General features: G+C 36.3%; 2 protein-coding genes and 1 pseudogene across 2 annotated transcripts in view; 2 read left to right on the forward strand and 1 right to left on the reverse strand.

Moving 5' to 3' along the window:
• LOC140156802 (polyamine-transporting ATPase 13A3-like) overlaps nt 1-9,820 on the forward strand; it is a 46,684-nt pseudogene extending 36,864 nt beyond the window's left edge.
• A 6,699-nt stretch (nt 9,821-16,519) lies between these two features.
• On the reverse strand, nt 16,520-44,261 carry LOC140156803 (polyamine-transporting ATPase 13A3-like). The gene is made up of 29 exons (XM_072179785.1): nt 44,164-44,261; nt 40,881-40,962; nt 40,016-40,183; nt 38,721-38,779; nt 38,259-38,390; nt 37,791-37,871; nt 37,589-37,658; nt 36,147-36,281; nt 35,715-35,781; nt 35,291-35,422; nt 34,861-35,034; nt 34,513-34,623; nt 32,352-32,539; nt 32,092-32,153; nt 31,458-31,602; nt 30,930-31,019; nt 28,742-28,895; nt 27,738-27,852; nt 27,213-27,337; nt 25,549-25,736; nt 24,154-24,255; nt 23,598-23,830; nt 23,107-23,203; nt 22,633-22,705; nt 21,899-22,049; nt 20,132-20,295; nt 18,079-18,170; nt 17,652-17,735; nt 16,520-17,440 (listed from the first exon to the last, which is right to left on the reverse strand). The coding sequence occupies exons 1-29, from the start codon at nt 44,175-44,177 to the stop codon at nt 17,294-17,296; spliced, it is 3,435 nt and encodes a 1,144-aa protein (XP_072035886.1). The 5' UTR covers nt 44,178-44,261; the 3' UTR covers nt 16,520-17,293.
• A 3,328-nt stretch (nt 44,262-47,589) lies between these two features.
• LOC140156804 (polyamine-transporting ATPase 13A3-like) overlaps nt 47,590-72,089 on the forward strand; it is a 25,721-nt gene continuing 1,221 nt past the window's right edge. Inside the window, exons 1-29 of the mRNA XM_072179786.1 lie at nt 47,590-47,703; nt 49,994-50,075; nt 50,209-50,376; nt 51,555-51,613; nt 52,647-52,778; nt 53,497-53,577; nt 53,710-53,779; nt 56,216-56,350; nt 56,715-56,781; nt 57,074-57,205; nt 57,463-57,636; nt 57,810-57,920; nt 58,171-58,217; nt 58,715-58,903; nt 59,101-59,162; nt 59,566-59,710; nt 59,879-59,968; nt 60,649-60,802; nt 60,993-61,107; nt 61,917-62,041; nt 62,256-62,443; nt 63,673-63,774; nt 64,098-64,330; nt 64,900-64,996; nt 65,405-65,477; nt 66,834-66,984; nt 68,721-68,884; nt 69,578-69,669; nt 70,143-70,226. Of these exons, the coding sequence (XP_072035887.1) occupies nt 47,690-47,703; nt 49,994-50,075; nt 50,209-50,376; nt 51,555-51,613; nt 52,647-52,778; nt 53,497-53,577; nt 53,710-53,779; nt 56,216-56,350; nt 56,715-56,781; nt 57,074-57,205; nt 57,463-57,636; nt 57,810-57,920; nt 58,171-58,217; nt 58,715-58,903; nt 59,101-59,162; nt 59,566-59,710; nt 59,879-59,968; nt 60,649-60,802; nt 60,993-61,107; nt 61,917-62,041; nt 62,256-62,443; nt 63,673-63,774; nt 64,098-64,330; nt 64,900-64,996; nt 65,405-65,477; nt 66,834-66,984; nt 68,721-68,884; nt 69,578-69,669; nt 70,143-70,226 (3,336 nt within the window). The 5' untranslated portion in view covers nt 47,590-47,689. The remainder of the gene's footprint in view (nt 47,704-49,993; nt 50,076-50,208; nt 50,377-51,554; nt 51,614-52,646; nt 52,779-53,496; nt 53,578-53,709; nt 53,780-56,215; nt 56,351-56,714; nt 56,782-57,073; nt 57,206-57,462; nt 57,637-57,809; nt 57,921-58,170; nt 58,218-58,714; nt 58,904-59,100; nt 59,163-59,565; nt 59,711-59,878; nt 59,969-60,648; nt 60,803-60,992; nt 61,108-61,916; nt 62,042-62,255; nt 62,444-63,672; nt 63,775-64,097; nt 64,331-64,899; nt 64,997-65,404; nt 65,478-66,833; nt 66,985-68,720; nt 68,885-69,577; nt 69,670-70,142; nt 70,227-72,089) is intronic.

Raw genomic sequence — 72,089 nt, forward strand, 5'->3', positions numbered from 1 at the left:
ATAGTTTTCAGTGATATTTCAGTTGATTTTTAACAATCAATAAATTAATCAAGTGATCTCATTTTGTGTGTTATTTTCTTTTAGTTTGGTATATATCCAACGAATAACATGTTCACGTATTGGGACGTAGCGCTTGCAACTCCGGTTGTGTTATTGAGTTTGTATTCAATTTTCTTGTTACATTGTTCATTTTAAAGTTTTCTTTTAAAATATTCCAATGATTTGGAATCCACTAAAATATGCAATTGTGTAACGTAAACGTATAATTAAAATATTAAACAAAAACACATTTCATTATTTCTGTGATTTCTTTTGTTGATATTAATATATGTTATAACTACGAGAAAAACAAAAATAATTTACTACTTCTTGTAATTTTTTCTTAAATTGTTTTGATTCAATTATACCTAACTGACCATATATGTTGGCTTTTGTTTTAATAGTGGGCAGGAGTGGTCCTCATGACAAAATTGCTACCAAGAAACCATCGACACGATTGATAAGGGCGCCTACTATATTTTCTGTGATATTCCATGTTGTCATCCTGACGATCAGCCAGGCCGCAGTCGTATTTATTGTACGAGGTGAAAACTGGTATGACATATAATTTTTGTTGGTTTTTTAAATGTACCGGATCATGGGTTTTCTGTTAGTACGGTTTCTTGATAATACAAAGTATAAATTATTTTTACCGATGCATATCGTTACGAGTGTGACAGACTGCTGTATCTTAATTCGTCTCTTTGTTGCACATGAATTCTCTTGAATTAGCAAACATGGGGTTAGCGCTTTAGTGCAGCCAGAGGGCAGCATGTCGATTACCCATCAACCACTTAGCCTTGGTAAGTCAAATGAGGGGAAATGGCGGCCATGGTTGACGGTATACGGGGATGTGCCACGGTTTTGGGGGTACCGTTTCAGCGATTTTGGTATATCGATGGGTGGGTTTTCAGTGGAGACCAATGCGCCCAAATTTGGGCATAAGTGCCCCTTAAGCGTCCAATTAGGGCAAATTTGGGTGCTTTTTGGGTGTTTTGGTGAATGAAAAATTGGTATGCTGATGGGTGGCAAAAACAGCAAAACGTAGGTATAGAGAAAGTCAGCATCCGAAAGTCTGCGTGGCACATCCCCGTACAAAATGTTTAAAGACCCCCCCTCCCCGGGATGGCGGCATACAACATGACATGGGTTAGTTACCAGCGCAGTGCCGCGTGATCCATCACCTGTTCGCTAATTGCATAATATGTTATACATTTCATTAATAAGACCTCTGTAATTCGTTTTGTCTGCACTCTTGACATTGCTTATACCATAGATTAATAAACACACAGATCGGCATGCCTGTAACCTCTTCGTGTACTCGAATTCAGCTGACGCCGGTACAGCGTTGCCGACATCGCTCATCTTCTTCGCTTAGTTTCTTTTGTTTACGCTCGCGCTATTTGAGCTATTTTTGAGTTTGCTCACGCGGTACCTGACTTAGCATCGATCCCCATAGGCAACATGCCATGACTCCGCGGTATGGCTTGTCCACGATCTAATTCATGCCCCTCCGGGAAACATTGGCCCAATTCTACCCAGGACAATTATATGCATGCAGTGTCACTGGAGTCGGAATAAATAGTAGTGAAATTACCGTAGATCTCATTAGATTTTTCGAGTAAAATTTGACCCGATTCTGTACACGATTTTAGGTCAAATTAGAACGGGCTCAGTTTCTCTGATGCGATTTCCTCGAACAGTGCATTAGTGGGGAGCTCGCGTGTCTGCGAAGCAGCCACCGAGTCCACCGGTTGACTGGAGCTGGAGTCGAATTCACCTTTTCGGTAAACCGGGATTCGACCGCCATCTCAGGTATGGAGCAAAAATTGGGAGTATTCGATTTCCCTCGGAATGCGCTCGAGGCATTTGTTGTCATGCAAGCGCGACATGGATGATGGGCGAATTTGAGAAACGCACATGATGCGACCTGCACGCGAGTACCAAGACTCTTCAAATGAGACGCAGAATTGTTTTCGTTCGTCCCCGCGAACCGTCGACAAGGACCTAAGGACCCGAGTATCCCCAATTTTCTCCCCATAGCTGACGGCGCGATTGTACGTGGCGGTATCAGTTGTTTGATGGCATGGAAAACTGTATTCATTTTTAATCTAAGTTGAGTACTGATGGCCCTATTTATATTAAATATTGTTTGCACCTTTACAAGGGATAGGCACATGTATAATGACATTGAATTATCAGAAAAATGAGTAACAAATAGCAAGGAAATTTCTAAAAAGTCTTATCATGAAATGAAAGGAGTAAGGAATTGTTGGGCTGAATTAAACTTAATGTATATATAAATAGCGCCCTCAATTAACACACAAATATACAATTTAAAGAATAAAAATTACCACACAACGGCAGAAAAAGATGAAAAATTTGGTAAAGAAATAAACAAGAGAAAAGAAAAATCTATGTTAAAAATGGCTGAAAATACATTTGTATTTTAGTATGATATAATGTTGGTATTGTCTAGGTCTTGAATTGATTGGAAATGAGCCACTGATCACGGGCCACTGGGCCTCTGATCTAGACCTGTATATCTTTGTTCTCCTTTTTATTGAATAAAAGTGATGTAAGATTGATTTGTTAGAAAAATGTATAAATGATCACATCTGACAACCGTGATAGGAGTCCCGGTCCTCCTTCTCTAATTCTGTGGGTAAACCCCGCAAGCCTTTGACGATGCATGTAATGTTGGCACGTCGATGAGCAACATATTCAAATGCGTAGTAACGATATTCGCTAAACGACATACAGACCGGCGCGCCGCGTGACGTCAAATGACGACATCTCTTAAAGGCTTATGGGACACAGTGACGTAGCGTCGGTCATCATATTGGGGGGGGGGGCACGTGTCCCCGGCACGTGTCCCCGTGCCCCTATGACGCTACGCCACTGACGGGACATACCGAACATGCAAATTGGTTATTGCTGGGGATGGTTTGTCCCATTCAGCACGGAATCAGTGGTTATAGTACAAATTTGACTCGGAAAATCTGATGAGACCTTATTTAATCATGTTAACTAGGAATCTAGTCAAATCTACTGGGTATTTTCGTTGTCTTAATAATATACTATATTGTGTTTAGTGTATTTTATGGTATTGATTTTATAGGGATGCATCGTTTTTCAGGCTTCACTTCAGAAGTACAGAAGTATATTATCTGATCTTAACTGAAATGTTAGGTGCTAAGTGTTTATCTTAAATTTTACAGCAAAACTTTATGAATATATGCCATTGTTAAGTTTTTGTTCTATTCTTTTTATAGTTCTTTCATTTTCATTTCCAACCCGCTTCAGGTATACCAAAGTCGATGTCAGTGAAAACCAATTTAAGCAAAATTGGGAGTCAACTTGCGTCTTTTTGGTAGCAAATTTTCAATACGTAATATATGGTGTGCTGTTTACTCCGGGCCGTCCTTATCGACAACCAATTTGGAAAAATCGTAAGTTTTTTTTGTAATGTACATGCAAAGCGCATGTGGCTACCAATGTATGCGTATTTTGCGTCCATTATTTAGGGTAATGCAGTATCCTTTACACAAAAATTATGTATCCGATGCAAAAAAAACCGCAAATAGTGGGCGAGGCGCAACCGAACCCACTCTATTAAGGTTAGCAACTATTTTAAACTGTTGCGATTTGGTAGTTCACAGCATCTTGGGAATGGTAGTGAGCTTTGGCAAAAATTGCATTAATCATTTCATAGCGAGTTTGTAGAAGCATTTAAATATCACAGATATACTTTTGTAGGTTCTGTAGTTCTTGAGTTATGTTGTAATGAGGACTGAAACAACAACACTTGTAAAATGTACATTACTCATTAACAACAATAAATCAAGCAAGTTTTCAAAGTATATGATTTGTAGAATGAACTTTTGCAAAATGTTAAAGTGTTATTTTCAGTATTGATTTTTTGGCTGCTTCGACCAACAATACCGCATCTCCCTTTAAACGTTTTTTGCCGATAAACATTATTCAAGATCGCGCACTGTTAACCTCCCACATTTGGTACAATTGTGCACTTTTTGATACAAGCATATAACGTACATGGTCCAAAGTTTATGGAGGCATCCACAGATATGAAGACATTCTGGATTTGACCCCTAGTGTACCCAGGGATAAAAAATTATACCTTTTCTTGATTCTCATGTCAAGACAAACATTTTGCCACAATTTTCATCCAAATCGGAGCAAGTTGAAACCAAAAATGTGCCGTTTTGACCCAAAACTGATGTTTTTGTACAATTACTCTGTAACGATAGATCATAGATAGCACAAACTATAAATTTCTGAAATCCTTGAGATCAGACGAATAATTAGATGTTTCATTCAACATGATTTGAGAAATTTTAATTTTCACCCCTGTTGACCTTTCGTGACCTCTGGCGGTCACTAGGGGTCAAATCGAAAATGCTTCCACATCTTAAAATAAACTTAAAGCCGTGAACTGCATGTGTGCAGGTTATGATACGTCTATCAGAAATAGCCTTCACTCTCCAGGAGATAGTGGTATAAAAGTGGTTTAAATAATGGCTTCGGCTACGCTGCGCCTCACCCGTTATTTACGTTTTTACTGCCTCGGACACTTTATGTGTGCAAGGATACTACAGTACATTACCCTTGATTTCTTAAATATATTTAGTTCCTTCCTTTATCTTTACCAACAGCTCTGTATCTGATCTATCTCATTTGTGCGACGCTTCTGTGTTTGTTTTTGTTGCTGGCACCGATAGAAAAGATGGAAAAATATTTGTGGGGAGTAAGTATTGAGGACCGGTTGCCAGATTTGTTATAATTATTCTTTTTGCTTGAAATATTCAACAAGTTCAACCATCAGTTCAACCATTAGGACTGATGTCATCTTATTCATATGTCGAAATGCCAAGAAGGTATGATCCCCAAGTGGTGTCAAATGAAAGAGAAAAACAAGTAAAGAGTATAATAAAAAATAATTTCCCCACCGGGGGTGACACTGCTCATAAGACCTGGGTCAATATTCATATTTGGGGTCCTTTTCAAAATCCCCAAAAGGTATGTGTGTCAAATGAAAGAAAAAAAATGAAGAATATATAATTTGACACTCATAAGACCTGTGTCAAGGTATGACCCCCGAGTGGCGTCAAATGAAACGATAAAAAAGGAAAGGACATGAAAAATAATTACCCTACCCGAGGGTGACACTCCTCATCACACTATGGTCAATATTCCTATTTTGGGTCCTTTTCATATCTCGAAATCCCAAGAAGATATGACCCACCCCCGGTGACAGTGGTATACCACAATATACTGCCAAAGCCCCATGGTTCGACTATGGTGCGGTAGTTGCTTAAATAATATGATTTTGATAACCGTGTGCAAGACCAGGTAGGTGACCATGGTGATCATGTCTTGTCAGTTATGTCACCTGTCCTGTCTCATTTGTATACTTTGACTGTCACGTTATTTTTATTTATTTATTTATTTATTTATTTATTTATTTATTTATTTATTTATTTATTTATTTATTTATTTATTTATTTATTTACTTATTTATTTATTTATTTATTTATTTTTGCTCCGATTTGTTTCAGGTACAATACATTCCTGAATTTAAGTTCCGTGTGATGTTGCTCCTTTTGGTTTTGGCAAACACTGTAGTCAGCTTTGTAGTGGAGGTAAGTGTTTACTATTACATTGCTTTATTCGCTTCAACAATGTACTTGTAACCGTTAAAGGTTTAAACTTGGTCTTTCAATTATTCCTTGAACGTGCGTGCGCAAAAAGTGTATTTTAGTTCCAAAGATAGATGGTGTTAGAAGACTGGTATGCATTGTATTGATAATTCTTATATAAAGTCTTTGAATACATGTATAGTTTTCTTTCCTCCTTATTTCATTCTTTTGATTTTCTTGTTTTCAGTTTCTTGTTCTTCCCATTGAACGCTTTCAAAAGTTTTTGCGGTGCTGGAGGAAAGAAAGTCAGCCAAAGTTTGAAACAATGCAATTAGATATACAGATGAACGCAATACATATCCCGGACAGTGTAGTATAAATGTGACAAGCGATTTCGGTAATTAAGAACAGAGTACATTGTAGGTAAAATCTGGCAAGATGTCGCTTCCGGATTCATTCAGTATTTCAACGGCGACGAAATGTATCGTCGGTGGGTCCTATAAAATTTATTGATAACAAACAAAGATCGTTTGAACCTATCTTAGAAGTGTAAGTATTGAAAAGGTAAAAAATATATACAAATAAACAATAAACAATAAAAACAAAACAAAACAAAAAAAATCACAAGAACTTTCGATCGGGCAAATTTGTGGGAGGATTGCGTTATTATTGTGTCCCGTGTTGAGTTAGTCTCGGATCTAGCCGATTTGTGCTCCTTCATTGTTTAGTGACGAAGGAGCGCAAATCGGCTTGAACCGCGGCCGGCTGAACTAGAGTTGAGTCCGATATATTTACCCTTTCACTCTGTTTCTGAATTACCGAGTCGGCTTTATGTTTAATATTAGTCTAAATTGAATAGATTCTATAATGTATCCATCATCAATTTTCACATTGTTTCGTGTTTTTCAAATAGTGACACAATTTTGTACTACATTTTACTTTTGTCAAGCAAATCATGTTGCGAAAGATATTTCTGAGTTATGAGCTTCATATTGTTTTAATGTTTTCAACTATTAAGTTTTCTTTTTTATATATCACCGTTTGATAGGATTTTTACTTAAAAAACATAAAAACTGATTAAAAGCTCTTGATCAGTAGGCACAATTGACTCTCACAAACAGTTCTCGTTTGCTTGATCGAATAACACGTATCTGTTGTTTATATCATTATGTAGTTAGTGGTATTAAGACATTTTGAAGATTACTTTGCGGGAATAAGCTTGATTTTATGAATTCAACTTTATATTAACTCTGCTCCAATTTGGGAGCTATGAGAAAAGGGATTATTTGAGGAAGAATTAAAATCTATATATCCCCTATAGAAGACATTACCTCAATCTTCTGCAGGGAATGTGAATTTCAAATGGAGTCACTTGAATGGATGGCTCCATTAGAAGTCTACAACTTTTGTGTGGGATTAAGGTCATGTCTACCTAGCTCTGGTCTACCATAGGGGCGTATGGATTTCAACCGGAAAAGCCCATTGTTATTTGTGACCCGTTACAGCGAAAGGTACCTTATGTCGCCTGCTACATGTACCTTATGTCGTCTGTTATATATATCTTATCCACAATGCTGGCAGTAAATATCAAAGAGTCCAAAAGTGGCGGCCACTTTAAATTGTCCCCAAGTCAACGAGGTTCATGAATACCCTCTAATTGTTAATGGTTGGCTACATACCTAGACAAAATACAATGCTTTTGTTTCATATAGGGCTTAGTCAGGCGAACGAAGACTAGAGCTAGGGTTATTGGTTAGTTTAAGACCTGTTTGGCACTAGCAAAATGAGATATATAAGGTACTTTTTTGTTTGCTGTAACGGGTCACATTTGTATCTATACTAGCTTCCATAAAAGAACGGATCTATCTTGCTCTTATCAAAGCGCGCGCCTTGTGAATCAACAGAACGAAGCTTTGACGTGTTATCGGCCAATCAGATTCTGTTGTTACAATTGCGGGATGATTGAATCAATCAATCAGCGTTCCACAAACAAAAGTAAGTGGTCCGTTATTCTCTAAAAGGTAATGTAGTAGACATCATTTTGTTATAAAGAAAATGAAAAAATCGAGTGACCAAACTCCACTGTCTGTCAAATTGGCCATATTGAAGTAGCTGCTGCAGTTTACAGCGGGCCAACCTAAATGATCTAAAAATGGGTTTGGTAAGTGCATAATAATTCAGGTTTTTTTGTTAGTGAGAAGGTACCTAAAAGACTCCAAATAATAGCTAGACCTACATGCAACTACCTACCTCGTTACAATTCGCTTGATATTATGTTAACAAACTATTCAATCTTAGAAAAGGAGTTCTTGGCTGTCCTGTATGTTTGAAAACATCTGCAATACTTTCTGTAGAACGCATCATCCTTTTCCAGATTGATGTTATACGGTAGTTGTTATGAGAGTAATGCCGTATTTATTTCATTACCCGCACAGGGCGCTTATATGGGGTCTGGGCAGTTAATGGAGTGAATACGGTACACGTTTTATGGGCAAGGTGGCTAGAATGCGAACAATTGTTCAAACCTTTATTTATGACTGTACATTATGTGACTATTATTATATAGATGTAAAATGCCTTTTGAAATACTAGAGATTGCGATTTCCAAACGTACGTATCGAACGTACGTGGAATCTATTCAAAATCACTCTCCTGTGACGGGATTTTCAATCCACGTACGTTCGATGCTACGTTTGGAAATCGCAATCTCTCTACTATATATAAATGAAGTAGCGACGATAACGCACTCACTTCGTGTGAAATAAGACTATAACATAGTGGAACAAAGTAGTCATAGTATTTAGCAGGTAAATCATCTGATGCATTTAAATTGTTATTGTAGCTGTACATTGTAATAATAGAGAAACCAGCTGTAGATTGCAATTTGCTTGATTCATTAACGGTAATAACTCCATGAAATGCCCCAACGAGTCTCTGTTTGCCCATCACTAATAAAAAAGTAATTAAAAAAGACAATAACCGAGGTATCCAAAAACTAATAGTGCACTCAACCCCATAGATTTTTAAAAAAATGTTGTTAACCCTAGAACTACGAAGAGTTTCAAGATCTACTGATTTTTACTTGTTAGGTAGGTGAAAATAGTCATTTCCTTTAATATTGAGCAGACAATTTGGTGAAAATCGCATTTTTGTAGAATTTTTAGCCGAAAATCAATTTAAACTATACTTTTGTACATAGCAGAATTTTCCAAATTGGCATTGTCACCATCATATTATGACGTCATAGCTACATTATGTGGGGCATGTTTGTCCCTATTTGGGGATCACTGGATAGCTATACATTAGTACCATATATAACGGTATATGACGTTTATAATTGAGAATTAAGGGGGAGGGGGTCGCAACAACCCCTCTCTTCGTAGTTCGTGTTACAAAATATGGCTCAGTAGTTCTAGGGTTAAGTATTATGTTCCCCTTGCATTTCTTTTTGACAGGCTTAATAAAGAAAGGAATATTTATCTGTCCAGGGGGTGCGGAATTGTCAAAAAGTAGGCTTCACACCTCCTAAAGAAGCCTTTGTGCGTGGATCTATTTTGAAAAGTGGTTCATTTGTTAATTAATTTTCCTTCTAATTTGGTCCGCTTTAAATATTGTTAACCTGTTTTTGAGCTGCAAAGTGGACTTATTTTGTATTTATGGGTGGTGCCAGTTGCGACCGCATCCCGCCCCTTGCGTACAGGCTTATGACCAAGATATGGAGTCAGTTGAATCCGATGACCTTATTTAGTCCAGCTATCCAGACCTGAGACCATTAGTTGTCATAATGACATTATGTAACAGTGTCATACTAGAAGAAGGTTTTGGTCAGTGTTTGGTTGAATGAATTCATTAATTACTACCGCATATTTTTAGTTACCAGTAGATGTCAGCAAAATATAACATATTTTAATGGCATCTGTAACGTACTGTGATGTACGGAGAGCTCTTTGTGTCATACAGATTACGATCAATAAAAATGAACACACTGACGATCGATGAGTGTATGGACGTCCTTTATTTACAGTATTATGGGGGACAGGTAAATGGCGAGTTAAAAATGGGCGAGTTAGATGAAAGCGAGTTAGAATGGCGAGTTACCCCTTGTAGAGATTAAAGAATGACCCCTGCTGAGAATACGACAAGTCCAGCTGGCGAGTTACAATTTCACAGCAAGTCCTGCCGGCGAGTTCAGATTTTTACAGCAAGTCCCGCCGGTGAGTTACGACAAGTCCAATAAGCGAGCTAAGTCCAATTGGCAAGTTACTATTTATAATATTCAAAATTATACTGTAACTCGTTTACAGGACTTGATGGTGTTGTTGTATCATGCCTATGGGACTTGTTGGTGTTGTCGTAACACCCTTGAGGGACTCGTTGGTGTTGTCGTAACTCGCTTGTGGGACTTGATGGCTTTGTTGTAACTCGCCTTTAGCTTACATCGTGGGGGGGGTAATTAACAAAAACCTAATCTCTGTAGGGGTAACTCGCCTTTTTAAGTCGCTTTTCTTCAACTCGCCTTTTTTAACTCGCCTAGTTACAGCTCCCATTGTAAGGCTATGAAATAATGTCATTCACTTTTTATTATTATCTTTTATATCAAAATAAAGATTGTTACCTAATACCAGAAAAAATTCTTGTGAGGAACCTCTGCTAATTGCTTCCTTGAGACAGTAGTGTTCGCGCGTGATGTGATACACACGGTGCATCTTTAGGGCACAGGTCACGTATCGCCGCATCGCGAGCTTCAGATGCACCGCCTAGATCGCGCGTGTATACACGCCTAAACCATTTTGCTACGCATCAACCTACGCAATTGCTTGATCTTAGAGCGGTTATATAATTATAATTTGATGCAATAAGGTGATTACAATTGCGTCCGCACAATGGCTCTTAGAATAAACATGCATAACGACTCTGAAATTTCGGACGCACCGATGGCGAAAAACCTCGTCTTTTAGCTTCAATTTGGAATGAAAATTGAATGGAATACCTGGTGCCAGAAATTGAGAAATTATGTAGGTAGTTAGATGTCTAAAGTAACATTCCGTAATCAAGATATCGATAATAATTATAACAAAACGATTTTTTTGTCATGCAAGATTCTCCAAAATGTCCTCCAAAAAGGAACTTCTTAAATTTAATCAGTAATGCATTTGGTTCTGATAAATGGTGACATTATTTTTTGATCGGTTTGTAGCACAATACAAAAAAGAGAAAGCAATCTCTCGAAAAGAAAGAACGGAATGAAAAACGTGATATTTTATACGGTACACAAATTTGAAAAACAAATAACATGGAACACGTTTTTGATCTTGTGAACAAGGTGCGTAAAAAGGATATAAAGGAAAGATTTTCAAACGGATGCTGAAAATTTGTATAAACATACAAAAATAATGTAAAGCTACAACGCACCAACATTTCTCTCAATAGGATATTTAATTGCTGAGAAAATTACATTTTAGAGAACAAGTTTATACGTCTTTATATGTTCTTTTCGAGCCCTTAAACAACTATATTAAACTGTTGCGATTTGGTAGTTCACAGCATCTTGCGAATGGTAGTGAGCTTTGGCAAAAATTGCATTGATCAATTCAAATATCACATAATAATTATATACTTTTGTAGGTCGTGTGGTTCTTGAGTTATGTTGTAAGAGGGCTGAAAGAACAACACTTTTATAAAACGTACATAACTCATTAACAACAATAAATCAAGCAAGATTTCAAAGTAAATGATTTGTAGAAGGAACTTTTGCAAAACATCAAAGTGTTATTTTTCAATAATATATTGATTTTGACAATGAAAATCGCTAAAATGACTTACACTATTCGTGCGTCCATCCCTTGCACACATTTTATAGCGGAAACAAATTTGACTTAAATACCACCTTGCCTGCGGCTATTTTCCTTGAGTGTTTGGTGGCAGGTAGTGGTGAAGCCAAGCGATTTATTTATTTTTCCTCTTGCAAAAATGTTCCATAAAAATATTTTATATGACAAAAATCATTTTTTGCCTACACTTTGTACATGTATAATAATACATATTATTTCGCCGTGCATGGAACCCAAGCTCCCAGCTGCACTGTTTATACAAGATTTTCTATGCCCTACAATATTATTTATCGAGCACAACAAATTGTTGCTGAACTTACTGTATAATATTAGTTGTAATGTACATATAGCTAGATTTTCTTTGCAAGGACGCACTTACATTAATTAGCACTTAGCTCTTATTAGTCGAGTTGACATTTCTCGAACCTTGCAATAGTTGGTACTATGAAGTTTTTTTTCTTGATTTGTGATCCCAAGGGGTCCCTGAGCAAAATTAGCTTAGTTGCCAAATTGGCAACTTTGAGCAACTCTTGTAATTTGCATAAATCCAATATGGCCGCCGTCGGCCATTTTGAATATATAGCTTTTGAGCCCCTTGACCAAAATTAATATGTGATACATCATTTTAAGGGTTATTTGGTACGAGGAATCCATTTTGGGGGTTGTTCGCTTCAAAGGTTGCTATCAGCTCAAATCCAAGATGGCTGCCATCCGCCATCTTGAAAATATAATTTTTGAACCCCTTGGCCAAAACTAATGTATAATATGTGACTGGACGCGGCGAATCAGCCGTAAAGTCGGCCCCGGTCAATTTTGTTTTATTTCGTGTTTAGAAAATATATACCATAAGCTTTAAAATGGTATATCATTTGACTTCAAACGATATCCAAAAGCGGGGTTATGATTTGTTGAACTCTGTTCCTTCGACAAAATTGTATTTTTTATCGGTTCTACATGTGTCTCTTTTTCTACATTTCTGGTAATAAATATCCAACAGTCATAATTGGCGGTCATTTCAAATCATCCCCAAGTCAACGAGGTTTAGAAATATCCTCTCATTGTTCATTGTTGATTATACATACCTAGACAAAATACAATGCTTTGTTATCTACCACTTGAACAGGATTTAGCCAAAGCAAACAAAGACAAGAACTATTCTATAGAAATAGGTAGAAGCTTATTATCCTCTTCAGCAGTAGTATTATTGATTGATTTAAACAGCGTTTGATAAGATACTTGTCGCAACGAATTGATACACCTATGAATACGACCTTCACATACATTTTACACTTTAACTCAGAATATAATGTGCCGAGTTTACGGCTGATTCGCCGCGTCCACTCACATATATCATTTTAAGGGTTTTCTTGTATGAGGAATCCATTTATGGGGTTGCTGTTCTCCTCAAAGGACGGGATCAATTCAAATCCAAGATGGCTGCCATCCGCCATCTTGAAACTATAACTTTTGAACCCCTTGGCCAAAACTGATATACAATATGTCATTTTAAGGGTTTTCTGCTATGAGGAATCCATTTCTGGGTTGCTGTCCTCCTCAAAGGTCGAGATCAATTCAAATCCAAGATGTCTGCCTTCCGCCATCTTTTTAACCCCTTGGCCAAAGCTAATGTACAATATCATTTCAGGGGTTGTCTGCATTGAGGAATTCATTTATGGGTTTCTTATCCGGTCTTAAAAGGTCTAGATCCGCTAGATGGATATGGAGTCCAGCTCAAGAACACAGCCTGGTAACCTGTGAACCCTTTGCCCCGAAGTACATCCCTTGTATAGTACCTATACTGGAGATGCGCACACTTAATGCTGAGGACATAGCTGACCTCGTTTGCCGACACCATAATGGATATTGGAATGATTTCTCTGCTGATCAGATTGGTAAAGGAGCTCTTAAAGGCATGACGTTATCTCCAGAATTAGTCTCGGAATGGGTCGATGCCTTTACTATTACTGTCCATGTTTCAGAGAGGGTAGACACAATTTATTCTGATACTACAACAGCCCATCCTGCTCAGAAGCACAAAGAGGAGTTGGATCACCGACGAAAACTGGATGCCAAAGATCGAAAGTATTAGGAAAGTACCCTCATCCACTAGAAGACACTCGTCCTCATCTGTATAATCCTGTCGGTGGACAAATTGCATCTACTGATGTGAATGTAGCAGATTCTCTCACAATTGGAGACCAGATGGAAGCGGAATTCATAGCTTGTCTTCCAGATGGATTCTACAATGCTATCAGTAGCCCGATGCGCAAACGCAAAAAAGCAAGAGGAAACAAGATCAAGCCCATGAACTTAGAGACAATTTTCCTCCGGTTGATAATGGTTAGTGAACGGCGTCAGGTGGATCTTAGGTCTATGTTCAACTATGAGCTCTGTGCTGTGCCTTCATCCCAAATTGATGAATTCGGTTGCCTTCGCAAAAAACCCAAGTCAGATATTGTCAAACGTCTTGGTGTGATCGAGATCTCGCCCAAAATGATGTCGACACTGTCATCGTGGATGTATCACAGCTGTTGTACCATGTTATGTGGCCTTATGGTGGAAGTCCCTCAGATCTGATTGCCTCCATGCAAGCTCGCATAGATCGCTATCCAGACAGAGCAAGAAAATACTTGTCTTCGACAGGGCATCTCTGTCAAAGATCATGAGAGGTTGCGTAGGGCTGACAAGGCTGTCATAGAGTATGAAATCGCTATTACTAGTACTCTACCAGAGAGAGAGGCTGTAATGAAGAGCATGAACAACAAGGAGAAGTTGGGAATTGTGTTAAGTACCTTCAACTTGGGAGAGAATGTGATAAGAGTCACAATGATGGAGAATATGAGCACGACGAGGCAGACATTACCATTGTGTCCTATGTTCTTGGTGCTGCCAACTCTGGACAGAACACAATAAAGATCCTCTGTGATGATACAGATGTGTTTGTCCTACTGGTCTACTGGGTGTATTGGGCAAAGCTACAATGCAAGGTGCAAATGGAACGATGGGATGGATCAATCCTGAATATCAATGCCACATGTGCCACCTTGGGACCCAAGTCTCTCCAGCTGCTTGGAATGCATGCTCTTAGTGGTTGTGACACAACTTCATACCCATTCTACAAAACCAAGACAAGTGTGCTGAATACTTTACTTGCCGGAGACTTCCCAGGTTTGGCGAATGCGCTTGGTGAAGTTAGCTCCACCACAGAAGATGTCATAGAGTCCGCCTATTGACATGGTATGGTCAACCACCCTTTACACCCTTTACCAAGAAAAAGACAACACCCAAAATTATGGCACTACCACCGATATCTGTCATGTACTTCGTGCTCATCTGCAGGTGATGCTGTGGAAGTCTGCAAATCAGCAAGCCCCCCTGAGGAGTCAGCAGATATCACAAAGTTTGGCTGGCAGATCAAGGATGACACCCCTGTGCCTGTCATTGCTCAAGTGGATCCAGCACCACCTGAACTGATGGACATCATCCGATGTCATAGTAAAGCACGAGAAAGAAAGTGCGGGACCGAGGCGTGCAGCTGTCACAAGGAGCATCTCACATGTACCTCATTTTGCAAATGTGATGAAGACATGTGCTGCAATCCTTACACCAAAAGAGGGACTGAAGACGCTACGAATGAAGGAAATGATGACGACGAGACTGAAGAGTGAAGAGGAGAATGATGAGGACGAGACTGAACGGAGGAGAATGATGAGGGCGAAACTGAAGAGGAGAATGATGAGGACAAGACTGGATTTGAGCTGATCCCGATCTTTTAAGAGACTAATAACGTTAGAAATGGATTCCTCGCACCAAAAAACCCTTGAAATGATATATTGCACATTAATTTTGGGCAAGGGGCTCAAAAGTTGCATTTTCAAGATGGTCGATGGCGGCCATCTTGGATTTGAGCGGATCCCGACCTTTTAAGAGAATAGTAACTCCAGAAATGGATTCATTGCCCCAAAAAACCCTTGAAATGATAAATTGCACATTAATTTTGGGCAAGGGGCCCAAAAGTTGTATTTTCAAGATGGCAGATGGCAGCCATATTGGATTTATGTAAATTACGAGAGTTGCCCAAAGTTGCCAATTTGGCAATTAAGCTAAATTTGCTCAGGGACCCCTTGAGACCACAAATCAAGAAAAAAACTTCATAGTACCAACTATTGCAAGGTTGGTGTACAGGGCCTATGTGGGTGTCAACTGAACTATATAGTGTTTATACAAGATTGTTGTGCTCGATATTTCTTTGCCTTACAATAATATTTATCGAGCACAACTGTTGTTGAACTTACTGTACCGTAAAAACTCGATAGTTAGCATAATAGCATAATTATGGGCTTACTATCAAGCGCTTTTAAAAACATGAAATTGTACCAAAGTCCGGCGCTTTACAAACTGAGCAAATGGGATTGAGACACACATTGGCAGGTTTGCTTGTTCGTATAACTATGTGCATCGACGATTTGGTCAAAACCCGTTACACTTTTGTGGATGAGGCTCTTCATGTTTGCATGTTCTAAAAGCGCTCCACAGTTAGCACATTATGCTAACTATCGAGTTTTTACTGCGGTATTATATTAGCAGTATATTGTACATATAATTAGATTTTCTTAATTTTGCAAGGATGCACTTACATTATAACACAGCGGCATCGCGTAAGATATGTTGGTACTTATTTTGGTATCCTTGGATTGAGAAAACCCATAGCTATCTATTGATACCAAATACTTAACAGCGTGAGGCATTTAATATAGAAATTCAGAAAGGGGCTTTACCTTCTCCCCGTTGCTAAAGCATGTAATAAGACAAGGTAAAAATTATTGACTCTCCTTGACTTCGCCTTCGAAATCTGGTCAAAGCTCTGGACCAATTTTCAATTTAGTATTAAACAACACTTCTTGATACTGAACTAAACTGTTTGGATATTTTAACTAATTACTTGCTGTGGTTAAGGAATAATTGTGACAATTGACCATACAGTTCTTGAAATATAAGAATTTTACGAACCCCCCTCATTTTCAAGCCTTTCCACGGATTCAAATATCAATCGATGATCTATATATTATATTCTGAGTGCTAAGGCCATCTTGGTTTAATAATTCGTCTCAAAGCCCCCGGGCGCATTAATAAAATCGCCCGTTTTTTCACGTTATTCCCGCAGGATTGAGTTTCATTTTATTTTTGCCGCTATTTTATTTTCAAAATCTCACGTCTGATGACGTCGTCAGAGGTCAACATAGCTCAAAAGCGTACATCTCAATAAATAAGTTAATCATCTTGACCACAGTGCATCCTCCTGGGCATAATAAGAGATGGTCTATTCTTGCAACAGATACACAAAATTAAAGTTAAAAAAAATTAAAACCGCATTCCGTATTGGGTTTTTAAGGAACTTTGAGACGAACTATTAAGATTAAAAATTAAGATAGCCTAAATAATGCGCACCATCAGCGCATGATGCGTCTGCTGTCATGGATAGATATTGACTCCGTGGAAAGACTTTAAAACGAGGGAGTTTCGTAAAATTCTTTTATTTCAAAAACAGAGCGGTCAATTGTTAAACTTCAAAAGTATGTGATAGCTGATATGTTCCTCAACATCATCAGTTATTTAGTTATGTTTGGTTTATGTGTTACAGTAACCCAAAAAATCATTTCACGACGATACAGTTCTTTCAGGGACACCCTGTATACAAGATTCATGATTAATATAATGCTACAAGGATCACCGTGAAGATTCTGATATTAAGCGTGTTTTGCATCAATTTTCCAAATCTAAACAGCACTGTTCAGAGACAGGTTTTGAGCTCATTTGCATATCCAATCGCATTGTTTCAAACTTTGGCAGACTTTCCTTTCTCCAGCACCGCAAAAACTTTTGAAAAGTTTTCCTTGGAATAACAAGAAACTGAAAGCAAAATGATAAGAATTGAACTCAATGATTGATTTATCACCATAATGCTGCCATTTTTGTTTTTACAGAAACTTGTTAGGGGTGGGCATTCTGAGCAAACATTAGGAAGTATAAAGCTTTAAAAGTCGCAAGGAGCAAATATATTTATATCGAAATGGAACAGAATAAATACTGCAGTAGTCATGGTAGTAAACACAACACCTACCTCCACGACAAAGCTAACTACAGCGTTTGCCAAAAACAAAAGGAACAACATCACACGGAACTTAAATTCAGGAATATGTTGTATCTGAAATTTAATTAAACAAAAATACAGGAATGATTATGTTCAATCTGACACTAATAAGCAAAAACAAAGATGTAATTATATCTATCATTGTAACTTAAAATGTGACAATGAAGTAAGTGTTGCCTTTTGTATTTCCATATACCTAATTTGGTTTTATATAATAGAGAAAATTCAGAGAACGCATTAACAAGTATATTTCAATGAGATAACAATAGCATTTCAATTTAAGTTTGTCGAATCATGCCACTTTAATTACATGCTGATTGCGAAATGTTTTATGACAGAGAAAATTAAAACCTAGCCTTGGTAAAGAATATTTTAGCTACAGTGACAAATGACTTACTCCCCATAAGTAGTCTTCCAGCTTTTCTAATGGTGCCAGTAACCAAAACGAACATGCGCACATGATGACAACCAGATATATCAGGTACAGAGCTGTTTGATTAAGAATAGAAAAAACAAATTACTAAAACAATAGAACTCTTTTATTAATAGGATTTGAAATACTGATATGATAAATGCACGTCAACAGAGTTTTTATATTAAACACAGTACAATCCAGGGGAGGTCTTGGGGTATGATCTTTATGAATAATCAGCAAAACTTTATACAACCAGCTACAGCTTCACTAGTCTGTGCTACAGACTGGGAAACTGATTAATACCCGCGAGCTAACGACATGTGCAGGAGTATAGCATACCGGTCGCCGCTTCGCGGCGAGCAGTCGCGGCTTCGCCGCTCCCCTCGGCATAGTTCGTCAGTCGTCTTTGACAAAGACTACAGCTTCACATGTGTTTCTTGTGTTCGGTGAAGGTATGTGTGGGAGAGGTCACTGGGGCGGAGTGTACAAGAGATGTGGGGTGAATGGTGGCTCGAGTAAGTGTGTTGATATGACATGATTTATGATATGATTTTATTAACCTGCACAACATCGCGGCCAAACGGCCGAATTGCATTATACAAGAAACAAGAAACAAATAACATTAACAAATATTATGAAAGAAACCAATTACACATAATTATAAAGCAAAAAACCAACAACTTGGCATGGAAAACAGCAGAGAGATGCAAAAGGGCACAATGGGAAGCCACGAGCACGCAAGCTACTACTGCTTATTCAACAGATTAATGTAGTAGGGAATGGGTTTTTTAGCAAATCTGCTTGTGCGTGCACGCAATTTGGAGATATGGGCTGCATTTCTCAGCTGTCTTCCATGGACTTCACTTCTACTAGGAGGGAGCAACATGTTGGTACGCTCTGATTTAGCAAGCGATTGCGCGAACGTGTTGTACGTGGTACCTTCATGATGCAGTCATGTCTACAGTAGAATTCATCTCGACCTTTGCAGGACTTAACCCCATTAAAAGCTATTAAACCAAGATAACACTCATTGAAACAGCTCAACTGATTAAATCGGATCTTCTCTGGTTGTGCACAAGTGACTGTTTTCATGTGCGATATCGCAATAAAGATGGTATTCATAGCTTCAGTTGGGTAACCGATTATAAAGGAAACGAAAGGAAACAATGTTATGTGTGGCTTTGTTCACGAAATCAGACAATGTCGTGCTTTTTGTAAACCAGCATTCTTGAAAATGAGCAACATAATGATTTTTGACTTAACACGGTTTAGAAATAATTTCTTCATATTTTTGGTGTTATCTGTCGTTTACATATCCTTCCTAAAACACCAAAGTACGAGTATTTCCAAACATCTAAATTTGCTAAAAATTTAGGACATGTTACAAAACTATATTGTCTAGAATTTTAGAAGAGTACTTTTAATATTGGCCGGTTATTTTTCACACAGCGACGTTAACTAGGCAATGTACTATTACCTATAACATTAACTAAAACACCAAAGTACGAATATTTCCAAACATCTAAATTAGCTAAAAATTTAGGACATGTTAAAAACTATATTTTCTAGAACTTTAGAAGAGTACTTTTAATATTGGCCGGTTATTTTTCACACAGCGACGTTAACTAGTCATATCCCCATACTGTTAACGTAGGGCTATTTGTAAAGGTCACGCGTCAATGGGAAAGAGCACTGTGTATTGTGTATAGGAAAACGGACAGTAACTGCAGTATGTGGTATGCCTTCAAAGAAAAACGTTGGCCAATGATGCATTTCATGGACGTCCCGGGCCATTAAGCGTATTGCAAACAACGTAAGATGCACATACGACTTTGCCTTTTGATCACGTTTGAGGCTTTTTGGCCGGTCAAAACAAGTACGGTGTGACGGGTATGTAGGGGTGTGTGGAGACGGGTGAGTAAATACTTTCTCAGAAAAGAAACCACACCTACAAAATTACTGATGGCCATCTTGTAAAACGCGATCAAAAGCAAGCATGGTTTTTAATTTTTAAACAATAATACCAAACACTTACGATTTTTCCAAATTGGTTTTTGATAGGGACGCACAGGAGTAAACAGCACACAATATATTACGTATTGAAAATTGGCTATCAAAAAGACAGCAGTTGTTTCCCAATTTTGGTAGAAATTTCCTCCACTTACACCTTCATCGGTAACCACATTGATGTAAGTATACCTGGAAATGGTTTAAAAAACATACAAAATCGTTGACTTTGGTAAAACACTGATAATATATTGCTCAACCATTCGGAGAAAAGTTACGATTTATTGAATTGTTAGTTATTAACTTCAAATATATATATAATGATGTATATTCACGTAGCAGAAAACGTAAAGCAAAATGAAACTTTGCTACTCAAATTTGGTACAACCACCGGAGCGCTTTCACCGGGTAAACCAGCGTCTTTGGATGCTATTGCTCTGAAGATTTGTTGTTGCTAGTGATGTTGAGACACATGATGTCACAGGTACCCCGGGGCCAAGGGCCCCGCATAGTCGTAAATCCCGGGGGGATGGGTATAACCCCCCATATTTTGCCAGGGGGGATGGTCATACAATCATCCCCCATGTTGACGCCTGAATATGGGTTTCTTTCCAAATTAACCTCATATTAGCCCCAAAAAGTGCAAATTTTCGCGCGCTTCGCGGGCATTTATTTCCCTTTTGTACCATATTGCATCAATTTAGCTTCAAAATAGCTATTGTACCATACACTTATTCTGTCGCCAAAAGTTGCTGGATTCACCATACTTCAAGAATATTATTCAAACGTCACCCCCCATGTCAAAAAGAAATCTACGCCACTGCAAGGGGGCGTCACAACATCTGCGTGTTTTACCAGGCGGCATAGGTCACGCGACATGTGACGTACGAGGATGGCGAAAATACAAGGCTGACAGCCCCATTCAGAATACACGGTTAGCAGTTATAAATTGAAAAACAACATACTTGTTGGGGTACTTTGTCGTACCCCAACGGTTTTAGAGAAAGATAATTTTGCTTTTACACCACATAACACATTTAGAATTGTTTGTGAAGATTTCATGATTACGTGTAATCCAATGGCGACGTCAAAAATTGCGATATCGCATCCACCACCACCTGTGTTTGACGTCATTTATACCCAATCAATCGACATACCAATAAGATCCACTGAAGACGCCGGTTGCGTAGAAGTTTCAATTTGCTTTCAATTTCAAAAATGTTTAGATCAGCAGCATTTTATTGATTCATTATTGATTATGTAGGCCTACAGTTAAAGACACTATAGTGATTGCCAAAAAAATCATCAAATTGCTGATTTTTGCATTTTGGTAAGACGTGAAAGTTACTCTGCAAGTGAGTCTAATATAAGGATACAATTTGACATTATAGTCAAGGTTGGAGGTCTCTGTCTGTTTAAATTCTTACAGCAACCCGCAATTGAACTGTGCTTCATATCGTCACTATAGTGCCTTTAAGGGGGTACTACACCCCTCCCCAATTTTGTGCCTATTTTTGCATTTTTCGCAAAAATCATAGCCCATTGGTGACAAGTAAGATATGTATGAGCAAGGACTACAACTACTGCACTGGAAATTTTATTTCAGCACAGACAACAGTTCTGGAGTTAGTGCAGTAGTTGTATATAATAGTCCTTGCCCCTATAATATACATATCTTACTTGTGACCAATGCGCTATAATTTTTGAGAAAAATGCAAAAATATGCACAAAATTGACCAAGGGTGTAGTTCCCTCTTAAGTGTTATTATAAAATAAGCAAAAATATATGTCATACCAGGTTTCACCTCGTACCATAAATACGGCTGCGGCCTGGGTGATCGTCAGGATAGAAACATGGAATATCATAGAAAACATGGTAGGAGCCCTTATCAAACGTGTTGGTGGTTTTGTGTCAGCAATTTTGTCATAAGGGCCACTCCTGCCCACTGTCAAAATGCATGGCAAAGTGAAGAGTCAGTAAGGTATAATTCAATGGTACTAACAAAACAGCAACACAGCACAAATGCAAGAAATCACAGAAATGAACGAATGCATTTTGTATTATGTTGTAATTAAATATGAGCATACGCAATTCTAACGTCGCCTCATGAAATGGAAAAAGTCAACATTTGACTTGCTATATTTTTATCATTACACACCGAGACATTAAATTTTTGTATACTATTAATGTACTTCGTCCACCATTACCGATACATTGCTCTTTTGACATACTGTCGTATAACGATTTTTGGGCAAAATGAGTTATATAAACTTTCAAAATTTGTGAATGAAACTCTATATATTCACAAAGTTTTGAGACCTATGGTTTTGATGTAACCCCGAAAACGTCATTCTGTATTTTGACATACAGTCGTATCATGATGCGTGGCCATAGGCCACCGTGTAACGGTAGTTGCCTATTGTTTTGACATACTGTCGTATCACAATGTCGTATCATTATTAATACATAGGTTTTTCACTTTATTCCAATTATGTTTACGTTTATAACAAACAACGTAAAATACAAACTCAATAAAACAACCGGAGTTCCAAGCGCTATACCCCAAAACGTAGCCATGTTATTCGTTGAGTATGTACCAAACTGAAACAAAGAATAAGAATATTGTTAGTCACCCACTTATAATCGTACCTAAAAATTATCGAAAGAAATTAAGTATTCGCTCTCTTCTTGAATAACAGGTATACCAGCTTCGTTTGGATCAGGTATAACTTGGTGATGAAGATAAATAAACGCACATAGTGGTTCTAAGGTCAGGTGTAAAAAGCATTGTCTGGTGAAAATGGTAGAACAGAAACCCTATCAGGTATGCACTTTTTTGTTGTACAAAAAAGGCAACTACGCTCGATGTAGGATTAATCTTTAATGCATTTTAAAAATTTGTGCATATTCTTCTGTTTGTGTGGGTGTTTGGGTAAGGATGGGGGGGGGGTGTAGGGATGTGTGTTTGATTTATTAAAGCCGCCTAGGATATTATTACTAACCCATTTAAAGATACCCACAGTGATGTACCAGATGTAAGTATACATGGCTAGGTACTTGAACAATCCAAATGATGTCACCAAAGCAGACCGGCCTTCTCTGTTTGAAAAAATAAATATCGTGGTTAATCGAGGTATATACAGTAAACTTTAAAAAAGTGAAGATTTTGATGCTCAGGATTGTGACGACAGGGATGAGATAGAAGAGTTAAAGGTGGAAAGAAATATTAATGGTTAACATCACCAATACTGGATTGAATGATGCCAATGATGATGATGATGACGACAATTCCGTTGCTGCTGATGATATTAGACTATATCCTGGAACGGCGCACAGTTTGAATTAGCAACATCTGGTATTGAAAGTCAATCTTCTTTGTACTAATAATGTACTTTGTACTTCTAATGTCATTCTTGGTAGTAGTGGTGATGATATGATGCACATTGTTTTGATTTGAATATTAAGATATAAATGAATATATATGATACTCTACTTGATAAGAATGGGTACACATGTGATGTTTGGTATCTTGGATGTAAATGGTGAAGCCACTGATGCCTCGGCTTCCGATAACGAGATCCCCGCATGCGCGGTTTTCAGCGCACCGCAGTCATTGGCCCCGTCACCACACATGCCCACGCAGTATTCCATTTCTTGAAGGCTTTCTACTAGCTCTTGCTTTTGATTGGGTGCCATACGTGCAAAGATTGTGCCCTTTAAAACAATCTGTTAAATTAGAGAAAGTTAAGACGAGAACTCTTGAAAACCATAATGTTGCATTATCATTTTTTTAAATAAAAGTATTTAAGTGTGAATATATTAGTGTACAAACTGCAACATAAAGTTCACTGTAAATGTTTACTTTTAAGAAATGAGTCTAAAAGTCCAAAACTTGGTAAGAAAAAAAATGTGTCCAACTCCTAATGCTTCGTAGTCACCCATAGTTTTACTACCATTTAAACGTCTTTTCAATTCCGGTTTTAATTCTACTAAGACGCGCGAAATGTGTATATTGAGGTAACGCCCAAGTACATTTGAATACCACCTACCGTTGGCAGTTCTTGCGGACATCGGTCTTGAATATAAGCAAATGTTTTCCCATCTAAGACATAATGTTCTTGTGTTGAACTAGTTGGCCTCATCAGCGTCTCCTGTAAAATGGTTTCTCGTTAAGTACTCATTAATAATATTATCAGGACGTCCTCAGCAAGATGGAAGGACATGAAGGACCTGATCCCAAAGGACATAGGCATGGATAAGTCAAAGTATGCCATAGTTGCTTTTCCTAAAGGAAGACTTGCATATCGCCGGTTAGTGCATTAGTCGTATGTATATTTTGGTCATTTCACAGGAGAAGCCCCCATTTTTTGTTTGATTTTGTTTCACACAGGCTTTAATAGGCAGAAAATAGCCAAAATGCCTTGGGTGCAAAGGAGAGACCCAGCAAACACAACAGTGTTTTTGAAACGTTTAAACATGTTATATTTTGGATTTTGGTGTAGATAAAAGCGTTTTAATAACATTAAATGTCGGGTTATATAAAGTTCATGGAAACGTTCTAAAACGTTTTGTATGAAAACACACTACAACAATATTTTTCGAATGTTTTCAAAATGTTATTGTAAAATATATTTTGTAAACATTTTTGCCAAATATTTTGTCACCACTTGGCAATGCTTGAATAACATTACGTTTTCTGGCAACCTTTTCTAACCTTTTGCGAATGATGTCGAAAACGTATTGTGTTTACTGGAGATGTGCAAAAAGTAATATCCCATAAAATTAATTAATTTTGAAGATGCATTACATGTTCAATGTTAAATAAAGGCGTATGTGCCACATAAGAACTTTTAGAAGATTTCTGTAATTGATTTATCAAGAACGCTTTACACATGTTAATGCAAGGAAGTCACACACTACAACATATTGCCCTGACCCGACGATATAATAATATTCATTGTATTTTGCACAAACAAGCATTGTCATCGGCCATAGCCGTGAAACAAAACAAAAACATGTCAATTTCATCATGTAGATAATAATTATTAAGGTGGTACTACACCCCTGATAAATTTTGTGACTAATTTTTAATTTTTCTCAAAAAATAACTACACACTGGTAACAAAAGTTATGTATATTATAGGGGCAAGGAATACAATTACTTCACTGAAATTTCAGTGATTCCAGACAAGTGGTTCATTACATATGTTAAGAAATGAGGACCATTCTAGCGGTACCTCTTTTCTTATCATAAATAACGTACCGCTTGTCTTGAGTCACTGAAATTCCAGCGTAGTAACCGGATTCCTTGCCCCTATAATATACATAACTGTTGTTACCAGTGCGTTATTATTTTTTTGAGAAAAATGCAAAAATAGTCACAAATTTATCAAGGGGTGTAGTACCACCTTAAGGCAGAGACATGCGATTTGCTTTTCAAATACCTGACCATCCTCTTCATTTGTAGCCATTCCATCGTTAACAATGGCGATATTTTGGATAATAGTCTTATATTCCAACTGATCCTTCGATGTTTCATCGGCAGGTGGCATATACACTTGTATCACGGTATCATTTGCAGAGACCATACCACATTGACCGGCAACACTAATAGCAGTCAGAATATTGTCACCTATAATAATAATAATAATAATAACAATAATAATAATAATAATAATAATAATAATAATAATAATAATTCGTCGGGTGTATTACATAGTGACGGATGTTAAACTTCGCCAGAAAAAAAGTTTTTGAGTTAGAAGAGTACGCCGATTTGTGATCAACCATAGCAGAACACTGTCAAATAAAATCCTCCAAAAGTTGCTGTATTTTAAAAAACTAGTATCTAAAGTATCTTGAAACATCTATCACATGAAGAATTATTCGCTATTAAATCAGTAAATCAGTAAAACGTGAAAACGTTGCACCCTAACATCCGTCACACATCCGTCACTATGTCTTGCGCCAATATCAGCTAATATCGCGCACGCTAAACTGGGCTCTCGTGTTGATCTATGGACATCCGTCACACATCCGTCACTATGTCTTGCGCATAAAAGTCGGATTAAGGAAGGACTTCGAAGCATCCGTCGGTTCTTTACGCTTATTATTAAACGCTTTTTTCATGATAAAACCGACTCGTCACGAGTGCCCACGGCATACATGGCATATTGTAATTGAGTATTTACTCCTGATCTTACTAGTACTCACTCTCATGATATAGCTAATCACACAAGCTGTAACTTCTTTTTACAAAACGCCAATGATTGTATTCAGTTTTTACCAATTTACACTGTATTATCTGTAAATTTGGAGCCGCCCCTAATCGCCTCTGAACATATTTTGATCATCTTTCAATAACCTACAGATTAAAAAGGATCATATTTTCATTTTTTATTACTTAATCATCCCTTTTATATTGTAAAGCTTTGAAATAATGTCTCTAAATAATTGTCGAATCAACTCGAACCATTAAAAATGCATTAAAAGCGATATTTTACTAAAATAATGATCCATTGAATATCTGCTCAACGTAAAAGTTTTTGGTTTATACCCAGTTATCAACATCCGTGAAGAAATCATGTAGGTTTCAATGAACAATATTGAATTACGTACGCTCAAATTGAAAAATAATGTTTTTACATAGTGACGGATGTGACAGATACGCCATACAATTTGGTTTTTTTTCGAGTAAACGGCGTTTTACATATTGACGGATGTTTAGATACGCCACTATGTAAAACGTCGGGTCATGTAATATATCAACATCCGTCATTTGCATAATTAATTATCTAATTAATTATGCAAACTTGAGCTTCAAATCTTGGTAATATTATACTACTCACTATTTAAAATACGTTGGCCAATTTTCATAAAAATGACAAAAATCAACATACGTCACTATGTAATACACCCGACGAATTGGATCGATTAATTAAACATCATCCAGTAAAATGTGTCCTTATCATAAATATCACAATATAACCAACATTACCATTATCACCATCAATATAAACAACAGTATTATCGTTATCATGTTTATTGCAGAATTTTCACACCAGTAATAAGATATTATGGGTCATTTTAAGTTATTTCACTGGCCTACCTGTTACCATGATTGTTCGAATGTTTGAAGTTTGAAGTTCATTTATCACCGGTAAACTTTCTGGTTTGAGTTTGTTCTGCCAGATTAGAATACCAAGAAATGTGAGATCACTTTCTAACTCATCTCTGAAATTGAAACAATAAAAGGTATGGAAAATATAAAGGAATAATTGATTATTCTGGAAATGACAATAAATTTTGTAATTAGTTCTATACTTATAATTCAATAATTTTTTATTTGATTTGATTTGATTTCCACTGAAAACCGACCCATTGATACACAAAAATTGCTGAAAAGGTACTCCAAAACCGTGGCACATCCCCGTACACCTTCAACCAGGGTGAATTAACTCCTGGGGTGAGGCTGTCAGATAAATGTTCGTACGTAATTATGAAGCAAATAATGTTATTTGTGATCTTATTTGTCCCACTGCATGTACGTCATGATTATATATACTTTACTTCGATGCTATTTTACATCTTGAATGTATAATTTGTACCTACAACCAACACATCTAATTTATACCTTGTAATGTTCTGATAAGAAGTTGTGTCATCTGTCAGTGGTTTCCATGCCAAGGCAAGAACACGAAAGCCTTCACTGGTGTAGCTATCAAGAACCGTGCTGAACCCTTCTGGAACTGTCAGAAGAGAACGATTTATGGGAGTGCATGGTTAGAGTTTAATACTAATTACGTCCCGTTGTGGACACCACAAAACAGAATACTAGTTACGATTTGAAATTTACAGTAAACCTAAATTTTCAAGTGCATGCATTTAGTACGCAACTGTCTGTTCAATTAGCTTAGATTCTTGTATTTTTAAGATATTTGAACAAATAAAAAATTGTAGTCAAAGAAAAGTGTTAGACTCAACGTGATTTATACTTTTCAAATTCCAAAGTTCAATTTGAAACCCTATTTCTTTTCTATTTTGGTCTTTTCCCGCGATATTTATTTATTTATTTATTTATTTATTTATTTATTTATTTATTTATTTATTTATTTATTTATTTATTTATTTATTGTGTGGATCGGTAATACTGATATTCCTGGGAAAGAATGATGGTATTAAACAAAACTCAATTTACATTATATCGATGAAACCATTTTTTTCGTGCAACAAAAACCGGTGGAAAATCATCACATATAGACCCTATCCAATAAACCGGAACGGTATAACAATTGAAATGCCAGGACAGATTGGTGGACAGATTTTTTTTGCTAAATTCGATAGTGTATATGCCCTAAGTTAAGAATGGACTGTCCCACTCGATTTGTGAAAAGGTCGCAAACCCTTTTGGTGGACACAAGTAACTGCCTAAAATTGAAACTAAAATAATGGGGGTTTAAATTGAACTTTGGAATTTGAAAAGTGTAAATCACGTTGGGTCTAAGGCTGTGCTAACTAACACTTTTCTTTGATGACTTTGACCACAATTTTTTATTTTTTCAAATATCTTAAAAATACAAGAATCTAAGCTAATTGAACAGACAGTAGTATAATACCGGTATAACATTATAGTCTTACCCGTATCTGGATTGCACAGTGAGGCGATCATTTCCGGCGAACCTTTCACGAATCCCGCCAATTCACCCAAGGGTTGGGATTGCGCAATGACACTCATTCGTTGTAGAGCCGACGAGAAGGTAAACTGCTTCAATATGGCAAATTCTGAAGCATGCTGAATAACATTAAAGAATATTTAATATTTTAGTTACCGCAAGTTTAATCCGCCACAGAACGATGGAAACGGGATGTAAGCTTCCTCTCTCGTTAAGTAATCAAGTGTTGTCAGAAATAAGGATCGTAAAACAAGGAACGATGATTAACAATAAAGTCAATAATTAACTAAAATTATACCATAATTTGTAAAATGTTCGTTCCCTTTATGCTAATAAGTAAAACATAAATTGCTTTTGCAAGACGAGAACAGAGATTATATACAAGAAAAATACAACGAAAAAAAATACAATCAAACAAATATGTATATAAAATAAATGATTGGCAAATTCAAAATTTTTGACTTAACAAATCCAATGAAATGAGTATTTACGAATTTAGCTTTCGGCGGTGTGTGGGCTGAAACGCAAAAAGGGGACACAGGCAATCAACTGTGACGAAGGTCTGTTTTTACTCTAGCTTACTCTGGTTGATCACGTTGATCGCGTACACGGCGATCCACATCTCAAAAATGTTTGAATCATTGAACCAACTGTACTGCGGCAGTACTGCCCATTGGAAATCGCTGTTGTTTTGTATTATAACTCAGTAACTAAACAAGACTGAATAATTCATACAATAGTACAATAAGACAGCTTTCATAATCATACTTTTGAATTTTGAAATACTTCTTCAAGATAAGACTATTACGACGATAGTTCATTTTACGAGCAGTGCTCTGTATCTGAAGTATCAATCACTGGGTACTAGGCATGAGTCTTTAAATTCACATTCTTTTTGACTTGTGGAATTTATGTAAAAATGACACGTGATTTACAAATTACTATAATTCAAGAATGGAGGAGTCAGTTTTCGAAATTAACAAAACAGGTAGTATTAACATTATTTACGGATTGGCCGATCCCTTAGATTTAATGGACATTCTGGTGCGTATCCCAGATAAAGAAATGTAATGCGATCTTAACCATCCAAGACAAAGGTGGCAAATGTGAATTTCAAATACAGACAAAATATCAAGGAGGACTGAACCACAGTTATGCGCAATAAGCATTTTGACATCATATACCGGGTGTCCCAAAAAAGGTTACATGTACATTTTTGCAACAAGTTATTGTTAACAAATATAATATCCTTTTCAAGACATAATCAAGTTCACAACCTACGTCCCTAATTCCTGGCTAAGCTCTTTACGTGACATAATGCAACACGAGGTTCATTATACCACCGTCACAGCCACCATGCATTTGGCGGGGCACTTGAGTAAGCCCAGCCATACCATGGCGGATGCAGTATTCTGTTCTGATAAACAAAGAATAAAACTTGTTCAGTTTTATTTCAAGAGTTTAACAAACAGCAGCGATTTCAAGTCAACAAAATCCAAGCAACGCCTAAACGCAAAATATTCTTATTAATTTTACTATGTTGATGACAGGAGATACAGCGTGCAGAACTGCTTTCACCAAAAACGTGTTCTTCTCTAATGATCATCTTCCTTTATTTGTTACCACCAAGCTCTAAAACTGATTTCTTTTCAGTGTGCAATATTTAATTTGTCAATATGTTTGTTTTGTGCAATAAGTTCAACAATGAAAAATAAGAGAAACATAAAAAGTAATAAAGAAAAAAAAGTCGTGCTTGTGTTCAACTATCGTTGTGCGATATTTTGATGGTTAGCCACTCTTGACAGCCCTGTCATCTTGCGCTCATAAGTTAAGTACTGTTGCTTTTAAGATACAGAGTTGAAACTTAGCACAAAGTTACAAGAAGGATGAATTAATAATATCTGCAAAAATGACATTGTTTTGTTGTAAGATCACAAAATACGGTTAATTTTCATACATATGTAACCTTTTTATGGGACACCTTGTATTTCAAAATTTTACAACCATATAATAGGACTAGGAATATATGTTTTCCGCAATAATTAGCTTGGTTATATTGGGTTGTTGATGAAAATAATGATACTAAAATTTCACAATTGCTTCCTTTGACATGATTAATTCAGATCGTGTAATAAAATATGCTTGAGTGATACCTGATCTAGATTGATTGAAGGCTTCACGCTTGTTACTTGACGTCTTTGATTACTGCCGCTGTCTACTTTTCCTTCCATTTCTTCAAGAGTCTACATTATAAAAACGTAATTATGATATCATGAGAACTGGTATTCAATTGAATGTACTCGTATATGTACAGAAGGTATAAAATCACGTGCCCTATTGTATCATACTGGAATGGACAGGTGGTGTATGACGTGCATTCCCTAAATTCAGTAAATTTTCATCGTCAACCGTGTAATTGAATGGGATTATTTTGAAATTTTAAAACGCTTGAAATATCACAAACAAATAGGCCTATGTTGATCAATAATATAAATACAAGCTAAAACCGTTGGGGTTCGATAATGAACCCCACAAAACTAACCGAGTATATGGAAAATGCCATACGGCCGGGCGGTTTCACGAGTTGCCGACTCGATCATGTCATCCGCCGCCTGGGAATGGACATACCTGAATTATGATATTCTTGTAACCATGGTAACAACTTAACTTTTGAAACTCACCCAACCAGTGGCTTCAAACATCTTGACATCCATTGGATCACCCTGTATAGTTCCATTTATAATAGCCAGCGAATGACATGTAACCATTGTGTGAAGAAACGGACATGGCGGTAACGATGTAGCAGTAGATTCCATGGACGAAAATCTGATTTGATTCGAATGCAATAATGATATATCGTAAGAAACATAAATACCGTACGGAGGTTAAATTTTACTCCACTCCACTCCTCTCCACTTACTCCGCGCTTCTCCTCTAGCCTCCTCGCCACACCGCACCGCTCAGTTCCACTCCTCTCTTCCCTTCCTTCCTTCCTTCCCTTCCCTTCCTTCCCTTCCTTCCTTCCCTTCCCTTCCTTCCTCTCTTCTCTTCTCTTCTCTTCTCTTCTCTTCTCTTCTCTTCTCTCTCTTCTCTTCTCTTCTCTTCTCTTCTCTTCTCTTCTCTTCTCTTCTCTTCTCTTCTCTTCTCTTCTCTTCTCTTCTCTTCTCTTCTCTTCTCTTCTCTTCTTCTCTTCTCTTCTCTTCTCTTCTCTTCTCTTCTCTTCTCTTCTCTTCTCTTCTCTTCTCTTCTCTTCTTCTCTCTTCTCTTCTCTTTGCATTGTACGCCAATAGGGTCTTTAAATTGATACCACCTTACACATTGTCTGTAACACTCCGCAATCCAAGCAAATCTAGACCATCCTCTGTCAAAGTACCTGTCTGCAATTAATTGAAACACCTGTATGAATTCTAAAATTCTCTTGCTATAGTTGGACAAAATTAAAAGCTGTTTGCCTTACTTATTAAGGAATACTCAAGTTTAGATGAAATTTGCTGAATAAAATAACTTCAGCAAAACTCCCTCGCAAAAACGTTTATTTCACACGGATTTTAAGAAGAAGTGTAATGTTTTATTACCTTATCAAAGCAAACAACATCAAGAACACCAGATAGGTTAATCCTTTGTGGGCTTATACAGAATATGTATTGTTTCTTTAGCCGTATCTGGGCATACAGCATCCCTATTGTTAGTGCGACTGGCAACAATGGATTTATAGCAATTGTTATACCATCTAAAGTAAGAAGAACGCTCATCCGGGTTCGGTCTGAAATAACAGTGAAAGTAGAAAGAAGTTAAGATTTGCGATCAACATTTGGCTGAGAGTCTAAAAGTATAGATTAATATATCTATAAATCTTCATCATCATCATCATCAGGTTACAACTCGTATGTTACAAATCGTGAACACGTAATTTTGTTTATATGATACCTTTTAAGGCATGCGCAATAGAAAGCTTAAAATGTAAATATATTACATTTTAAGAAAAACGCGACTGCTGCGCATTTCACTGAAGTGATGATGGTGCTTACTTTGTATATTTAATACAAAAATAAGCGCGCAGTAATTAGCGCCCTCTGTTTTTTCATTAAGGTTGCTGTTGGGCAATGTTACATTAAGGTTACTGTTGGTCAATGTTACATTAAGGTTAGGGTTAGGGTTAGTGGGTTAGGGTTAGTGGGTTAGGGTTAGTGGGTTAGGGTTAGGGTTAGTGGATTAGGGTTAGGGTTAGTGGGTATGGACATCGCGTATAAATTTAATCAATTTTAACACATCGCTGCACCTTTATTATAATGATTTGTTACAAACAAAAAGGATCATAATAATAATTAGACTTCCTTCGTATGTTCATTATCCTTGACTGTTTTTAACATATTGTAAAATGAACAAATTTTGTGCATTTTCAAAGATGTATCTACGTTGATTTCGCACGTGGAAAATCCTCGAAACTGGCTAACGACGTGACTTCGCTTCGATACAGGAGAGTGGTTTTGAATAGATCAACGTACGTCCGATACCTACGTTTGGAAATCGCAATCTCTCTACTATGCCAGCTCTGCGGACCTTACCGGACCCAGCCAGCCCCATCCTCATTTCAGTTATTAAATCACCAAAATTCTGCTTTTTATATTTTATGGTGTCACATGTTGACACAAATATTTATTAACTCCGTTAAAAATACTTACTAAAGTGAATTTTGATCAACAGAGGGCGCTATTTACTGCCGTATAATTTGATGATGATCGAGTCTTTATCCTAGACAACTGCGCATCCATTCTTGCGCATGGTCTAATTTGTATCATATATCCTATACATTTTAACTGCTTTGACCATTTGTATTATATATACAAAATAAGAATGAGAATGGGTCGTTGCATCAAAATCATGAGAGACCTGTGTCAAAAGTCATCCTGAAATTTAAAAGATGCGTTACTAACTAAATAAAAGTCTGATAGTACTCAGATTTGAATGTCGAAAATCCGAGATACACACCAACATACTCTGCTAGAACCACTTTTACGCCGGAATAATAACGTGTTCATTGTCGCTAATGTAAATATTGTTTCGTCGTTTTCTACCATTTACAAAATATATCAGTCCAATTTCTTGGTAATTGTATTTATTTTGTTTACTATTGTCATAATAATTGGATCACTTGTTTGCCATACATACCCCAACATTACTTAGCACCCATGGTGAGTAAATCACTCCAACACACGCTAACCAATTTGAATGCAAGAATAAAGTTTAAAAGAAACATTATTATACAGTAAGCTAAAAAATTAAGATACCAGTTATGCTCATCCCTGTATATCCTAAATAAAGACAAATATGTCAAAATTAGCAGCTAATACCTGAACTCTTTAGCTCTGATTCAAGACCTAATTTGTTGAAATTAGTTGAGAATTAAAGAAACGGTGATATAAAACCTACCGAAGAGACGAAATCAAAAGTTGCACTTTTGTGTTCTAATCAATGAAAGCATGACGCTAGTTGTAATGTGCTAATCAATGGAAGCACGGCGCTAGTTCCCTTGTTCGCGAACGGTTTGTGAATAATGACATGTCAAAGGCTGAATGCTAGCACATCTAACTGATAAAAACATTTGAAGTATGTTTCTTACCATTACAAAATACGATGCGTATGCACAATAACGCGATTACACATTTTCATTTTTTCATTTTCAAATTGAATATTAACGTAACCAAACATCTCCAAGCACAATTCAATATTACTCACCTAAAGCAATAAATGCACCAACAAACATCATGGCATCGCGATATAGCTTGAATTCCATCGGACGTGGAAATAAGATTGAACATACAAGCGTTCCTTTCATTGTAGAAAAACCTAATCAGAATGAAATAGAGGTTATTTCATCAGTATCGACATACTCCCTAACATCAGCAGCATCAGCAGCATCATCATTATCATCATCATCATCATCATCATCATCATCATCATCATCATCATCATCATCATCATCTGAAGCGGACAAGTTGGACCCATGACAATACGCAAAGGCTTTGTTATGGGTGTTTGAAAAGAATTTAAAAAAGACAACTCCACCTAATTCAAAATTCTTACCCGTTTGTACAACCACTGCTTTGACCATATCATTGCCAGATTGACGCGTTTGTATGACTTGCGTACCGCAAAATAAGGTATGACATCTGTGTCTCTCTGGTGAGTATATGTCATTTTGTTCACTCGCTGATTTCTGACTGGATAGTGGCACTTTGGTCACAGGAACACTCTCTCCTGTGAAGTTAATATCAAATATTCACTTTAGTCACTTGAAAATCCAAAATCCAAGTTAACATAACCAAGCCAGTTAATTGCAACCAAATATCTACCGGGATACCTCTCCTCTCCTAATGACGAAAATTTAGCTAGTATCATCTTTTTTAAAAGTTACGAAAGAAGTTCAAACTTTTAAACATAAACTAAATTAAGCAAATCATGACAATGGCAGTACTTAGGAATGACAAGACAAAATGAATCACAGAATACTGACCTGTTAACATACTTTCGTTGACAACACAGGTGCCATTTGTAAGAACCGCATCACATGTCATGATACAACCACTCGGAGGAATAATGATGACGTCACCAGGAACAAGTTGGTCTTCCATCTCTGTCACAGTGTCTGAAAACATCATTTGTGACTATTTTGTTTTACACGTAATGTAGTAATGTAAAGTAATTCTTAAACAGCAAATACACAGGCTTCTTAATTTATCAACGCTAAATTAAATAAAGCTTAATAAGGCAGGGTTTTCTCAATGTTTAGCGTAGCTGTTACTCTTCTAGGACTATTCAAATTAAAACACTATGCACTATGTGCACGAATTTGTCTTATCTTACTCTACATACATAGTATATTTTGCAATACTAATATATACAATATTTTAACCGTTGTAAGTTTAAAATGCCATTACTTCCGTCTGGTCGAAGAACCTCAACTTTCAAATACGATTCTGTCATCTCTTGAAGAGTTATACTTTGCTGAAAGAAATTAAACACATGTCAGTGGTGAAAGTTTATTTGTCTGTTTATTTAAGTAGTATCACAGCCATATAGCCACATTTAAAAGAGGTAGGTGCGTAGTGCATAGTGGAAGTATGTCGTAAACAGGGCAAAAGGAAGATTCACATCACAAATTTCGATAAATTTTGTTCCTGACGTGTATTTCGAGCAAGGGGGAGGGAATCGGTGGGCCGATGACTTTTATTGTGGATATGTTGTTATTTTATTAAACCTTGTGCGTGGTATGTATAAATATTAACCCAAAATTTGGTCGGGAACGGGGGTACCAGAGGTTGGATGCTAAGTTAAGCCCCTTGAATACTTGTGTTGGTTAACCGATTTACCTTTCTGACAGCATACAGTGAAGTTCCTAGCGTTATTAGGGTCATAACAATGATGACTGTTGTAAATGTCCAAAACTCAAATCCCAACCACACGGCGACACAAAACACTTGAAATGCGTAAAATGGATTCAATACCTGTTATGAGATACAAAAAATACAATTATATTATTGTAGGCGTTTATCAACTTCAAATTGTCACGCAGTTGCTATCTCTTGTTTATTTTAATATCTCAATTGTATAACTATGCATTAACTTATTGTGATATTGAGAGCTACATAGTTCGTCGGCAGATTGCAACACTGACGTAAAATGAACACAATTAAATATGCACATTTTAAGATAAAATGGAAGTTCTATCTCTCAATATTCAATTAAATATTTTGAAAATTAAGGGTATGAAATGACGTAAGTAATGAAATGCAACATTAACGTAAGTGCCACTTACGTCACCGCATCTGAAATGTTGGAATGCAACACTAACGTAAGTGCCACGTACGTTAATGTTACATTCTCTTGCTGAGGTGCTGCAGATTTGCAGGCTGCACATACGATATTCTATCTTTATATTTTCATAGTCATTTTAGTGATTATAAATGCCAAACAATTTGAAAATAATGGAAAATTTATCTTATTTTGTTTGTTTAATGATTATTTACACATTTAATCACTATTGACCAAATATAACCATAGTAATGCATAGATCTACACTTACGCCAGTGTTGCATTCTATAATTTGTTTCTTAATACAGTGCAAGACTAACGTAAGTGGCACTTACGTTAGTGTTGCATTCACCATAAAATGACCAATGCATTTACGATATGTTATTTTATCATTTATTTTATTTTTTTTATCAATAATATTTTATTTCATACATTAAATTAACTAAGTGAGTCACATTTTATGTCAAATGTTTATAGATAAAAACGTTTACCTACAAATGAAACACAAAAATGCTTCTCCTGTAAAATGGAGCAAAATGCACTTACGTTAGTGTTGCATTCTGCCGACGGGATATCTCTGTTTATAGTTCAATTGCAAAATCGTGACTTAAAGGTGCGTGGTGCGTTTTCATGCTGTTTTCTACCTTATATAGAGGTCTACCTCCAAAAGCGTTTATTTTAAAGTATATTGTTGATTTTTTATAGAACTGGGGAAAGAGGCTGCCACATTCTTGTTCATACCATTTAAAGGAAACATATCCCATGACTGCGTGACAAAATGTTCTAAAAGAATTATGAGAAAATAAAGAGATTTCTTCAGATGCCAACATCTCAATTTCAGGGCTGTCAATGGAATCACCCATCTGTAGGATTCCTAAGCGGGAAAGCACAATAACTTCCAAAGCTGGAAAGCACACTACTTAGGAAGTTCAGAATATGACAATTGTTTTGAACAAGATATTTGAAAATCGGCGCACGTGCGTACGTTCACGATACATACCTCCTGAACCAACATTACCAAAATAGGTTTGACGGCGATCGTTAATTTGTTTAATCCAAAGATTTCTCTTCTGAAATTGAAGAATAATAAGACAAAAGAAACACAATGTAAAACGACATTAATAGTGATAATTTAAATGAGATACAGTTTGCAAAATAAAAAATAGTTAAGCTCTATGTTGCTCTTGATCATAATTATTTACCTTGCTTTAACCTTTTCTATGGAGAGCCCGGACTGTAATTCACGACATAACTTTTCACAAGATGTATGCAATTCCGGTGCTCTGCAAAAAAGTAAAATAATCATTTTTAACATCACCTATACAGGAAGGCGTTAATTGGTGCCATGAAGAACCATTCAATCGAAGTCAAAAAGCATGTTATAGTGGCAAATGGAACCAGCCTGTCCTCTGTTCAGCCATTATGTACTTGGTGGTGTTGGCAGTATCACTACAATTATTAATGAATTAATGAATTAATGAATTAATGAATTAATGAATTAATGAATTAATGAATTAATGAATGAATGAATGAATAAATGAATGAATGAATGAACGAATGAACGAATGAACGAATGAATGAATGAATGAATGAATGAATGAATGAATTAATTAATTAAAAAATAATTAATTAAAAATTAAGACAAATGCTGTTTTCGTTTTTGTTCTCACCTTAAAACAAAGAATGACCAAGTTTCTGCATCCCAAATGTACTTCAACTTTTGATAACAGAAGAATCGAAGTTCTCCTTGAATCAAGACGTCTTTCCTGAGAATAAGTTCTAAGTCGTTTGGTGTGACAGTACTAAAATAATAATGACAATAGCGGTTTAAGTTCTATTACATATTAACTTTACACGTTAAAAGATTCAAGCTTCAAGATCCATAATATTTGTATAAAGAACCAGAGTCGTCATGTCGAATTTAAATGATCAGGAAGGCAACTAACACAACCAATGGTTATCCTAAAATAAGGGGGTTGTACAATACAGATATGTCGTACTGAAATAGGATTTCGTCCTCTCGGACCGACTCTATAGCTCTATTACGGGCTCTATTATCATCATGTCTATTTGACCTCTAATTTTACCCATTGCTTACAAACGTATACCAATATACTAGTACTTGCAGTTACCTTTCGTCATTCACTTTCAAGCTTTGGATGAATTTGACATGTTCTCTTTGATAAACATCCTAAACACGAGTGAAAAACAAAACAAAAGCAAACACGAGTGAACTTCTAACCGCATAATGATTATTGGTAACCAGTGGTAAACATTTTCTAAATTTTATATTTAAAAAGCTAACATGCCTCTCTTACATGCAACACACATCGTTAGGAACGTTAACTGCGCAATCAAAAAAGTATTGCAACATTTCTGAATAAAGAAAACTACAGCAAATTGTAAGTTGAAAATTCATCCAATATCCTGTCGATTTCGCATTAGGTACTATAGATGGCAATGTTATTTGCATTATTTGATAATCCTCTGTGTGCGTAGCCATTTAAAAACGAAAATCAAAAGTAATACATGTATGAAACACACATCTAGACTCAGATGACACTTTTAAACGGCTTCATTATTACATAATGAACCAGTGACCCAACCTAGTCACCTCACTAAAATGTGCACTATAGAATATATAAACATGTAATTTTGTTAAGTAAGGTTGTCGATAACTTAAAGTAACTGAATATGAAAACATGTAATTTGATAAGTAAGGTTGTCGATAACTTAAGGTAATTGCATAAACTTAAGTTATAGACAACCTTAGTTATCAAATTACATGTTTGTATATTCGATAGTGCTAATAGCTTCAAAACGTTTTACATACGCAAAAACTTAATAACATCAGATGGCGTTATCACTGCACTAAAATGATTCATATGATCATTTTAAGACCAGTGGAAGAATGATTCATATGATCAAATAAACGATTCTTAAGGTCGACGCTGCGGGAAATTTGTTTCTGGGAATAGCCGAGTTCCATACATGCAAGTGCTGGGCGCCAACCAGTAGTAACCGAGTAGTGCTCGGCAATCCGCGAAATATTGCTTTAAATGAATTGGGCGTTTCAGTCGAAACCCCGGGTCGGAACCCCTAGTTCTTTTGGTGGGATTATTTTTGTGGGATCTGACACTGCAGGAGTGTCCATACGGTCAGAGTTTGTCCGAACCCCCGAATTATTCCTCGAATTTCCGACACCTCAAATTTTCAACCTCCGTCTGGACACGACTTTAATTAATTAATTACTTTTTAATTAATTAAAATTTACATAAATATATATATTACATTAAATACGTAAACTTTCACAAACAATATAATAATGGAAACATTGAATGACGGGAGCGAACTTCTAAGACCACCCCACCAGCAATAGGGAAGGGATATTCATTTTCTGGGGGAAAAAGCAAATAAATTTGCTTACCTGAATGAGAACAGCATCAGCTCGGGATAGATGACATTTGACATACATAATTTTGAGTTTCCAGTTGGGTTTCCAGTAAAATACCAGGACAAGAAATCCGAGAGAAAGAACGCACAACACGTAGGTAATGACGGTACGAAGCGTATTTCTGCAGTAGCCCCAACATTTCTGGGATACAAGTCAGTGAGTGAACAAAGATGAGTCAACTTTTTTACAGATAGATTCGTAAAGATTTATGTGCTGATTATAAGTGACCCGGCAGCACAAATGAGCCGTAAATTCCCTAAAGTGTATTCTGAATTACGGTGTAAAATGTGTACGAATGTCGTATTCATCGGTAACTTAAGCTGGCGCGACATCTGTCTCATTTTGATAGTCACAACACCAATCAATAATTCTATTATTGAAGTGGATAATAAGCTTCTACCTTAGATGGCTATAGAACTTTTAATAGCTCTGGTCTTTGTTTGCTTTTGCTAAATCCTTTTCAAGTGGTGGGTTACCAGGCATTGTATTTTGTATAGGTATGCATAACCTAAAATTAACAATGAGAGAACCTTCTTAAACCTCGTTGACTTGGGGATGATTTGAAATGACCGCCAATTATGACTGTTTAATATTTATTGCCAGCAATGTAGAAAAAGAGAGACATGTAGAAACGAAAAAAGCTATAATTTTGTTGAAGGAACAAAGTTTAACAAACCATAACCCCGCTTCTGGATATCGTTTGAAGTCAAATGATATACCATTTTTAAGTTTATGATGTTTATTTTTTAAACACGAAATAAAACAAAATTTACGGCTCATTCGCCGTGAACGGTCACATAAATTATTGTTGATAACATTTGCAGTCGATAATACTTACGATGGGATCCAGTTGATTAGCTTCAATCAAAAGTGGTTCTAAAGAGCGACGGAAAGAACTGTTACCGACTCTATCAACGTGACTGAAAAGGATGATATATACGAATAGACTTTAGGTGACACAAAAACTTTTTTACCACACTTTTTTACCATATGCTGCTCAATCATACATAAACTAAGAAATCCTGTAGAAAAAAAATGTATTAGTCTTTAAGATATTTTTTGCATAATTTAAAATGTCACAATTAAACTAGGTCTTGCCTGGCACCCCTTGTGTACTGCGATTGATAACCATTTGACAGCCATTATTCAATGGAATGTAATACTCCGAATATTAAAGGATGAGACTTTAGTCGTGTTCACACAGTCGGACTTAAGCCACTTATTGCCGGTTATAAGTCACTAATTCCGGTTGTAAGTCACTTATTACCGGTAATAACTCACTTATGTCCGACCGTGTGTATACGACTTTTATCAATTAAGTAGCATGTTTAAAAAATAACATTAAGGCCAGAGTAATGGGAGAGAACATGGACCTTTTCGAGCATCATTATTTCTGAATTGTATGTCCAAAGTATTATTATAAAACTATACATTTTTGGAAAGCAAATGAGTCAAGGAATCCCATGGTGAGTTTTTGGAAAAAATCACAAAAATTAATTTTTTACCCCAATTGTTGTTTGACAACTTTAAAAAAATTCCGTTATCCTATGGGACGCTTATTTAGTGTTGCGCCCCCTTAACAACATACCGAATGCGCCTTGACTGCGTTGGACATACCCGCAGAGTTGCGCCGCGTCACGCGATGCGAATCGCGCGCGTAATCACAATATTTCGCATTCGCGCATTTCGGACTCATTATTTCCCGCTAATTTACTAAGCTGTCTTGAGCCATGTGACTTTTAGAGTTGAAAAGAGTGAAAAATCAAGGAAAAATATGAGTAAATATTAGCAAGTTGTATTTTATCAGTTTCAAGTGAAAGAATACATCTTAGTGTTGATAAATATCAAGAAATCTCAAATTCGGGCGTGGACGAATATGTCTCCCCTTATTCTGGCCTTAATATTGTAAATCAGAATAAGATGAGCAACATAACACTATATACCGAGTAAGTCAAATGACACTAGAATCCCTGAAATAGCCGACAGATAAACGGTTCCAAAAAATAAGCACCCCTAAGAATTTTTGGTATAATTCAAAAATGGCTTGATCAATTCTCTTCTTTTAAAGTTTGAAACATAGGCTGATTAGTTATGCATTAAGTGAATGGTGTTTTGTTGCTATCTTTTATCATCTTCACTAAGAAATACAGCCATTTATAAAATTTTCGACCAAAAAAAGCTGCACTTTTCTACATAGGCTTTTTATGCATGACTTTTGGCTTCAGACCTCTTTCACTTGAAGAAAATTTATCAAAAAGGAATGTTTCTAAATTTTTTGGTTTTTTTATTAAAATAACTTTTTTATGGTTCAGTGAGTAATCATATAGCCATTTATGAAATATAATTTATCAACAAAAGTTGCACTTTTCTAAATTGGCTTTTTGTATGCATTAAAATGCGTAAATTTAATAAGTTTTTCATTCTAATTAAACTGATTAGGAAGGAACAACTGTAACTTCAATGATAAATCTTGTGTTCATTGATTAATGCATTTTAGCTGATCGGGCCACCCTGGGTAAATATGATGCAATAAATAAATAAATAAATAAATGTAACCAAAGCACGATGCTTGAAAGCCATCTCACATGAAGGAAGGCCTATTAATTATTGAAAGACATTAATAAGCTGCATCGTTCATTTAAATTTATTCACTGAACCGTAAAAACTGAATGTGTGGCACCTAAATCAGGAAAAGCTTAAATTTAACTAAATTTAATTATGCTTCTTTTTGATTAAATTACTCACTTAAAGGGAAAAATTGTCAAACACAAAGTGAAGCATAAAAAGCCTATGTAGAAAAATGCAACTCTTTTTTGGCCGAAAATTTCATAAATGGCTGCATTTTGCAATGATGATGATAAAAAGTAGCAACAAACCCGCTCACTTGTTCCGAACTTTAAAACAAGAGAATTTATCAAGCCGTTTTTGGATTATACTAAAATGTCTTAGGGGGACTTACTTTCTTGGAACCGTTTATATATAGGTCGGACTACTTGACTAACCCATTGTGGAATGGCCCGGCACACACAATGAAGCAGCCATAATATAGACTGGTTCTATTTTGGAAAAATCGTGTTCCTAGCGGCAAGTTTGCGTAAAAGTTGGCAACCAGCTTATGTTTGTTAATATGTTTTAAGGGTCACAGGGTCCCAATATAGCTTGGCAGACAAATTGTTTGAATTCAGCATACCCGAATTAACCTAATTGATTTGGTTGCCAACTTTTACGCGAACTTGCCGCTTGATGCTTAAATAAACACATATTTCCAAAATAGAACCAATCTAATAATAGGAGTTGATTTCGTTTTAATACTTTCTCACAAGACCGAACTTAATGGTATTTATTTAAAGGTGCAAAATTTCACCTTGTACACAATCGAGTCCAATTACTATTTCGCATACATGTCTAGCAATACTGCTGATTTAAATGGAAGCCTACATTATTACTTGATTCGATTTACCATACACAAATGTTTGGCCCTAGTAAGAAGTGTAGAAAAAATAGGAAAACATTCAAATAATGCAAATAATATGATCTGCTTGCATCCAGTGGCGTAGCATCATAGGGGCACGTTGCCCAATCAATTTGAAAATTTAGAAAATCCCAGAGGAAAATGGCGAAAACGGTTTGTGCTCCCCAATCAGGCCAGGTGCCTAACCAAACATGGTCGGTGCCCCCGCCCCCCCAAAAAAGATGACTCACGCTGCTGTGACGCAACTGATTGCATCACATGATTAGTCAATTTTTAAATTTTGATTCCCGAAAATCTGGTATGTGTAGGGGTGGATTCGTTTGAACGTCGAAGAAAGGTGGTGGGATAATTTTAGCAGATCATTTTGAGAATTCACCACCCCGTGTTTACATTGAATTATAGTACAACGTGGATGCAATTATTTACATCAGGTTTTTACCGGACGTTCTACAGTCGTTTTCAACTTGATGTAAAGCTATACTCATATGCCAATATCCATCGAGTATAAATTAATGCCAACCAAAATAATGAATCTTTGACCTAGCTGCTTTTAACACCTATACTCCTTACACAGATTCGGGTGTTTGCCTGGACATTTATGCCAAATGTAAGAATAAATGAATATATTTATTTTGATTTCGTATCTTACCTTTTCTCTGCCATTTTAGCTCCTTTGTTTCCTAAATTATTTCACCAAAAGATAATTTCCGTGGAATTGCGACCCTCAGTAACGTTTCCGTGTATAATTGGCACAGGCCCAGATTATACTTCAAGTCGAATCGAAACCCCGGATCGAAACACGTTCTTCATTCAACCAGGTATAAGCAGCCAGACTCTTTTGCAATTTAATTTGTGGCAACCTTTACACCTTTAAACGTGTGTATGTGCCAAATTACATTTAAAACCCTGAATATAGCAAGCAATTGCCATGCAATTTGACACATACTCCTTATTGAAAGAGTAACTTCGGTAAGGGAATTTAGATGATATTAGGGTTAGTGACAAAACGTCACTCAAAGTCACGATTCCAAAAGTGGTACTTAGTCCACAGCATTATACGAGTTCTTATACGACATAAAATTTTCTAAAAATGTTTTTAGAATGAAATAAAATAACGCTATTTTAATGCACAGGCTATGGATGCCTGATTACATTTTGGAAATAGTCGAGTAGGAGGAAATCAATCAAAATCATTTTGTGTAGACACTGTAGCATTTGATGTATAAAGGTATATACTAATTAACTATACATCATACATAACCATGATAACGATTCGTGATACCCAATCGTGTTACAATTGATCTGGTTTAGAAGCCAGAGTATTATTTTAGTTTATATACGCCAAAAAGGTTGCGAAATTAGCGAAAATGTAAACTGAAAAGATGGCTGAATATCTATGTACTGAATAATTCCATTATAATAGTACCCCACTAAAGATTACTGCTTTGTTTTTATGGCAATCTGATCTTCTAATTTCTGAAATAAAATTTGGGGTACTATGAATAATTTTTATGTAATATGGAAATATCCATCGCCTGCTGCCTGCTCACAAGACTCTTTGACAAAATGGAAATTCTGACTCTCTCATCACAAGTTGATGCGCTATCTAGTGAGTCCTCTGTAGATGGACTAGGAAAATTGTTTAAAAAAAGTTAATTAATGGCGTAGGGAGGAGTGTATCAAGTCTAGCCGAATTGACACTCCCTCATTTCGGTGAATTAGGTGGTTTGTAACCTCTATGGAAACCATAATGTGTATGATATGATAAATGTGTCACTTAGTTTCAGCAAAATGCAGTATGAGCGGCAAACGAGGATCGGAATGTAAGTTTTGAGTTACACCCGGAGTAAACTTACGTTAACAGCGTTTAAAATTTCACAAATATTTTCCCTACTCCTACCACATGTCCATACCTAGCTTACTCCTAGCACTTACTCCGACCAGCTCCACCAAGCATTTACTTCTGGTCGGCGTAAATATCGGCTACCACCGGTGCACCGCAGTGTTTCCATGACCTTTTTCAACCTCGCGAAATGTAATTTCCTTATAGCTTTCGACCGAAAAAGTCAAACTTACGGGTGCCAGGGTAGTAGCGTTCTCGTTGTAAAATACGCCTGGCGGAGATTACACCTAGCTCGCTACTCAAATTGTCGGATTTACGCCTGGCGGAACTTTAGCTGACCTTTTTTGTCTCTCGATAGCTGGCTGCCGACTACCAAGAATCGTAGTCAGACAAGCTCGATGAGAGAGAAATACCGCGGAGCGATATATTTAAATAATCGATAAATCGAAAGAAAATAGCGCCATCAAACATATCCAATACAATTACAAGTTAAACTGTCTCTGCACATCCCTTTTAAAGGGATTGTTATTTAAAGTACAGACTGTCGACTAGGTACAACCAAATACAAGAGGGTGAGAGTCCACAAGGGCAACTCGGGTCGATCAGTTGTCACAAACAAATAGCCTACAGAGTTAGGATACATATACGACAGTCATCGCTAGCTTCCATCGGACAGTCTGTTGCCGTCTTTCACTATGATCGATATTTTGATCATCAGGGAACTTCTATTACTTTTTAGGCAGGGCGAGTGACAAAAAGTCACAAAAAAATCGCGATTCAAAAGTGGTATATCATCTCTATGACCTGAGTTGACATATAGGTCAGTACGCTTTGTTTCCTACACTGTATTATTCACGTGTTGTAGTATTTGGGTACACATATACGTTGTTAAGGGGTTGGTCAGCCACTTTGGGGGGGGGGGGGTCGATCAAAACTTATGATTTGAAACGAGGGAGTGTCAATTCGGATAGGCTTGATACACTCCTCCCTACGCCATTAATTAACTTTTTTTTTTTAAATTTCCTAGTTCATCTAGAAAGGACTCACTAGATAGCGCAATAACTTGGGATGAGATAGTCAGAATTTCCATTTTGTCGAAGAGTTTTGTGAGTAGGCAGCAGGCGATGAATATTTCCATATTACATAAAAATTATTCATAGTACCCCAAATTTTATTCTAGAAATTAGGTCAGATTGCCATAAAAACAAAACAGTAATCTTTAGTGGGGTACTATTATTATGGAATTATTCAGTACATAGATATTCAACCATCTTTTCAGTCTTCATTGTCGCTAATTTCAAAACCATTTTGGCGTATATAAACTAAAATAATACTCTGGCTTCTAAACCAGATCAGTTGTAACACGATTGGGTATCACGAATCGTTATCATGGTTATGTATGATGTATAGTTAATTAGTATATACCTTTATACAGCAAATGCTACAGTGTGTACACAAAATGCATTTGATTGAAATCCCTCCTACTCGATTTCCCAAATGTAATCAGGCATCCATAGCCTGTGCATTAAAATAGCGTTATTTTATTTTATTCTAAAAACATTTTTAGAAACATTTTATGTCGTATAATGCTGTGGACTAAGTACCAGTTTTGGAATCGTGACATTGAGTGACGTTTTGTCACTAGCCCTAATATCATCTAAGTTCCCTGACTTAAGGTGGTACTACACCCCTGGTCAAATTTTTGCCTATTTTTGCATTTTTCTCGAAAATTTTAGCGCGTTAGTGACAAGTAAGATATGTATATTATAGGGGCAAGGACTACTGCATTGGAAATTCAGCAACTCAAGGCAAGTAGTTATTGATTTATTGATCAAATATTGGTTTTCCCTCATTTTTGACTGTAACTCCACAACTGTTGTCTGTGCTGAAATAAAGTATCCAGTGCAGTAGTTGTAGTCCTTGCCCCTATAATATACATATCTTACTTGTCACCAATACGCTATAATTTTTTGAGAAAAATGTAAAAGTAGGCACACAATTTGCCAGGGGTGTAGTACCACCTTAAGTTACTCTTTCAATAAGGAGTGTCAAGCAAACTAGCATGACAATTCTTTGCTATATTCAGGGTTTTAGAGTAATGTGGCACATACACACGATTAAAGGTGTAAAGGTTGCCACAAATTGCAAAGAGTCTGGCTGTTATACCTGGTTGAATGAAGAACGTGATTCGAATCGACTTGAAGTATAATCTGGGCCTGGGGCAAATATACATGGATTTTAAGTCCTTCCAAAATTCATTTGAAAACGGAGGGTCGCAATTCCACGGAAATTATCTTTTGGTAAAATAATTGCAGGAAACAAAGGAGATAAAATGGCAGAGAAAAGGTAAGATACGAAATTAAAATAAATATATTTATTTATTCTTACATTTGGCAAAAATGTCCAGGCAAACACCCGAATCTGTGTAAGGAGTATAGGTCTTATTAAAGCAACTAGGTCAAAGATTCATTATTTTGGTTGCCATTAATTTATACTCGATGGATGTTGGCATATGAGTATACCTTTACATCAAGTTGGAAACGACAATAGAACGTCCGGTAAAAACCTGATGTAAATAATTGCATCCACGTTGTACTATAATTCAATGTAACCACGGGGTGGTGAATTCTCAAAATGATCTGCTAAAATTATCCCACCACCTCTCTTCGACGTTCAACATACACATACCAGATTTTAGGGAATCAAAATTTAAAACTTTGAATTGATTAATCATGTGATGCGAGCAGTTGCGTCACAGTAGCGTGAGTCATCTTTTTTTTTTTTGGGTGGGGGAGGGGGCACCGACCATGTTTGGATAGGCATCTGGCCTGATTGGGGAGCACAAACCGTTTTCGCAATTTTCCTCTGGGATTTTCTAAATTTTCAAATTGATTGGGGCACGTGCCCTATGATGCTACGCCACTGGATGCAAGTAGATCATATTATAGTTGCATTATTTTCCTATTTTCTACACTTCTTACTAGGGCCAAACATTTGTGTATGGTAAATCGAATCAAGTAATAATGTAGGGTTCCATTTAAATCTGCAGTATTACTAGACATTTATGCGAAATAGTAATTGGACGCGATTGTGTACAAGGTGAAATTTTGCACCTTTAAATAAATACCATTAAGTTCGGTCTTGTGAGAAAGTATTAAAACGAAATCAACTCCTATTATTAGATTGGTTCTATTTTGGAAATATGTGTTCATTTAAGCATCAAGCGGCAAGTTCGCGTAAAAGCTGGCAACCAAATCAATTAGGTTACTTCGGGTATGCTGAATTCAAAACTTTTGTCTGCCAAGCTATATTGGAACCCCGTGGCCCTTAAAAAGACCCCCTATATGAGCATGTAGGGGCAAAAATTAAACATGCTCCAAATTCACTAAAAAACATGTCAAATTATTTGTCTGGGTCTAAGCATCACAAAAATGTAACATATTTACGCATCGAACATATAGTTACCAAGTTATGAGGCTCAACGGGTCCAAGGTCTATTTGCATGTTATACAGGGGTGAAAAATTAAAGTTGCTCCAACTTTCGTAAAAACGGATGCAAACTGTTCCTCAAGTTCAAGGGATCCAGAAAACGAATAGTATTTACTATCTGCGATGTCAAGTTCAAAAGATAGATGATAAATAAATGCAAATTCTATCGAGTCCTATGCAATCCTACATATCTTTTGACTCTTTGCTTTTAAATAAAATATAAGGACGTTTTGTGCATAATTTTGACATTTTTTTTACTAAAACGTTGATTCACTTTTGACAATATTGCACGATTTTTATGACAAAATTAAAAAAATATGCAAGCAAAAGGTAAACTTTTTGCACTATCGTTTAGAGCACATCAGAGTCTAGGGAAGGTTTTCTCATATTTTCAAAATATTTGTTTTAAACAAAAACAAAAAATATACGCCATTATGTGCAATTTTTAGCTTAATAGAGTGACAAAATTGCTTTTTTCAAATGCTCTTTTCAATATTTAAAAAAAAAGAGTTGAATTAAAAAAAAAAAAAAAACCTTCTTTAAGTTCATGTCTCTTCTCCGTGAAAAGCTAACTGATTTTTTTTGCTCCGAATTGGGGTAAAAAGTGATTTTTGTGATTTTTTTCAAAAACTCACCATGGGATTCCTTGACTCATATCCTTTCCAAAAATGTATAGTTTTATAATACTACTTTGAACATACAATTCAGAAAATATGATGCTCGAAAAGGTCCATGTTCTCTCCCATTACTCTGGCCTTAATGTTGTTTTTTAAACATGCTACTTGAAAAAAAGTCGTGTTCATACGGTCGGACATAAGTGAGTTATTACCGGTAATAAGTGGCTTAAGTCCGACTGTGTGAACACGACTAAAGTCTCATCCTTTAATATTCGGAGTATTACATTCCATTGAATAATGGCTGTCAAATGGTTATCAATCGCAGTACACAAGGGGTGCCAGGCAAGACCTAGTTTAATTATGAAATTTTAAATTAAGCAAAAAATATCTTAAGGACTAAAATGATTTTTTTTTCTACAGGATTCCTGAGCAACATATGGTAAAACATATGGTAAAAACATATGGTAAAAACGTGTGTTAAAAAGTGTTTGTGTCACCTAAAGTCTATTCGTATATATCCTCCTTTTCAGTCACGTTGATAGAGTCGGTAACAGTTCTTTCCGTCGCTCTTTAGAACCACTATTGATTGAAGATAATCAACTGGATCCCATCGTAAGTATTATCGACTGCAAATGTTATCTTGACGCGTTTGTCATCAACAATTTATAATCAGCACATAAATCTGTGCGAATCTAGCTGTAAAAAAGTTGACTCATCTCTGTTCACTCACTGACTTGTATCCCAGAAATGTTGGGGCTACTGCAGAAATGCGCTTCGTACCGTCATTACCTACGTGTTGTGCGTTCTTTCTCTCGGATTTCTTGTCCTGGTATTTTACTGGAAACCCAACTGGAAACTCAAAATTATGTATGTCAAATGTCATCTATCCCGAGCTGATGCTGTCCTCATTCAGGTAAGCACATTTATTGCTGCAACCTCAGTGTGACCTCAGTCAGACTTTTTGGTTCATTTGTACTTTACTATAACACCGTAATCACTATTGTGTGATTTTCTTTGCCTATTTATAAATCATTCATGAATTTTGCACAGCTATCTGTTAGAATTCAGTGTTTTTTAAATAGAATTCTATCATCCAGACAGGGTGATGCAGCAGAATTTGACACTACTAGATTTAGCTACATTTCAACCGAGCTCGGCACTAAAATGTGCTAAAGATTCACGTACAAACTCAAAGTTTACACACAATAAATTGAACAGTTTTATAGCTAAAATGGCATACTATGGAAAGCCAATCATTTATCAGCTATTTAATTGCGCATTTAACCCCATTTTAATTTTGCGCAAAATTTGTCGATTTTGCCCCCTGAAATTCACTTTGAACCCCAATTCCCCCGAAAAAATTCCTCGTGCCGCCACTGGGTACGGGTCCCACACCATGAGCACGGGTACGGGTCCCACGCCGTGAGTACGGGTACGGGTCCGAAACCAAAATAGGGCATGAGTACGGGTACGGGTCCGGAGCCATGGGTACGAGTACGGGTACGGGTACGGAAATTGGGACTCGAGTACGGGTACGGGTACAAGTACGGGTACGGGTACAACAATTCTGGTGACTGTCACATAACTGATTCTATTATCCTTGCTTAAGATTATGCAATTACCGTAAGTTATCGACAACCTTAATTATCAAATTACATGTTTTTATATTCTATAGTGCAAATTTTAGTGAGGTGACTAGGTTGGGTCACTGGTTCATTATGTAATAAAGAAGCCGTTTTAAAAGTGTCATCTGAGTCTAGATGTGTGTTACATACATGTATTACTTTTGGTTTTCGTTTTGTAAATGGCATTTATCAAATAAATGCAAATAACATTGCCATCTATAGCACGTAATGCAAAAACGACAGGATATTGGGTGAATTTTCAAATTGCAATTTGCTGTATTTTCTTTATTCAGAAATGTTGCAATACTTTTGTTTGTGTGCATTAACGCTCCTAACCATGCTAACGATGTGTTTTGCATTTAAGAGAGGCATGTTATTGTTGGATATACAATTTAGAAAATGGTTACCAATAATCATGCGGTTAGAAGGTCACTCGTTTTGTTTTGTTTTTCCACTACGTTTTTAGGATGTTTATCAAAGAGAACATGTCAAATTCATCCAAGGCTTGAAAGTGAATGACGAAAGGTAACTGCAAGTTAGTAGTATGTGATGCGATTAAGCAAAATCAGTCGGAACTCGGAAATATTACATTTTCTTATAGGATAGTAATAAGCATTTGCAAAGCTGCATTTTGGAGAAAACCCCATTGAAATTGAACAACCAGATCCGAAGATAATAGCAATTAATGAGTTTCCAAAACAACGGGAAACAAAAGGAATATTACCTTTGTTTGGCTATATCTCAAAATCAATATTTCAGAGTTCCGACTGATTTTGCTTGATCGCATCACGTATACGTTTGTAATTAATGGGTAAAAATAGAAGTCAAAATAGACATGATAATAGAGGTAAAGAGTCGGTCCGAGAGGAAGAAATCCTATTTCAGTACGACATATCTGTATTATACATCCCCCTTATTTTAGGTGCATCGGGGGTCGGGTAAGAATTGAATATATGAATACAAAACAAACCCAAGTCCATACTTTGGCCAAATTGAGTTAAGCATGGGAAATTGTTGCTATACATAGGCCTGTCATATGGATGAAAGAACAACTCAAATTCATCCTCTTTGTCTATTGAGCATGTGAAAAATAGCATGTATCAAAGAACCACCCAATTCCATGATTTGAGTCTTGTAACACATTGATTGAAATCCAGTATGTATAAAAGTTCACTTGTAACACATTCATTGCTGGAGAGTGACTTTTAAAAACAAAATGGGTTTAATAAAGGAAAGTGTGTGGTTTATATTACATGGCAGAATGCTTGTCAACATTATACATACCTGTGTGCTTTATTTTGTATTATCTTACTAGTGGTAATCTCATTCCAACATTGTTGTCTTTGTATATGATTCAAAAAACCACCCAAGTCCAGCATTTAAAATGAATCCCACGAAGTCCCCCATAAATGCTAATCGTCATACCTAATACAGGTTAATCCACTCATTTGCACGTAAAACTTACCATATTGACCATTCAAATATTACGGATCTTGAAGTTTTATTCTTTTAACGTGTAAAGTTAATATGTAAACCGCATTTGTCATTATTATATTAGTACTGTCACACCGAAAGACTTAGAACGTATTCTCAGGAAAGACGTCTTGATTCAAGAAGAACTTCGATTCTTCTGTTATCAAAAGTTGAAGTACATTTGGGATGCAGAAAGCTGCTCATTCTTTGTTTTAAGGTGAGAACAAAAACAAAAACAGGATAATAAAAATAAAATAAAATAAAAAAATAAAAAAACAGGAAAGCTCTTGAAGCTCTTGTGAGTGTTAATAATACAATGACATATCGAAAATCACAGGACAATAGAACAGGTAGGGATCAATCACTTTCAAAGTACCAGGTCCATGTCAATTTCTCTTGCTTCCTTTTCCATTTCTTTTTCCATATTGTATTTTAAAAGATAGAAGCATTTATGAAATGTTTGAGTGACAGGACTGCAAAATGTACCGTCTGGCCAACAGGTAATTACAGGGCCCCTAGGATAGCGGTGCTTTGTGCTGAAGTGGCTACCATGTATAAGTATAATGTTAAAATAAATAAATAAATAAATAAACAAACAAACAAACAAACAAACAAACAAATAAATAAATAAACAAACAAATAAATAATAAATAAATAAATAAATAAATAAATAAATAAATAAATAAATAAATAAATAAATAAATAAATTAATTAATTAATTAATTAATTAATTAATTAATTAATTAATTAATTAATTAATTCATAATTGTAGTAGTAATGTCAACACCACCACGTACATAATGGCTGAACAGAGGACAGGCTGGTTCTATTTGCCACTATAACATGCCTTTTGACTTGGAATGGTTCTTCATGACACCAATAAACGCCTTCCTGTATGGGTGATTGTTAAAAATGATTATTTCACCTTTTTGCAGAGCACCGGAATTGCATACACCTTGTGAAAAGTTATATCGTGAATTACAGTCCGGACTCTCCATAGAAGAGGTTAAAGCAAGGTAAATATGGTAAAGAGCAACATAGAGCTTAATTATTTTTTATTTTGCAAACTGTATCTCATTTAAATTATCATTATCAATGTCGTTTTACATTGTGTTTCTTTTGTCTTATTTTTTATTCTTCAATTTCAGAAGAGAAATCTTTGGATTAAACAAATTAACGATCGCCGTCAAACCTATTTTGGTAATGTTGGTTCAGGAGGTTCAGGAGGTATGTATCGTAAACGTACGCACGTGCGCCGATTTTCAAATATCTTGTTAAAAACAATTTTCATATTCTGAGCTAAGTATTGTGCTTTCCAGCTTTGGAAGTTATTGTGCTTTCCAGCTTAGGAATCCTATTGTCATCGCAAAGCAAAGACAGTGTTAACTTAGGCCTACAGATGGGTGATTCCATTGACAGCCCGGAAATTGAGATGTTGGCATCTGAAGAAAGCTCTTTATTTTCTCATAATTCTTTTTGAACATTTTGTCATGCAGTCAGGGGATATGTTTCCTTTAAATGGTATGGAAACAAGAAAGTGGCAGCCTCTTTCCTCAGTTCTATAAAAACCCAACAATATACTTTAAAATCAAAACTTTTGGAGGTAGACCTCTATATAAGGTAGAAAACACCATGAAAAACTCACCACGCAACTTTAAGTCACGATTTTGCAATGGAACTAAACAGAGATAACCCGTCGGCAGAATGCAACACTAACGTAAGTGCATTTTGCTCCATTTTACAGGAGAAGCATATTTGTGTTTCATTTGTAGGTAAACGTTGTTATCTATAAACATTTGACATAAAATGTGACTCACTTAGTTAATTTAATGTATGAAATAAAATATTATCGATAAAAAATAAAATAAATGATATACAGGGTGATTTAAAATGAACTGTACCCAACTTCACCCAATTTTTTTTAAATATATTTGCGGAGATTGTACATATCTAAAAACTATCATAGAAAGCAGTAATAAGTGTTCTGTAGCAGAAATTTTGAATTTTGATAATAAGTGGTTTTAGTCACAAGATATCGCATTTTCAAGTTATCATCCCATTTTTAGACCAACATACGGAAGTAAGTTCATCCGTGTTCTCTACCGCAGTAACAAAATGCAACTACCATGACTACGTACATGTATAGCAAAACCAAGACAAATTAACCCTAACAAGGAACATGATTTTTGCTATCGGAAGGCAGAGAAGGAACGCAAAGGAGAGAAGATGAAGAAAGATTTCACTTGGAACCCCCGGGAATTGACCCTGGGACCCCTCGGGTGCCGCGCACACGATCACCGACCTCATGCCACGCGGGAGTCGCTTGCCCGGCCAGCGACTTGGTGCCCATAAATGACTTAGGGTGATTGCGCAATGCCATGCATGCATGCGCAGTGGTTTTCCTTATAAGATTTTGTAAGATTTTTAGGTATTAGGGTTAATGTTATTTCGCATTATTAATCAATAATATTAATATTCAATTACAATGACAGGTCTGCAAAGATTACATATTAAAAAATACATGTAGAACAAAGGACCCGTTGACTTGAAATTATATTGTAGAGGGAAATTGGAATTCAAATAGAAATGGTGCTGGTGCAATATTGAGACCTGACTTTTCACCAATAATAGGAAACATAGCCTACTACCCTATTACAGCTTGCAATATAAAATTATTTAAATGTATGTTGAACTGAAAGTGTTTGAGGGCAGTTGAGTGAGCAAAATGCTGCAGAATAGATAATTTGAATAAAACATCATTTTTGGTGTGTTTTCTAAGAATGTAATTGTCTTCAAAACCATTAGAGGTAAAGACACGACTTTTTCACCAATAATAGGAAATATACTATCCTGTTAATACTTACAAACACAAGTTATTTAAATGTCGTCAAGTATTTAATTTTCATTTTTGAAGTTGGGTACAGTTCATTTTAAATCACCCTGTATATAGAAAATAACATATCGTAAATGCAGGGGTCATTTTAGGGTGACGCCACTTACGTTAGTCTTGCACTGTATTAAGAAACAAATTATAGAATGCAACACTAACGTAAGTGCAGACCTATGCATTACTAGGGTTATAATATATCTGATAAATAGTGATTAAATGTGTAAATAGTCAATAAATAAATAAAATAAGATCAATTTTCCATTATTTTCAAATTGTTTGGCATTTATAATCACTATAAATGACTATGAAAATATAAAAATAGAATATCGTATATGCAGCCTACAAATCTGCAGCACCTCAGCAAGAGAATGTAACATTAACGTACGTGGCACTTACGTTAGTGTTGCATTCCAACATTTCAGATGCGGTGACGTAAGTGGCACTTACGTTAATGTTGCATTTCAGATGCATTTGACTAAAATGGCACTTACGTCATTTTTTACACTTAATTTTCAAAAAATTTAAATGAATATTGAGAGATAGAACTTCAATTTTATCTTAAAATATGCATTTTTAATTGTGTTCTTTTTACGTCAGTGTTGCAATCTGCCGACGAACTACATGTATGTAGCTCTCAATATCACAATAAGTTAATGCATAGTTATACAATTGAGATATTAAAATAAACAAGAGATACTACCTGACAATTTGAAGTTGATAAACGCCTACAATAATATAATTGTATGTTTCGTATCTCATAACAGGTATTGAATCCATTTTACGCATTTCAAGTGTTCTGTGTCGCCGTGTGGTTGGGATTTGAGTTTTGGACTTTTACAATAGTCATCATTGTAATGACTCTAATAACTCTTGGAACTTCACTGTATGCTGTCAGGAAGGTAAATCGGTTAACCAACACAAGTGGGCAAGGGGGTTAACTTAGCATCCAACCTCTGGTACCCCCTTCCCGACCAAATTTTGGGTTAATATTTATACATATCACGCATAAGGTTGAATAAAACAACAACATATCCACAATAAAAGTCATCGCCCCACCGCTTCCCTCCCTTTGCTCGAAATACATGTCAGGTACAAAATTTATCGACATTTGTGATGTGAATCTTCCTTTTGCCCTGTTTACGACATACTTCCACTATGCACTACGCACCAACCTCTTTTTAAATGTGGCTATAGGGCGGTGTTACTACTTAAATAAACAGACAAATAACTTTCACCACTGACATGTGTTTTAATTTCTTTCAGCAAAGTATAACTCTTCAAGAGATGACAGAATCGTATTTGAAAGTTGAGGTTCTTCGAACAGACGGAAGTAATGGCATTTTAAACTTACAAGGGTTAAAATATTTTATTAGTATTGCAAAATATACTATACATGTAGAGTAAGATAAGACAAATTCGTGCATATAGTGCATAGTGTTTTAATTTGAATAGTCCTAGAAGAGGAACAGCTACGCTAGACATTGAGAAAACCCTGCCTTATATATTAAGCTTTATTTTATTTAGCGTTGATAAATTAAGAAGCCTGTGTATTTCCTGTTTAAGAATTACTTTACATTACTACATTACGTGTAAAACAAAATAGTCACAAATGATGTTTTCAGACACTGTGACAGAGATGGAAGACCAACTTGTTCCTGGTGACGTCATCATTATTCCTCCGACTGGTTGTATCATGACATGTGATGCGGTTCTTACAAATGGCACCTGTGTTGTCAACGAAAGTATGTTAACAGGTCAGTATTCTGTGATTCAGTTTGTCTTGTCATTCCTAAGTACTGCCATTGTTATGATTGTGCTTAATTTAGCTTATGTTAAAAAGTTTGAACTTCTTTCGTAACCTTTAAAAAAGATGATACTAGCTAAATGTTTGTCATTAGGAGAGGAGAGGATATCCCGATAGATATTTGGTTGCAATTAACTGGCTTGGTTATGTTAACTTGGATTTTGGATTTGAAGTGACTAAAGTGAATATTTGATATTAACTTCACAGGAGAGAGTGTTCCTGTGACCAAAGTGCCACTATCCAGTCAGGAATCAGCGAGTGAACAAAATGATATATACTCACCAGAGAGACACAGATGTCATACCTTATTCTGCGGTACGCAAGTCATACAAACGCGACAATCTGGCAATGATATGGTCAAAGCAGTGGTTGTACAAACGGGTAAGGATTTTGAATTAAGGGGAGTTGTGATTTTGTTCTTTTCAAACACCCATAACAAAGATGATTGGATGATGATGATGATGATGATGATGATGATGATGATGATGATGATGATGATGATGATGATAATGATGATGATACTGATGAAATAACCTCTATTTCATTCTGATTAGGTTTTTCTACAATGAAAGGAACGCTTGTATGTTCAATCTTATTTCCACGTCCGATGGAGTTTAAGCTATATCGCGATGCCATGATGTTTGTTGGTGCATTTATTGCTTTAGGTGAGTAATATTGAATTTTGCTTGAAGATGCTTGGTTACGTTAATATTCAATTTGAAAATAAAAATATGAAAATGTGTAATCGCGTTATTGTGTATACGCACCGTATGTTGTAATGATAAGAAACATACTTCAGATATTTTTTTATCAGTTAGATGTGTTAGCATTCAGCCTTTGACATGTCATTATTCAATGGTAACTAACTATAATAATGTTTCTTCTTAACTTTATTCTTGCATTCAAATTGGTTAGCGTGTGTTGCAGTGATTTACTCAGCATGGGTGCTAAGTAATGCTGGGGTATGTATGGCAAACAAGTTATTCCAGTCATTATGACAATAGTAAACAAAATAGATACACTTACTTAGAAATTGGACTGATATATTTTGTTTGTAAATGGTAGTATACGAAACATTATTTACATTAATAGTAGCGACAATGAATATGTTATTATTCCCGCGTTAAAGTGGTTGTAGCAGAGTATGTTGGTGTGTATCTCGGATTTTGGACATTCAAATCTGAGTACTATCAGACTGTTATAAGTAACGCATCTTTTGCCTTTCAGTATGACTTTTGACACAGGTCTCTCATGATTTTGATTGAAAGTAATAAGTTTATACTGTTTTAATGAAATGAATTAATGATGATGCTGTTGGTGGTGAGTGATGATGATGATGATGATGGATGATCATGATCATGATCATGCTGATAATCAAATGATGATGATGAAGATTATGACTCTCAGCCAAATGTTGATCGCAAATCTTAATTTCTTTAGACTTTCGCTGTTATTTCAGACCGAACCCGGGATGAACGTTCTTCTTACTTTAGATGTTATAACAATTGCTATAAATCCATTGTTGCCAGTCGCACTAACAATAGGGATGCTGTATGCCCAGATACGGCTAAAGAAACAATACATATTCTGCATAAGTCCTCAAAGGATTAACCTATCTGGTGCTCTTGATGTTGTTTGCTTTGATAAGGTAATAAAACACTACAATTCTTCTTACAATCCGTGTGAAATAAACGTTTTTGCGAGTGATTCTTACGCTGAAGTTATTTTATTCAGCAAATTTCATCTAAACTTGAGTATTCCTTGATAAGTAAGGCAAACAGCTTTTAATTTTGTCCAGCTATAGCAAGAGAATTGTAGAATTCATGCAGGTATTTCTGATTGCAGACAGGTACTTTGACAGAGGATGGTCTAGATTTGCTTGGATTGCGGAGTGTTACAGAAAATGTGTAAGTGGGTATCAATTTAAATACCGTATGGGCGTACAATGCAAAGAGAAGAGAAGAGAAGAGAAGAAAGAAGAGAAGAGAAGAGAAGAGAAGAGAAGAGAAGAGAAGAGAAGAGAAGAGAAGAGAAAGAAGAGAAGAGAAGAAGAGAGAAGAGAAAGAAGAGAAGAAGAAGAAGAGAAGAGAAGAGAAAGAGAGAAGAAGAGAAGAGAAGAAGAGAGAAGAGAGAGAAGAGAAGAGAAAGAAGAGAAGAGAAGAGAAGGAACGACAAGACAACACAGGAGTGGAACTGAGCGGCGTGGTGTGGCGAGGAGGGTAGAGGAGAAGAGCGGAGTAGGTGGAGAGGAGTAAAATTTAACCTCAGTACGGTATTTATGTTTCTTACGATGCATTCAAATCAAATCAGATTTTCATCTATGGAAACTACTGCTACATCATTACCACAATGCCCGTTTCTTCACACAATGGTTACATGTCATTCGCTGGCTATTATAAATGGAACTATACAGGGTGATCCAATGGATGTCAAGATGTTTGAAGCCACTGGTTGGGTGAGTTTCAAAAGTTAAGTTATTACCATGGTTACAAGAATATCATAATTCAGGTATGTCCATTTAAGTATGATACAATAGGATACGTGATTCCATAGCCTTCTGTGCATATATATTCAATTGAATGCCAGTTCTCTTGATATCATAATTACGCTTTTTATAATGTAGACTCTTGAAGAAATGGAAGGAAAAGTAGACAACGGCAGTAATCAAAGACGTCAAGTAACATGCGTGAAGCCTTCAATCAATCTAGATCAGGTATCACTCAAGCATATTTTATTACACGATCTGAATTAATCATGTCAAAGGAAGCAATCGTGAAATTTTAGTATCATCATGTTCATCAACAACCCAATATAACCAAGCTAATTATTGCGGAAAGCTTACACTCCTAGTCCTATCATTATGATTGTAAAATTTTGAAATAAATTTATGTCAAAATGCCTATTGTGCATAATTGTGGTTCAGTCCTCCTTGATATTTGGTCTGTATTTGTAATTCACATTTGCCACATTTGTCTTGGATGGTTAAGATCGCATTACATTTCTTTATCTGCCGAAAACTAAATTCGTAAGTGCTCATTTCATTGGATTTGTTAAGCCAAAATTTTTGCAATTGCCAAGCATTTATTTTACATACATATTTGTTGCATTTTTCTTGTAATCTCTATTCTCGTCTTGCAAATATAACGCAGTTAATGCTTTACTTATATATTAGCATAAAGGGAACGAACATTTTACAAATTATGGTACAATTTTGGTTAATTATTGACTTTATTGTTAATCATCGTTCCTTGTTTTACGGTCCTTATTTCTGACAACACATGATTACTTAACGAGAGAGGAAGCTTACATCCCGTTCCATCGTTCCTTACTGTTTTCTGTGGCGGATTAAACTTGTGAGAACTAAAATATTAAATATTCTTTAATGTTATTCAGCATGCTTCAGAATTTGCCATATTGAAGCAGTTTACCTTCTCATCGGCTCTACAACGAATGAGTGTCATTGCGCAATCTCAACCCTCGGGTGAATTGGCGGGATTTGTGAAAGGTTCGCCGGAAATGATCGCCTCACTGTCCAATCCAGATACGGGTAAGACTATGTTATATTATTATACGAGCGTACTAAATGCACGCACTTGAAAATTTAGGTTTACTGTAAATTTTAAATCGTAACTTCTGTTTAGTGGTGTGTACGCGTCGGTCCACAACGGGACTAAATTTGTACACGAATTTGTATTAACTCTAACCATGCACTCCCATAAATCGTTCTCTTCTGACAGTCCCAGAAGGGTTCAGCACGGTTCTTGATAGCTACACTAGTGAAGGTTTTCGTGTTCTTGCCTTGGCTTGGAAACCACTGGCTGATGACATAACTTCTTATCAGAACATTACAAGGTATAAATTAGATGTGTTGGTTGTAGGTACAAATTATATGTGCAAGATGTAAAATAGCATTAGGGTCAATAATATTATTATGACGTACATGCAGCGGGACAGATAAGCCCGGCAGATAAGATCACAAATAACATTATTTGCTTTTAATTACGTACGAACATTAACTGACCGCCTCACCCCGGAGGGGAGGTTCTCCCTGGATGTTATATTGTAGGGGTACGGGGATGTCCCACGGTTTCAGGGTACCCTGTCAGCAATTTTGATATATCGATGGGTGGTCTTTCAGTGAAGACCAATCCGTCCAATTGGGCGCATAATGCTTTCTCAAGGTTACTTAAAGGGGATACTACACCCCTGCCCAATTTTGTGCCTATTTTTGCATTTTCTCAAAAATTATAGCACATTGGTGAGAAGTAAGATATGTATATTATACGGGCAAGAACTACAACTACTGCACTGAAAATTCAGCAACTCAAGGCAAGTAGTTATTGATTTATTGATCAAATATTGGTTTCCCTCCTTTTTGACTGTAACGCCACAACTGTTGTCTGTGTTGAAATAAAATTTCCAGGGCAGTAGTTGTAGTCCTTGCCCCTATAATATACATATCTTACTTGTCACCAATGCGTTATAATTTTTGAGAAAAATGCAAAAAAAGGCACAAAATATAGGCAGGGGTGTAATACACCCTTAAACACTTTTGTCAAAATTTTAATTGATTGTCAATTAATTGTCAATTCATGCATTATTTCCAGAATAATTATTTATTCCTTTATATTTTTCCATACCTTTTATTGTTTCAATTTCAGAGATGAGTTAGAAAGTGATCTTACATTTCTTGGTATCCTAATCTGGCAGAACAAACTCAAACCAGAAAGTTTACCGGTGATCAATGAACTTCAAAACTCAAACATTCGAACAATCATGGTAACAGGTAGGCCAGTGAAATAACTTAAAATGACCCAGAATACCTGAAATTCTGCAATAAACATGATAAAGATGATACTGTTGTTTATATTGATGGTGATAATGGTAATGTTGGTTATAGTGATGATATTTATGATAACGACATATGTTACTGGATGATGTTTGAATTATCAATCCAATTATTATTATTATTATTATTATTATTATTATTATTATAATAGGTGACAATATTCTGACTGCTATTAGTGTTGCCGGTCAATGCGGTATGGTCTCTGCAAATGATACCGTTATACAAGTGTATATGCCACCTGTCGACGTAACATCGAAGGATCAGTTGGAATATAAGACTATTATCCAAAATATCGCCAATGTTAACGATGGGATGGCTACAAGTAAAGAGGATGGTCAGGTATTTGAAAGCAAATCGCATGCCTCTGCCTTAAGGTGGTACTACACCCTTTGATAATTTGTGACTTTTTGCATTTTCTCAAAAAATAATAACACACTGGTAACAAGAGTTATGTATATTATAGGGGGCAAGGAATCCGGTTACTACACTAGAATTTCAGTGACTCAAGACAAGCGGTACGTTATTTATGAAAAGAAAAGAGGTACCGCTAGAACGTACCTCATTTGTTAACATAATTATGTAATGAACCACTTGAATCACTGAAATTTAAGTGAAGTAATTGTATTCCTTGCCCCTATAATATACATAGCTTTTGTTACCAGTGTGTAGTTAGTTTTTGAGAAAAATGCAAAATAAGTTACAAAATTTTGTAGTACCACCTTAATAATTATTATCTACATGAAATTGACATGTTTTTGTTTTGTTTCACGGCTATGGCCGATGACAATGCTTGTTTGTGCAAAGTACAATGAATATTATTATATCGTCGGGTCAGTGCAATATGTTGTAGTGTGTGACTTCCTTGCATTAACATGTGTAAAGCGTTCTTGAACAATCAATTACAGGAATCTTCTAAAAGTTCTTATGTGGCACACACGCCTTTATTTAACATTGAACATGCAATGCATCTTCAAAATTAATTAATTTTATGGAAAATTACTTTTTGCAAATCCCCAGCAAACACAATACGCTTTCGACATCATTCGCAAAAGGTTAGAAAAGGTTACCAGAAAACGTTTAAATGTATTCAAGCATTGTCAAGTGGTGACAAAATATTTGGCAAAAAATGTTTACATAATATATTTTACAATAACATGTTTAAAACATTTTAAAAATATTGTTGTAGTGTGTTTTCATACAAAACGTTTTAAAACGTTTCCATGAACTTTATATAACCCGACATTTAATGTTATTAAAACGTTTTTATCTAAACCAAAACCCAAAATGTGACATGTTTAAACGTTTCAAAAACACTGTTGTGTTTGCTGGGTCTCTCCTTTGCACCCAAGACATTTTGGCTATTTTCTGCCTATTAAAGCCTCTGTGAAACAAAACTAAATAATTGCACTAACCAGAGATATGCAAGTCTTCCTTTGGCAACTATGGCATACTTTGACTTATCCATAGGATTATGTCTTTTGGGATCAGGTCCTTCATGTCCTTTCATCTTGTTGAGGACGTCCTGATAATATTCTTAATGAGTACTTAACAAGAAACCATTTTTACAGGAGACGCTGATGTGGCCAACTAGTTCAACACAAGAACATTATGTCTTAGATGGGAAAACATTTGCTTATATTCAAGACCGATGTCCGCAAAAACTGCCAACGGTAGGTGGTATTCAAATGTACTTGGGCGTTACCTCAAAATACACATTTCGTGCGTCTTAGTAGAATTCAAACCGGAATTGAAAAGACGTTTAAATGGCAGTAAAACTATGGGTGACTACGAAGCATTAGGCGTTGGACACATTTTTTTTCTTACCAAGCTTTGGACGTTTGGACTTATTTTCTTAAAAGTTAACATTTACAGTAAACTTTTTGTTGCAGTTTGTACACTAACATATTCACACTTAAATACTTTTATAAAGAAAATGATAATGCAACATTATGGTTTTCAAGAGTTCTCGTCTTTACTTTCTCTAATTTAACAGATTGTTTTAAAGGGCACAATCTTTGCACGTATGGCACCCAATCAAAAGCAAGAGCTTATAGAATCCCTTCAAGAATTGGAATACTGCGTGGGCATGTGTGGTGACGGGGCCAATGACTGTGGTGCGCTGAAAACCGCGCATGCAGGGATCTCGTTATCGGAAGCCGAAGCATCAGTGGCTTCACCATTTACATCCAAGATACCAAACATCACATGTGTACCCATTCTTATCAAGTAGAGTATTATTCATTTATATTTTAATTTTTCAAATCAAAACAATGTGCATATCATCATCACCACTACTACCAAGCAAGACACATTGTGAAATTACAACAAGTACAAAGAAGATTGACTTTCAATACCAGAGGTTGCTAATTCAACCTGTGTGCGCCGTTCCATCAGCAACAACGACATCATCATCATCGTAATCAAAGATGACAGGTAGCCTATACTTTTGTAGGTCCTGTGGTTCTTGAGTTATGTTGTAAAGAGGGCTAAAACAACAACACTTTTGTAAAACGTACATATCTCATTAAAAACAATAAGCAAGCACGTTTTCAAAGGATATGATTTGTAGAATGAACTTTTGCAAAACATCAAAGTGTTTTTTCAATAATATATTGATGTAAATAAAGAAAAGCGATTTTTTGGCTGCTTCGACCAACAATATGTCGTATACCCTTAATATTACATTCCACATTTAACTCCTCTATCTCATCCCTATCGTCCTGATCACCAAAACTTAATATAAAGTTTTCTGTATATATCAGAATTAAACCCGACTGTGTTTTTTTTTCAAACAGAGAAGGCCGGTCTGCTTTGGTGACATCATTTGGATTGTTCAAGTACATAGCCATGTATACGTACACCCTGTTCACCACTGTGTGTATCTTTAAATGGGTTAGTAATAGTATCCTATGCTTTAATAAATCAAACACACATCCCTACCCCTACCCCCAATCCTCACCCCAACACCCACACAAACAGAAGAATATGCACATAACTTTAAAAATCAGGTTTTGTACATTTGCCTTAACATGCATTAAAAATTAATCCTATATCGAGCGTGGTTGCCTTTTTGTAAAACAAAAAATGCATACCTGATAGGGTTTCTGTTCTACCATTTTCACTAGACAATCCTTTTTACACCGTTTATTTATCTTCATCACCAAGTCATACCTGATCCAAACGAAGTTGGAATACCTTTTATTCAAGAAGAGAGCGAATATTTTACTTCATTTCTTTCGATCAATTTTAGGTTCGATTATAAGTGAGTGATACTAACAATGTTCTTACTCTTTGTTTCAGTTTGGTACATACGGAACGAATAACATGGCCACGTTTGTGGGTGTAGGGCTTGGAACTCCGGCTGTGTTATTAAGTTTGTATTTTTAATTTTATGATGTTTGTTATAAACGTAAAAATAATTGGAACTAGTGGCGGTGTTGTTGTTTTGGAGATATCTCGGTGACCCCTGCAAAATGTTCCAAAAATGGAACCCTGGTCATGAGGTTTGTTGTCACCGAGTTTGAGTCGACAGATGTCCAGAAAATCCAATTCTAAGATTTGACCCCCAGATGACCTTTGACCTGACCGCTGCAAAATGTGCCAAACATGTTTCCCTGGTCATCAAGTTTGTTGTCACCGAGTTTGAACCCCGTACCCCTTACAGATGTCCAGAAATTGCATTTCTAAGATTTGACCTCTGCATGACGTTTGACCCTACGATGCAAAATGATCCCCTGGTCATGGGGTTTGTTGCTACTGATCACGAAGTTTGTTGACACCGCGTTTGAGCCCCGTATCCTTTACAGATGTCCAGATAATGCAATTCTAAAATTTGACCACTGCAAAATGTTCCATAATGTTTCTATTTACCATTTTCGATTGAGACAATCCTTTTAACGCTTTAGAATGTATCGGTTATGGCTCCTTGAGTGTCTTCGGCTCACGCCTCTGGAATAGCCAACCGCTTTCAATAAGATCTTCCCCCTCTGTTCGTATTTTCAAACGCTCTCTCAAGACACATTTGTATTAATCTGTTTTTTTTTGGTTTTTTTTTATAGTTTTATTTCTTGTAGCGTTTAAGCTTTAAAAGTCCATGTAGAGTAAGTTCTTATTTTTTATAGTGCAATGAACATGTTTGGTATTGCGCAATAGCAAGCGCCGTATATTATCATTAATATCATTAGTAAACAACAGATGTGGAAATGAGAGTATAAACTACAGACCAGCAGTGGATACCAGTTGTAGTCCTAATTAATTCATGGCCAATTGGATGTCCCAGGTGAAAGTTAGTCCATTTTGCACGACTATCCATGCCTTCAAAGTGAAATAAACATGTTATCGTATGGCCATGGTCTGGCCTGCTATCTGATTTTCTTTGGAAATGAGGTTTTCCAAATTAGGCCTTTAAATGTAATTTGTGCGAAAATTAAGAACCCCATCACTAGTTACTCTTGTTTCCCAACATTCCCAGGAATAGGGTGGACAAAATACAAAACTTAAATGCCTCGGTGTGTAATGGTAGATATATAGTAAGTCAAATGTTGACTTTTTCCATTTCATGAGGCGAAGCGTTAGCATTGCGTATGCTCATATTTAATTACAGCATAATACAAAATGCATTCGTTCATTTCTGTGATTTCTTTAATATGCATTTGTGCTGTGTTGCTGTTTTGTCAATACCATTGAATTATACCTTACTGACTCTTCACTTTGCCATGCATTTTGACAGTGGGCAGGAGTGGCCCTCATGACAAAATTGCGGACACGAAACCACCAACACGATTGATAAGGGCTCCTACCATGTTTTCTATGATATTCCATGTTTCTATCCTGACGATCACCCAGGCCGCAGCCGTATTTATGGTACGAGGTGAAACCTGGTATGACATATATTTTTGCTTATTTTGTACTAAAACTTAAAGGTGACGATATGAGGCACCGATCAATTGCGGGTTGCTGCAAGAATTTAAACGGACAGAGACCTCCAACCTTGACTATAATGTCAAATTTTTTATAGGTTAATGAACTCGTATTACTTGTTGCTCGAGAAATAAGACAAAATAATGCACTTGCGCTGATGTGGATGCGTCTAATGCACGAGCCCCGAAGAAAAAACACGTGATATTTGCTGTTTCTATAATAAAATTATCACTTAAAATATTGGAAAATATAACCAAATATTAATGCATCAACCCGTCCGAAAAATGAATCAAGCCTACGAGACGCGAACGCGCGCAAAAGCACTGCGCGTAGTACGCGGAGTGCAATTAGACACAATCAATGCATGGTTTGGGTTTTTCTAACGCTTGCTCTGATTGGTTCTCGCTATCTAAGAGTGTATGAAATCCTAATATTAGACTCATTTGCAAAATGCAAAAATCGGCAATTTGATCATTTTTTTTGCAATCACTGAGAGTGTCTTTAACTGTAGGCCTACATAATGAATCAATAAAAGGCTGCTGGTCTAAACATTTTTGAAATTGAAAGCAAAATTGAAACTTCTACGCAACCTGCGTCTTCAGTGGATGTTATTGGTCTGTCGATTGATTGGGTGTAAATGACGTCAAACATGCAGGTGATGTGACGCCCCTTGGCCCCGGGGTACGTCATCTACACCTGTGACATCATCGGATGTGTCTCAACATCACTAGCAACAGCAAATCTTCAGAGCAATAGCCGCCGGTTTCATTTTGCTTTCTATTTACGTTTTCTGCTACGTGAATATACATCATTATATAAACATCTCAAAATAAGTAATTACCCCCTTTAAATAATGGTCATTTTTCAAAAATGGGCTATTTTATTACAAATCTGTAAAATGCGTTGGAAGCAAAATATCTTTTTGCGCATTTTGACACCTTATTTTGTAGCCCAGCAATAAAACACCGGTCAATTTAATGTAGTGAGGTCCAGATTTGAAAGTTGCACTTACAACAATACAAAAACACGAAGATAACATCACACAGATTTCCTTCCAATATACTGAATGCAAATCAATAGATTTTACTGCAACTTTCAAATCTTGGATTACATTGATTTAAATGTACGCTCCGACGTCAATATTTAGACAATTACTACAAATGAGGTGTCAAAATGCGCAGAAATAAATTCTGTTTCCAACGCATGTTACAGATTTGTAATACAACAGCCCGTTTTTTGAGTAATGGCCATTATTCAAAGGGGGGTAATTACTTGTTCTTTTCTCCGAACGGTTGAGTAATACATGCGCGTATTTTTTTTTTTGGGGGGGTTTTGGGGGCGCCGGCCCCCCGGGGAAAAGCAGGGGCGGCCAAAACGAAGGGGCGGCGGAAGAAGAAGGGCGGCAAAACGAAGGGGCGACGGAAGAAGAAGTGACGGCAACAAGAATTAGTAAAGAACTATACATCAAAATGTGTTGCTTTTAGGGCGCTAGCGCCTATAATCCTTTTTTTTTTTGCTCTTCACTTTTTCAAACGACCGGAAAAAAAATGGGTCAACCTTTTCGGGCTGTTGAGGAAGGGGCGGCAAAATTGAATTTTCTTCAGCCCCCCGGGTTAGGAACGGCCACGGTACGCCACTGTAATATATTACCAAGTCAACGTTTTGATTCTATTGTTGTTTTTCAAACCATTTCCAGGTATACTTATATCAATGTGGGCACCGATGAAGGTGTAAGTGGAGGAAATTTCTACCAAAATTGGGAAACAACTGCTGTCTTTTTGTTAGCCAATTTTCAATACATAATATATTGTGTGCTGTTTACTCCTGGGCGTCCCTATCAAAAACCAATTTGGAAAAATCGTAAGTGTTTGGTATTATTGTTTAAAAATTAAAAATCATGCTTGCTTTTGATCGCGTTTTACAAGAAGCCGGTCTTGGCTAGAAATCTTTCATATCTGTACTAACAATCTGAAATGGCCATCAGTAATATTGTTGGTGTGATTTCTTTTTAGAGAAAGTATTTACTCACCCCTCTCCAAACCCCCCCCCCCAACACACACCTCCACACCCCCACTACCACACACCCGTCACACCGTACTTATTTTGACCGGCAAACAAGCCTCAAACGTGATCAAACGGCAAAGTCTTTTATGTGCATTTTTACGTTGTTTGCAATACGCTGGAGGGGCCGGGACGTCCATGAAATGCATTTTGGCCAACGTCCTTCTTTGAAGGTTTAGGTACCACCCCGTACAGCACACTTACTCGAGCCACCATTCACCCCACATCCCCTATATACACTCCACCCCAGTGACCCCTCCCACACATACCTTCACCCAACACAAGAAACACCTGTGAAACTGTAGATGGTTGTATAAAGTTTTGTTGATTATTCATAAAGATCAGATCATACCCCAAGACCTCCCCTGGATTATGTTGTGTTTAATATAAAAACACTGTTGACTTGCATTTAGCATATCAGTATTTCAAATCCTTTTAATAAAAGAGTTCCATTGTTTTAGTAATTTGTTTCTTCTATTGTCAATCAAACAGCTCTGTATCTGATATATCTGGTTATCATGACGTGTGCATGTTCGTTTTGGTTACTGGCACCATTAGAAAAGCTGGAAGACTACTTATGGGGAGTAAGTCATTTGCCAATTGTAGCTAAAATATTCTTTACCAAGGCTAGGTTTTAATTTTCTCTGTGTCATAAAAAATTTCGCAATCAGCATGTAATTAAAGTGGCATGATTCGATAAATTTTGAAATGATATTGTTATCTCATTGAAAAAAATTACATTGGATTTAAATTTATGTTCATGTTAACTTTTACTTTATAACAAAAATATGAAAATTATACAATGTATTTGGAAAATCGTTCAATTTCCCCCATTTTTTTGTTCAGCACTTTTGACCGTTTGTTAATGCGTTCTCTGAATTTTCTCTATTGTATAAAACCAAATTAGGTATATGGAAATACAGAAAGCAACACTTACTTCATTTTCACATTTTAAATTACAAAGACAGATACAATTATCTTTGTTTTTGCTTATTAGTGTCAGATTGAACATAATCATTCCTGTATTTTTGTTTAATTAAAACTCATTTGTTTTTAGATACAACATATTCCTGAATTTAAGTTCCGTGTGATGTTGTTCCTTTTGTTTTTGGCAAACGCTGTAGTTAGCTTTGTCGTGGAGGTAGGTGTTGTGTTTACATGACTAGTGCAGTATTTATTCTGTTCCATTTCTATATAAACATATTTGCTTCTTGCGACTTTAGAGAATGAATTTGGAGAAAACCTTCTGATAATTACAAACACTCGCTGAGCAGCAAGACCTTCCCTCTAAGCTTTTAATCCGATAAGCTGATTATCTATTTGTTTTCATGAATTGGAAGACATTCTTTGATGTATTAAGCAGTATTCAGACTTTTTATTGTACGTAAAATATTGTATGCAACATGGAGCTATTAAATAGATGGAGAAGAAATAGATTACGTAACGCATTGAAACCTTGTGCCGATTTGAAATCTGACAAGCTATTCATCGAAAGGTACCTTTTGTTTGGGACAAAGGGCTTCCGCCATTAAATCGGTAAGCTGACCCGACAGTGTATTAACGCTTTACCTAGCAGGCTACTGTCAATAAGTGATCAAACGAAAGGCGCGTGAAAGCGACGTCTGGAACGAAAAGTACCTTTTGTTATAATAACACACAAGGATGTGATTGAGTAGCCGTAAGCACAAAAGCACACATTAGCCGCTGAGTACAGTTCGTGATCACCCCACTGACTTCAGGTGCTTCATTTAAATAAATTGAATGCGCTTGCTGAATGATTACACATCAAGCATTCAAGGCTGCCATTTATTTCTATAGTACTGTATAATGGTAATAGCTATACGTATACATGTAACAAATAATAAGTATACCGGTATAGGCCTATATAAAAGTTGTTTCACAAATTGACATTTTATTTTATTTTAAGAAGGAGAATGTCATAAACAGTGGCGTACTGAAGGGGGGGGGGTTGGGCAGCTCTTCTGTGAGAGGTCTTGGGAAGGGATGAGGGAGGAAGAGGTGAAAGAGGGGATATGAAGAACGAGAGGGGGGTTGGAGGAAGGGAGAAAGAGGAAGAAATGAAGAGAAATAAATAAATAGAAGTAAATAAATAGAAAGCTAAGGTAAGAAAAATGATAGGAATGAGAGGGGACAAAAAGTAAGAGGGGATGGAGAAGGGAAGGGAGATAAGAAGAGGCAGTGATACTTCAAGGAAAGAATAAGTACAGAGAAAAGAAAAAGGAATGACAAAATGTAGGCCTTATAATAATTATTATAGAAACTAAACACAGCCCCCCCACATAGGCCTAACGCTAACAGCACTATAGGCAGCCATTCGATGATGTCAATGCCTTTATGCGTTACGTATTTAAAACGCCCAGTCAGATGTATTTTACACCTGCCAAGCACAAGTCACCCAATTTCGAAAATTGGACGTTGAATGTACACTCTCATGAATATTGATTGGCAACATTTTCCAATATGTCAGCGCTCAAATCGGACACAATAGAACAATAGACCATTCAGTGCGTTGGTATGCAACATATCTACGTTGTTTAATCTATTGCCATTCTATTTCCAGTAATGTTTAAGTTCTAACGAATGTTTGATGACGTAAAATCGATAATATATTTCTACTAGATATTATATGTAACATATTATCGATTTTTCGTCATCAAACATTCGTTAGAACTTCAACATTACTGGAAATAGAATGGCAATAGATTAAATAACGTAGATATGTTGCATACAATATTGTACGTGTAATACTCGGAGTCTGTGAAGCGCTTTACTGAGCTCAATCATCTGAAATTACTGGAGCGTGAGCCACCCAGGCTGGAGACTCAGCATAGTATTTGATTAACAAATTCGTTTCATAATGGCTTTTAAACTTCCTAATGTTTGCTTAGAATGCCCACCCCTAACAAAGTTTCTGTAAAATAAAAAAAAAGGCTGCAATATGGTGATAAATCAATCATTATGTTCAATTCTTTTTCATTTTGCT

The sequence above is a fragment of the Amphiura filiformis genome, chromosome 7 (genome assembly GCF_039555335.1).
Source record: "Amphiura filiformis chromosome 7, Afil_fr2py, whole genome shotgun sequence".
Classification (NCBI taxonomy): Eukaryota; Metazoa; Echinodermata; class Ophiuroidea; order Amphilepidida; family Amphiuridae; genus Amphiura; species Amphiura filiformis.

Excerpts from the sequence above, each read along its gene's own strand:
- LOC140156803 (XM_072179785.1), bottom strand. Across the intron at positions 37,659-37,790 it reads ATAGAAAAGGTTAAAGCAAG|AAGAGAAATCTTTGGATTAA; the intron begins GTAAATAATTAT and ends CTTCAATTTCAG. Across the intron at positions 17,441-17,651 it reads TAGTTAGCTTTGTCGTGGAG|TTTCTTGTTATTCCAAGGAA; the intron begins GTAGGTGTTGTG and ends TTTTGCTTTCAG.